This window comes from Megascapheus bottae, chromosome 8 (genome assembly GCF_031878675.1).
Source record: "Megascapheus bottae isolate mThoBot1 chromosome 8, mThoBot2.hap1, whole genome shotgun sequence".
Classification (NCBI taxonomy): domain Eukaryota; kingdom Metazoa; phylum Chordata; class Mammalia; order Rodentia; family Geomyidae; genus Megascapheus; species Megascapheus bottae.
The window spans coordinates 56,164,914-56,237,002 of record NC_143516.1 but is presented as its reverse complement, the minus strand read 5'-3'; positions in this window follow the sequence as shown (position 1 = coordinate 56,237,002).

The window sequence follows — 72,089 nt, the reverse complement described above, 5'->3', positions numbered from 1 at the left end:
GAAGAAATGCTTTTCTTTAACATGGCTGTAAAAAGGGTGCAGGCTAGCAAATCAGATTTTTGCTTGGGATAGCAGGTGTTAGAATATCGATTTTATTGGGCCAGGAGATTAGCTTAGTGGTAGAGTGCTTGTCTAGAATGAAGACCCAGGTTTGATTCCTTGGTACCACAAGTGGTGCTGTGGCTCAAGTGGTGGAGCTCTAGCCTTGAGAAAGCCCAAGGACAGTGTTCAGGCCCTTAGTTTAAGCCCCAGGACTGGCAAAAGAAAAAAAAGAGGATTTCAGCATCAAGTTGAAGGAAGGTCAGCCTAAGAGATCCGTGCAACATAGTGGGCAGAGATGCCATGGCAGAGGAACGCATAAGGAAATCCACTTCCACCTAGATATGCAGATCTGAAAATCATAAAACCACAAGTAAAACTATTAGAGTGGATGCTGGATGCCAGTGTCATGTGATGCCTATAATCCTAGCTTCTCTGGAGGCTTAGATTGAGAATCATTGTCCATTAGACTCAGCAATATAACCTTAGGACTAGGAAAAAGCAAAATACTGCAATGCTTAACTCTTCATGTTCACTGTTATGGTCAAGATCAAGAAACCAAAACAAAGAAAACAGAGAGGAAATCCTAAAGGAGAGTAGAAACTAGTGTTTATTGATGGGCAATCCCATGCTAGAAGTTGTGGTAGACATCTGGTAGATTTTATTTTATTTTATTTATATTTATTTACTTTCATAAAGTATTTATCAGGAGTAGCAATAATATTCTAAGGCTAAGGACATTGCAAGCTATATCCAGGGTCATGCAGCTAGTGATTTGCAGGAAAGTACAGGCAAAAAAATGCTGATATAACATCAAAGCCTAAGCTTGTGCTGTTGTACCACACTACAGTCAATGAAGATGATGGGTGAATGTGAGGACCACCAGTTTCATCCTCTTTTCCTCTTGCTCTGGCTAGCCCCTTCTAAGGAAATGATCAGGAATACATAGAAACTAAAACCTTGATACTAATGAAACCGATCATATTAATAATACCAAAAATTATGCATTGCTCACACATAAAGAACGATCACATTTAGGCCCAGAAAGAAAAAAGACCCATGTTTTCCTTTAAATGTGAAAGCTAGATTTAGCTTACAGACTCATAAGTAAATACCTTAGATAATATGCAAGTGTATACAAATGTATTCAATGAAATATGGAACATTCAAGAGAAGATAATCATGTAAATCCTTAGCCAAAAATCAAAGTTCAGCAAAATGAAACACTAGAAAGTGAGTGCTTCAAAGGAATGGTGTGCGGTCAAGAGGAAAGGGGCAGATGTATGACAAGGAGGAGAGGGGGAAAGGCAAACATGAATCCAATGTATATGCTACAAAATATATTGTTACAGTATCTCACTTTGTTATCTGATATATCTGATATATTTGTATTTGGTTATTTGAAATTGGATAGGGAAGGGGGGAAAACAAGATGAGGGGTGGGGGTGGGGGAGAGGCAAATGGGGACCAAGACATGTGAAAGGGTATGAATGTATGTGAATTAATGCACCTTCTATCTGGCAAATATCATGTAACCCTCCTATTAATTACAATAAAAATATATGAAAATAAAAGAAAAGAGAGAAATAGAGTAGAGTAGATAGGGGAGTGGTAGATGAGAATGTTAAAAGGGGAAGTTTGATCAAGATATATTATATTCATAAACTACATTGTTAAATAGCAAGTCCTTTGCACAACTACTTACAAATAATCATTTCACAAAGGCTTTTTAAAAGAATGAACACAACTCTCTCTTGTCGGGTGACTATTAAAACTGCCCAGTGCTTAGCCAAGTATCAAGCAAGCCATTTTCTTGCCTCACAACAATTCAGGCATTTATCTCTCTATTATAAAATAACAGTTTCTACAAGAGAAGTCTATAGCTCATGAGAAGATGCTTTCAATCTTGAAGTTGAGTCACTAATTCAACAAAATCCATCATGGTAATTTGCTGGTAGATTATTATTGTTATTAATAATACTTTTTAACTCTTCCTAAGGTTCTACTCCTTTCTCATGTGTTTCATCACACACACACACACACACACACACACACACACACACACACTACTGAATCAGAGAACTAAATGAAGTTGTTGGACTGATACTAACTTTAAAAGATTTGAAAAGAAAATTTGCTGAGAATCTATTAGATGACATTGCCAAGTCCAAATCCAAGTTATTTTAGACTGCTGTACAATGTGACCTGTCACAGATTGAAGCACTGTGAACTGAGTTATATGTCTCTGCAAGTTCCAGCTTATGTTTCATATTCCCCCAGGTGGCATTTCTACTGGTTAGTTCTACTGTGCCTCCTGATGGCATTTTGGGAGTGATGGTAAGGTGTTGACTACATCCTGGAACACTCTGTCTTTACATCAATAACAGAACTTCCAGTACAAAACACAATTAAAAATTATAAAAACATGTGGGAAATTCTTCTTTGGTATTCTTTATCATGCAGTTCTGCTGCCCACATAACTGTGTGGAATATGCAAGCTGTTCTGTTATATACAAAGAAATTCACTATATCCAATCAGGGCATTTCCTTTGAATTGTGCATTTCCTGTTAGAAAAAGACTAGAGTACACCCAAATTTGAACAGCTATAATGAATTCAATAGGACATTTGCTGAATGCTTAATCTTCATTATCAAAAGTTGCCAGTTAGGGCTGGGAGCATGGCCCAGTGGTAGAGTGCTTGCCGAGCATGCACAAAGTCTTGGGTTCAATTCCTCTGTACCACATACACAGAAAAGGCCGAAAGTGGTGCTGTGACTCAAGTGGTAGAGCCCTATCCTTGAGAGAGCCCAAGGACAATGCCTAGGCCCCAAGTTCAAGTCCTAGGACTGGCAAAAAACAGCTACCACTCAATTTCACCAAATTCTTTTTTTTTAATTTTATTTTTTTATTGTAATTAGTAAAAGGGTTACATGATATTTGCCAGATAGAAGGTGCATTAATTCACATACATTGATACCCTTTCACATGTCTTGGTACCCGTTTCCCTCCCCCCCCCCACACCCCCCACCCGTCTTGGTTTTCCCCCCTTCCCTATCAAATTTCAAATATCCAAATACAAATAAATTCAATATATCAGATAACAAAGTGAGATACTATACCAATATGAGATAACCAAGGGACAGCAAAGGAGATGAGAGACAACATAGTACATTAAGGACAAGAATCATTCATTATATGGCTTTTGTTTCACTATCCTGGAGGTCCTTTCAATTAGCTTCACATTATATGTCCTTATGTATCAAGATTTTGCTCTATTGCAAATCTCTGCTAGTAGAGCCCAAGGTTTCTACTGATAATGACGAATGAGGGAAACCTCAAAAATCAACTGCCTTCCTTTATGCCAACAGTGAGAGGAACGAGGCAATAATCAGGAAAGAAACTCCTTTCACAATAGCCTCAAAGAAAATAAAGTACCTAGGAATTAGCTTAACTAAGAATGTAAAGGACCTTTTTGATGAAAACTTTAAAACCCTAAAAAAGGAAATTAAAGCAGAACTAAGGAAATGGAAAAACCTCCCATGCTCCTGGATTGGAAGAATCAACATTGTGAAAATGACAATCTTACCAAATTCTTTTTTTTAATTTTTTTTATTGTTGGGGTAATGTATAGAGGGATTACAGTTACATTCACTAGGTAATAGGTACATTATTTCTCATACATTCATACATACTCCTTCTCATGTTTTTGTCCCCATTTTCCTCCCTCCACCCCCTCCCAATCATCTTGTTTTCCCCACTTCCTTTTCCTATTTCAAATAAATAAATAAACATATATACAATATACCAGGTAACAAAGTTAGATACAGTAACAATATGAGATTAACCAAAGGGCAACAAACAAGAAGAAAAATAACAGTACATTAAGAACAGCAACCACAGAAGATAAAGCTCTTATTTCCATATCCTGGAGTTCATTCCATTTAGTCTCATCCTATATGACCTTATGTACCAAGGTTTTGAGCTATTGTAATCTCCTGCTAGGAGAGTCCTAGATGTGTACTAATTATTACAAATGAATTTCACCGAATTCTGTTCATGAATTAGCTAAGAATTTTTTCATTTAAATTAATGCAGCTATCTCTCAATACATAGCCAATGGTATGGAAAGCATTTATGGTTCAGTAGTTCCAGATGGACCTCTACAAAAAATTAATTCTACAATAAAATATAAAGACAAAACCATTTTCAGAAAGTAATAAAGCTAGCCAGGTGCAAGTGACTCATTTCTGTAATTCTAGCTACTCAGGAGGCTGAGATTTGATGATCAATCCCCATAGTCCAAAGCCACCCATGCAAGAAAGTCCATGAGATTCTTATTTCAATTAGCTACCAGAAAACCAAAAGTGGCACCATGACTCAAGTGATAAAGCACTAGCCTAGAGCTGAAGAACTCAGGAACAGGACTCAGGCCCAGAGTTTAAGCCCCATGACTGACAAAACAGAGTACTAAAGCTGAGCACCAGTGGCTCATGTCTGTAATCCTAGCAACTCAGGGTGCTGAGGTCTGAGGATTGCAGTTGAGAGCCAGCCTGCGCAGGAAAGTCTGTAAGACTCTTATCTCCAGGTAATCAGCAAAGAAGTGGAAGTGGAACTGTGGCTTAAAGGGGAAGAGCACTACATTTAAGCATAAAGATCTCAGGGTCAGCACTAAAGCCCTGAGTTCAAGGCCAGGGAAAGAAAGAAAGAAGAAGGGAAGGAAGGAAGGAAGGAATGGAGGGAGGGAGAGAGAGAACGGGGGAGAGAGAGAGAGAGAGATGAAGGGAGAGAGGAACAAAAGAAGGAAGGGAGGAAGGAAGGGAAGAAGAGAAAGAACAAAAGAAAGAAAGAGAGAAAGAAAAAGATAGAAAGAGGGGAGGAAGGGGAAGGAAGGAAGGAAGGAAGGAAGGAAGGAAGGAAGGAAGGAAGGAAGGAAGGAAGGAAGGAAGGAAGGAAGGGAGGGAGAGAAAGGGAGGGAGGGAGAAACAAAGGAAGGAAAAGAAAGAAAGAGAGAAAGAAATACAAAATAAAAACAAGTCTTTGTCTCCAATAGTTCCATGCTTTTGTAAGTACATCTAGATCAATACCAAAGGCCAAAAATGTACTGCCATATGAGCTGGTCCGCTTTGGCCTCTGGTAGAAGAGAGGTATACAGATTAATGTGATAGAATGAGACACTATGAAAGAGTCTGGCGGAGGTTTTCCAGGACCATTTTCACTGAGAAAACTGACTGTGAGGCTATGACAGAAATAACTGCTAAAACAGATGTCTGGTTGATTATTGATAACAAGGCCAATCCCCCAGAGCAGGGCAGTATTTCCTCTCATGTGGCTGTAGAGATTTCAGCAAAAACAGGAATGTGGTGTGAAATGGTTCCCAGTCGGTGCATTTTTAGTATGTTCTGTTCCCAAAAGTTTAACAAGTGCCCTCTCATGGATCCAAAGATTCATTCAAGTCTGTAAGTAAAGAAGGCCTTTGGTCCAAACCTTCAAGCCTTTCTTGGACTTTGGCACCAGTGAAAGTAAACAGTGTGTCTGACATTTACAGGCATTGGAAGAAAATCGCAATATCTACCTTGTTGCTCAGCCACTAAACATTGATTCTGATTGTCTTCTTTGAAAACATACTTCAGCTATTACATAGAGGTAATATGGTCAGCAGTTGATAAATAGAAGCAAGCTAAATACACTTAAATTTTAGGTCTTAAAAAATTTTATTTGGAGAAGCTATTTCTTTTTAAAGAACGAATCCCAGTGTGTGATTGTGTGTGTGTGTGTGTGTGTGTATGTGTGTTTGTGTGTAATTGTTATATAACTAGACAAGTTATTTAAAAAATTAATGATCTCAATAGATACAAAGGGTCAGATGTCTACTGAATTAACAACAAACCATGCAGGTAAAGAAAAATGTCTGCACTGTTTTACTTCTAAGCCCTATATTTCAAAAACAGGTAACTTTTTTTTTGCCAGTCCTGGGCTTGAGCTCAGGGCCTGAGCACTGTCCTTGGACTTTCTCAAGGCTAGAGCTCTACCACTTGAGCCTCAGCACCACTTCCTGGTTTTTTCTATGTATGTGGTACCAAGGAATTGAACCCGGGTCTTCATGCATGCTAGGCAAGCACTTTAACCACTAGGCCAAACTCCCGGCCCCAAAACAGGTAACATTTTATATGGTACATATATACAATAGAGTTCTCCACAGCCAACAGACAAGATAAAATAATGGCATTCGCTGGGAAGTGGATGAAGCTAGGGCAAATCGTGCTGAGTGTGATAAGTCAAGGACGAAGGAACAAAAGGCACATGATCTCCTTGATATGTGGATATTAGATCCAAACAGTACAAGATTGATGTTGCAGTACTCAGGTACTCAAGGTCATTGACATGAACTTGAAGATATAAATGTCACTATTCAGACATATAAATCTATGATGGGATATATAGTCTATAGATATATTGAAATATAGATCGATAGGTATCTATGACATACAAACTCTCAGCTTAATTTTAATATTGTTCTTAAATTTATGTGCCAGTGATTGCATATAGAGATTCTATCCTTGAATACTTGTAAAACTTGGCATTTGAAATATGATTTAAAAAAATCGGTGTTACAGACCTATGGCCACCTAATCTGATAAGGGAGCCAAAAAAATAGAATGAAAGAAAGACAGCCTCTTCAACAAGTGGTGCTGGCAGAACTGGTTAAGCACATGCAGAAAACTAAAGTTGGATCCTTCTTTGTCACCCTGAACTAGAATTAACTCCAAATGGATCAAAAACCTCCAGGTAAAAGCCGACACACTAAAAACTTTACAAGAAGGAACAGGAGATACACTAGGCCTCCTTGGCACAGGTCGAAACTTTCTTAATAAGGACCAAGAATCACAACAAATCAGAGAAAGGCTGGATAAGTGGGACTGCATTAAACTGCAGAACTTTTGTATGGCAAAGGACATAGCTAGTAAATTAATTAGGAAGCCTACAGAATGGGAGAAGATCTTCACCAACCATACAACAGACAAAGGCCTCATATCTAAAATATATCAACAACTCAAAAAAATTGAATCACTCCAAAACTAATCTCCAAAGTAACAACCATCCCATTAAAAGATGGGCCAAAGACTTAAAGAGAGTGTTCTCTGAAGAAGAAACAAAAATGGCCTTTAGACACATGAAGAAATGCTCAACATCTCTGGTCATAAAAGAAATGCAAATCAAAACAACTCTAAGATTCCACCTCACTCCAGTTAGAATGTCCAGGATCAAGAAAACTAATAACAACAAATGCTGCAGGGGATGTGGCCAGGAGGGATCACTACTACACTGTTGTTGGAGTGCAAATTCATTCAACCACTATGGAAAGCAGTGTGGCAGTTCCTCAAAAGATTAAACATACAGCTCCCCTATGACCCAGCAATTGAACTACTAGGCATTTACCCAATTGTCCAGAAACAAGGGCATACTAAATCCACTAGCACAACGATATTCATTGCAGCACTATTTACCATAGCAAAGATATGGAACCAACCCAGATATCCCTCAGTTGATGAGTGGATAAACAAGATGTGGTATTTGTACACAATGGAATTCTACATTGCTATCAGAAAGAATGACATTGCCCCATTTTTTAGGAAATGGAAAGACTTAGAAAAAATCATATTAAGTGAAGTAAGCCAGACTCAAAGGAATATAAGCTCAATGGTTTCCCTCATTTGTCATAATCAGTAGAAATCTTGGGCTCTCCTAGCAGAGATTTGCAATAGAGCAAAACCTAGATACATAAGGCCATATAGTATCCCACTAAATGAAAGGACCTATAGGATATAGAAACAAAAGCCATATAACGAGTGATTGTTGTCCTTAATGTACTGTGTTATCTCTCTTCTATTTTGCTGTCCCTTGGTTATCTTATATTGTTACAGTATCTCCCTTTGTTATCTGATATATTGGATATATTTGTATTTGGTTATTTGAAATTGGATAGGGAAGGGGTTAAAAACAAGATGAGGGGTGGGCGTGGGGGGGGAGGGAAATGGGGACCAAGACATGAGAAATGGTATCAATGTATGTGAATTAATGCACCTTCTATCTGACTAATATAATGTAACCCTTCTATTAATTACAATAAAAATATATGAAAAAAATAGGTGTTAAAATCTTTTAATAAAAAAGGAAAAAATAAAGGAACAAAGTAAAAAAAAGATAACATTTTAAGAGTTAAATAACTTAAAGTTTACTGTTATTTGGTTCCAAGTAGAGCTGTTCTTATTGTGTGTCTTCGATTGTTTTGCTATTTGTCAGAAAAAAATATATCTTTCCATATTTGTCTTTAAGTGGACTGCTAAAATAGAATGGAAGATGAATAGCTGTACTTTATATCTTTGCCAAGATTGAAGCAAAAAAAGAAATTTCAGCTTTATTGTATTTGTGTTACCATCTCATCGGCTTCATCCCTCATGTTTTTGATATAAAATGGAGTTATTTAAAGTTTACTTGAAATTTCTCCTATGAAACCACTATCAACATAAAAAAGCAAGACCATAAGCTGGGTGCTGGTGGCTCATGCCTGTAATCCTAGTCATTCAGGAGACTGAGATCTGAGAATCAGAGTTCAAACGCGCCCCAAGCAGACAAATATAAAAGACTCTTACCTTCAGTTAACCAGCAAAAATTCCACTCAAGTGGTTGAGTTTCAACCTTGAGCAAAAGAGCCAACTGAAAATGCAAAATTCTATGTTCAAGCCATGGTACTGGCATACACACACACATGTGCGCGCGCACACACACACACACACACACACACAGCGAGAGAGAGAGAGAGAGAGAGAGAGAGAGAGAGAGAGAGAGAGAGAGAGAGAGAGAGAGAGAGAGAGAGAGAGAGAGAGGGAACCCTTTATTTCCATAAACATTTTTGGGAGTTCTAGAATAATTTGAAATTATTTACTCATGTATTTGCCACCTACACAATATTCACATACTGTTACTAAGACCTAAGATGGTTTGCCTCCTCAGTGTCACATTTTCTTGCAGCCTTTGATAGGAACTCTGTATAGTTTCTCAATTAAACAAAGCATAGAGAAATGGGTTATAAGTAGAAATGACATCAGCTCCTCCACCCACCTTCATTAAGCTATCACCAAACTGTTTATCCTCTCAGACACTGCCTTAAGGCCCAGCTCACACCCTCAGTCTAACTCCACTCATACTCCCTTATTTCCTGTTTCAGTTCTTTCCTCTCTTTGCCTGCCATGTGTCCTTTATAGGTCACATTTTGTGATTCTGTTACTTGATTGGTGCTGAAGTCAACACAGATTTACAAAGAAATGGAAGTGTGTCAATCTCAGACTTGCTTTGTGGTGTGTGAGTGTGTGTGTGTGTGTGTGTGTGTGTGTGTGTGTGTGTGTGTGTATGTGTGTGTCCCTGTCTGTGTGTACAGGTTCTCTAATAGTCAACCGAAGAGATGTTGTCACTGGGCTGTGTGAATTAACTAAAAGTACTTTATATCTCTGCTCTTTGATTCATCCTATTATCTGCTGTAGAGCCTTTGTAAATACCTTGGGCCTCAAAAAAAGAAAATTCGCTGATAAACATCTTATGGGGAAGTCAAACTACCTGTCACATGGATAATGCCTTCTTATTGCCGTCTTAAAGAAAACAGCTGAAATCTCAGAAGATCACCTGGTCCCTGTTATGTTCAGTAATGAAGTGATAACTTCTCATGAACCACTGCAAAGACAATGTTGGAGCTAATGATCAACCTGGCCACATCTGCAATTTAGGACTGTATGCTCTTCTCACTTCCTGCTCCCAATTCTCCCTATCTAACCTAAAGTCAATGTGGGTACTTCAGAAAATAGCTGCAGATGCAGTGACGGACTGTTTTCCACAGGTGCCCTGTAATAAATCTCCTTTCTCTGCTCTTTACCTTGTCTCTTTACTTGGCATATGAAGGGTGAATGGCTAGACCTAACTTGGGACTCCTGGACTTTAAATCTGGGGTCTAAGAGCACAGTTTTAGTACTCAGCATTGAACTTAAGGCCTAACGCTGTCCAGTGACTTTCTTCTTCACAGCTGGCACTATACCACTGGAGCTATGCCTCCAGTCTGGAATTTTGCTGGTTAATTAAAGCTGGGGTCTCATGGACTTCTCTTCCCAGGCTAACTTCATGATCAGCTAGGATTACAGATGTGCGTTACTGGAACTCAGGTTACAATGTGGGGTATTGCTTAGATTTAATATAACATCATTTAACATAACCAACCAGTGTTTTATGATGCAAGACTATTGCTAAATTTGAAAATCTTCATTAACTTAAGGGATTACTGTAGTCCTTGATGTTTTACCAATAGTTCTTGATAGTAATGATTGACTCTATGGTGCCAGTATTGTTCACATTAGACATAGAAAATGACAGTTTCTCCCTGTCCACAAACGGGACTATCATGACCTTTTATAAGTGCTTCGAGGTAGTTGCATATGTAACCTATATTAACAGAAATAAATTCTTTTTTTTTATGGAAGTCCTGGAGATTGAACTCAGAACCTGGGCTGGGCTGTATGCTTGAGCTTTCTCAAGGCTAGTGCTCTACTACTTGAGCCATAGCACCACCTCCAGCTTTTTCTGTGTATGTGGTACTGAGGAATCAAACCCAGGGCTTTATCCATTCTAGGCAGGCACTTTACCACTAGGCCACACTACAGGAACAATAAATTCCTATACACAGCTTTCTGCCCAAGGCCTTGTCTCAGACACATTGATTGTGCTAGTCACATCGTTACTGTCTTCGTGTGTTCTGACTTATATGACAAAATACCATAAACTAGATGTCTTAGAAACAATGTTAAGTATATGTATCACGGTTCTGGCACTGAGATGTCCAATATCAAAATGCTCGACAGATTTGGTATATACTAGCAGCTTACTACCTACATCAGAGATGTCATAGTGTCCTCATAGACTCTCTCTGGGGACTCTGATTAGGACAATTATCTCATCATGACATGAATCACCTACCATATGACTTAATCACTTCCCAAAGATATCCTGCATTCTAATAGTATCAGGCTAAAAACTAGAATCACAATATGGAAATCTGCGGGGGATCAGACACAAACATTCAAACCACAGCAACTGCTGCAGGTATCTGCTAAGGTTTTTGGAGTTCTTAATCTGCCTTTAATGTCATTTTTACTATGTCCACAGTTCGGGGACAGGTACTTCTTTTTCAGGAATGAAGTATGTGGGGATCAAAGTACCTCCAGCATAAAGACTTGGCATTGACTTCTGCAACATGGAAAAAATTTTAACCTTGATCAGAGTATTTGTAAGATGAATGAAATCTAAAAGGGTAGACAAATAAGACAATAAATATCAAATATTGACACTATAAGAATTTGTGTACCGGTGGCTCATGCCTGTAATCCTAGATCTCAGGAGGCTGAGATCTGAGGATTGCAGTTCAAAGCCAGCCTGGGTTCAAAAGCCCGTGAGACTCCTATCTCCCATTAGCCACCAGAAAACCAAAAGTGGCACTGTGGCTTACTGTAGTAGAGCACTAGCCTTGAGCTGAAGAGCTCAGGGACAGTGGCCCAGGCCCAGAGTTCAAGCTCCACAACTGACAAAAAAAGTGCTGAAATGAGAAACAGATATAAAGGATCATAGTTGGAGGAAGATATGTGGGATATTTTTTATTTTTATTTGAATGAAAGGATGTTTAAATGTATGAATACCCAGAAAATATTATTATATTAGTCACATGATAAAAAAGGAAAAGAAGAGGAAAAATGTGAAACAAAGCAAATGGTCAAAGGGCTTTCAGTGTGAACTGTGAATTATTTCTTCCTACAAAAAAAGCAGAAAAACCTTTGAAATCCTTAAACTTTAAATTGTTCCCATCTCTAACAAAACAAAACAAATATTTTAATGTCTTAATGAAGGGGCTCTACTCCACTAGCTTAAAAATCTCATATTTAAACCTGGCTAATTGTAACTATTAATTTAAAATTTGAAATTGAATTCCTGTAGCCATGGACTCTCAAATAATTATAATAGTAGTGATAAGCCTGCTGAGAGCAATTGAATTTAATCACAGAAATAAGGCTGAGATAAGAAAAATTGAATACCAACAAGAGACAGGAATACAATAGAGGTCATAAGAGTTTTGAAAAGCCATTGCAGCAACAACCACTCTGTTGCTGAAAGGTCAAGAAAGGCTTATTGGAACAAGTTCTGGAATCCGATCTGGATATAGAGGAAGGATGTAATTGGACTAAGTGACAGGAATTTAAAGATAGAGACATTAAGTTAAGAAACTAACTTTATCCAGTACTGTAAGAAATAGGTGCCCAGCATGCTAGACAACCAGTCAGCTACAGCACAGAGGGCATTGGAAACATATTGAGAAGTAGTGTCCTGTAAAGGATCAATAAAATGGTTTTGAGAACATAGCTAGAGACTATTTACTTCATGCATTATACTGCAGTGAGATTGTAAAAATAAAAGAAAGATTTTTCTTAAAAGTCTTGGTTGGGCCAGGAGTTTAGCCTAGAATGCACGAAGACCTAGGTTCAATTCCTTGGTACCACATACATAGGAAAAGCTGAAAGTGGTGCTGTAGCTCAAGTGGTAGAGCGCCAGCCTTAAGAAAGCCCAAGGACAGTACTCAGGCTCTGAGTTCAAGCCCTAGGACTGGCAAAAAAAAGTCTTGGTTATTATAATTTGGACACAAATTCTACACCCTAACACACCTAAAGACTCTCACAAAATGGTTTGTTTTTGTTCTCTTGGGAAGTTGGCTACAGAACAAACTGTTAAATTTCTTTGTATATAACAAGGTTCCTATAGTTTGTGGATTCATATTCTATAATTACTGATAGTTTGGAAAACAGTTTATCATTTTTCATAAATTTATCACAGGCATTAAGAATGCTGTACAGGGGACAGAGGAAGATGTTGGAGGTGTACCTGGGATCTAACTGAGCTCTTTCCAAGAAACCAGTTTTAGTGTTCCAGCAAAAATTCCACAGCTAGAGTCACACCTGGTGAGCCATAATAACATAGAGATTTGGGTCAGAGAGGAAAATTTCAGACAACCTATTTAAGGAGATAGATTTGAAACCAACCCCAGATGACCTCAGTAGATGAATGGATCGTGAAGATGTGGTATATTTACACCATGGAATTTTATGCTGCCATCAGAAAGAATGACATTGCTCCATTTGTAAGGAAATGGAAAGATCTGGAAAAAATCGTATTAAATGAAGTAAGTCAGACTCAAAGAAACATAGGCTCCATGGTTTCCCTCATTTGTAACAAATTTCCCAACAGAGGATCATAATAGCTCAAAAGCTATGTACATATATCCATATAGGATGAGGCTAAGTAAAATGAACTCCAGGATGTAGAAACAAGAGGTTTATCTTTGTGATTGTTATTCTTAATGTACTATGTGAAGTTATTTCTTTTTTCTTCTTTTCCCCTTAAGGTTTATCTCATGTTGTTACTATAGCTGACTTTAATATTTGGTACACTGTATATACGTTTATTTGTATATTTGAAAATGGGAAGGTAAAGGAAAAACAAAATGAGTGGGAGGGGTAGAGAAAGGGAAAGTGGGAGGAAAACATGGGAAAGGGTAACAATGTTGGAGAAGTAATGTGTCCAGTACTGATGAATATAACTGTAACCCCTCTGTACATCACCCCCAAAATAAAATAAAATTTAAAATTTTTGAAATAAAAAAATTGCCAACTCTACAGAAGCCCCCCAAAAAATCAGAAGACAGATTTGAGCACTGCTGGTGGCAGCGGCCACCACATCAGTGGGAAGACAGAGCTGGAACAAAGGCACCAGAGACAGAGTACAGGCAGCTTTCCACTCACCTTCAGCACAAAGTGAATGACTAGGAGTGGAAGTCCACAGGCTATTGGCCATAGATGGATGCCGACTGCACACAATCCAACAACAACAACAACAACAACAACAACAACAAGGGAAAGCATGAGTATCCCACAAAAGACATCGTCACTCTTTCTCACTCAACAGCATTTGGAAGGTAACCCTTCCTCCACTACTATCTTTGATACTGGTTTAGATCCAGTCAGAGCAGCTAACAGATATCTTGGGCCTGAGAAATAACAACTGCAGTGTCATTTTTCAGTAGGGCAAAGGAATCTGACTAGTGGGAGTCTGCTCCACCCAGGCGAAGGTTACCCTCAACAGAAAGAGAAAGCTCCACCCAGGGAGGGATAACTTTCTCCTCCTCCTCTTCCTCTTCTTCCTCCTCCTCCTCCTCCTCTTTCTCCTCCTCCTCCTCCACCAGCTCCTCCTTCTTTTTGTCTTGAGACTTGAATTCAGGTGTCCTATCTTGGGCCCTCTCAAGGTTAGTGCTCTACCACTTGAGCCACAGCCCTACTTCTGGTCTACTTGTGTATATAGTACTGAGGACTCGAATCCAAGGCCTTCTGCATGCTAAGCAGGTGCTCTTCCATTAGGCCACACTCCTGATCCAGGGACAACTTTTCTTTTTTTTAACCAGGTAAACACATCCTCAGGCAACTCCACCCTTCTGTAGTAAACAAGGACATTCCATTTAGACAGCAGATAAAACTGCATCTTAGCTGGCTATGGGATTTAAAAAGACAAAATCAGTAAAATCTCACTTGAAAAAAAAAACTGCATAGGCCATAAAAGCCATAAGCAGATCCAGGCTGGCCAAAAGAGAGTCTCAGGAGCTAGCCCCTTTGGGAAAAGCCACTAACACCAGATAGGCCAAAACCTTGCCCTACTGGATCCCAGCAAGTCCAAGTTACAGAAAAAAGCCACCTCCCTTCTGCATGACACACAAATCTGACCCCTCTCCCACTTAATTAGTCTGCAAGGAGGGAAACAAAGACCCCTTGTCTGTAAGGCAGATTTTTTTTCTGCCCACTCAAATAAACTGATTTGGGAAACCAACTAAGGCACAAGGACAACTGACCACTGCAAGGAAATCTTTACTTCTTATATGTTTTCTTTTTTGTTTTTCCTTTCTCTGAATTTAAGTCTTAGTTGCCTTCCTTCTGTTCCTTTCCTTCCCTAAATTCCTCTACTCATATTTTTCTCTACTTTTCATTATACCTCCTAATTCCTGGTCTTCCACTGCTTCTTTGTTTTTCTTAGTCTGATGATCCTAGTTGTTTTGTTGACCTAGACTATCTGTATTCATTTTTACTGTATCAATGTGGTTCACTGAATTATCCTTTCAGTCCAGAATGCTTTAAACCTCATGGCAAATATGGGCATAGGTTATAACTATATATACAACCAACTCCTGATTCATAATACACCTAATACATATAATACACCTTTCCTAACAAAGGAAAACAGAAACAGGAATACATGTCTATAATTTGAACATCTAAAATCAGTGTGATTACAGGACTCAGGGTTGGTTTTTGTTTTGAAACTGCGTTGCTATTGGACCTGTTTTTATTTTATTTTATTGTCAGGATATCAGTTACATTGATAACATAGAAGGTGCATTATTTCTTGCACATTGCTACCCCTTCCCTTGTTTTGCTCCCATTTTCCCTCCTAAGTTATAAAGTTTATTTCCAACATATCATCCTGTGAATATCAATGTTACATTTGTTCACCCTTTGTCCTTTGTCTCATCTCCTTGTTTTTCCACTTTCCTTCCTAATTCAACTAAACAAACATATTTACAATATACCTGGTACCAAAGTCAGATACAGTAACAACAGAGTATATGCTGGAAAAAAGAGAAAAGAAATAATTTAACATAGTACATTAAAAACAACAACCACAAAGATAAATCCCTTGTTTCCACATCCTGGAGTTTATCTCACTTAGCATTCTTCTTTATGGTCATATACTATTTATGGTCATAGTTATTGAGCTATTGGGATCCTCTGCTAGGAAAATCCTAGACTTATACTATTACAGATGAAGGAAAACATTGGTCTGGCTTACTTCACTTTTTTCAAAGTCTTTCTATTTCCTTACCCATAGGGCAATGTCATTCTTTCTGATGGAAAGAATGCATAGAATTCCATTGCATATAAATACCACATTTTCTTGAGTCACTCATTTACTGAGGGGCATTTGGGTTGGTTTCATATCTTAGCTATGATAAATAATGCTGCAGTGAACATGGTTGTGTTGGTAGGTATAGTATGGCCTTGTTTCTGGACATTTGCATTAATGCCCATGAGTGGGATTACTGGGTCACAGGGGAGCTCTATGTTTAGTCTTTTGAAAACCTCCATACTGCTTTTGGATCTGCTCTTCTATGCAAAAAAGGATAGAGTAAAAATGCGTATGATTGCAAATCTGGGCAGCTATAGAGCTCTGGGTTCATTCCGTTTATCTTAAAATTTTATTTTGGTTTGCTATTGGATTTGCTTTCACTTCCAAATGGGCAGAAAAAGCGATAGATACACAGGAAAAATTCCAAGTCAAGGAACTTCAGCTCCCACTCAAAATAAACAGGAAACAGTGTAGTCCATGGAAAAACCTAGGGTAGTTCTAAAAGTGTTGAATGAAAAGACTGAAAGCCTGTATATGGCTATTCTTAAGTGTGATAACTCTAATCAAAGATAGTAGAGGAATTCATGGAATCTATAAACAGAAACCTTACTGAGTAGCAACAAAGGAAAGGGAGGGCTGGGAGTGTGGCCTAGTGATAGAGTACTTGCCTAGCATGCATGAAGCCCTGGGCTCAAGTCCTCGGTACCACAAACACAGAAAAAGCTGAAAATGATGCTGTGGCTCAGGTTAGAACAGTAGACTTGAGAAAGCCCAAGGATAGTGCCTAGGCCCTGAGACAACAAAAATCAAATCAAGGAGTTAAAGAAGACCATATGAGATTGGAAACAAAGCTTCAACAAAGAAATTGAAGGCATCAAAACTGATCAATTAAAAAGAAGGGTGATAAAAATAATCTAGAAAATTTTCCCAACAGATTAGATGATGCAGAAGTTAGAATCTCTGGTATTGATGACACCCTAGGTTTTATAAAGAAATATTTATCCTATATGGGAATATAACTATGCTAAGTATCTATACAACAAAAGTAGGAATACCCAACTTCATCAAACAAACACTACTTACACTAAAAATGCACATAGATCCAAACAAAGTGAACATTGGTGACCGACACACCACTGTTGCCTCTGGATAGATCAATACAACAGAAACTCAATAGAGAAACCTCAGAAATATACAATTACAGAAAAAAACTAGACAACAAAATTCTACAGAATATTCCACCAAGCAAAACCAGAAAACACCTACATTTCAGCAGCACATGGGTCATTCTCCAAAACAGATCTCATTTTAGGGAACAAAGCAAATTTGTGCAAATTCAGAAATATTGAACTATTCCCTTCCTTCCCTCAAACCACTATGGAATAAAATTAGAGCTTAATACCAAACCCAGCACAGAAAATCCTATAATTCATGGTAACTGACTAACACCAGTGGGTCATTGAAGAGACTAAAAAGGAAATTCAAACATTCATGCTATTTAACAAAAAGGAATATACAAAATACTAGCTCCTATGGACACAGCAAAGGCAGTACTTAGAGGAAATTTTGTAGCTCTGAACTCCAATGTACTGGAGAAATCTCAAACCAACAATGCAATGATGGATGTTATGCTCCTTGAAAAAGAGCAATAAGCCAAACCCCAATCCAGTAAACAGAAGCAAACAAAATTAAATTAGAATTAAACAAATTATAGTCGCAAAAAAGTAGATAGACTTAACAAAACAGAGTTAGCTATTTGAAAAAATTAACATTGACAGATCCTTATCAAATCTTACCCACAAAAGAAGAAAACATGCCCAAATTAAAATAATCAGAAATGAAAATGGGAGCATTGTGACAAAAACAATCAAGATTAAGAACTTTATAAGGGAATACTTTGCAACAAATTTGAGAATCTGGAAGAAATGGAAGAACTTCTATCAAAAACAAAATAAACCAAGAAGACTTAAACCAACTAAATAGATCCATATCAAGTAATGAGATAGAAATGGCGATAAGGGACTTCTCATCCAAGAAAACCCAGGACCAGAGGGATTCACAACTTGATTATATAAGGCCATCAAAGCAGAACTCACACCAATACTCTTCAAACTTTTCAATGAAATTTGAAGCAACTGATCCATACCAGACTCATTCTATGAAGCTATCACAATCCTCATCCCCAGATCAGACAGGGACTCATCAAAGAAGAAAACTATAGTCCCATTTCTTTGATGACCATTTATGCAAAACTTTTCAACAAAATTCTGGCCAATCAGCTCAGCCACTCATCAAAAAATTATGCACTGTGATCAGACAGGATTCATTGCAGATGCAAATCTGGTTAAACATACACAAGTCCATAAATGTAACTCGTCACATCAATAGGAGCAAGGACATGAACCATATCATCTCAGTAGATGCAGAAAGAAGCATTTAAGAAGATCCAACAACCATTTATGATAAAAGCTCTAGAAAAACTAGGAGTCCATGAAACACACATAAATATTATAAAGGCTGCATATGAAAAACCTACAGCTGGCATGATACCTAATGGAGAAAAGTTAAAGCCATTCCTTCTAAAATCAGAAATGAGACAAGGATATTTGTTCAACTCCTATTCAATATGGTATTATAATTTCTAGCTAGAAAAATAAGGCAAGAGACAATCATAAAGGGGATCTAAATAGGAAAAAATGAAGTGTAACTTTTCCTCTTTGCAGGTGACATGATTCTGTTTGAAAGAACCCCAAGTAATTTGAGCTGGTCTAAACCTTTGGAAAAGGAGTAGGGAATAAAATTAATCCAAAACAATTAATGGCTTCTGGTATGCCAACAATGAGAAGAATGAGGCTATGTTCAGGAAAGCAACCCCTTTTGTAATATTTTTTAAGCTTAGGCATTAGCTTAACCAAAGAAGTCAAGGGCCTCTATCATGAAAACTTTAAAACTTGAAAAAAGAAATTAAAGCAGATCCAAGGAAGTGAAAAAACCCCTCCCATGCTCCTGGATTTGGAAGATTCACATTGTGAAAATGGAAGTACTGCCAAAGGTTATCCACAAATTCAATGCAATGCATCATTCTTTAAAGAAATAGAAGTAAAATTCATATGGAATAATAAAGACAAACTTTTCAAATGGAAAAAAGACAGCCTCTTCAATAAATGGTGCTGGCAGAATTGGCTAAACACATGTTTAAAAAATGAAAGTTAGATCCTTATATATCACCCTGCAACAAAACCAATTCCAAATGGATCGAAGACCTTCAGGTAAAAGTAGATAACCTGAAAATATGCACGGCAAAGGACATAGCTAGAGAGATAAATAGAAAACCCACAACCTACAACAGAAAAGACCCTCATATCTGAAATATAGCTTGAATTCAAAAATTAAATCCCCCCAAACAAATCCTCAAAGAAACAATCACCCTATTAACAAGCAGGCTAAAGACCTAGAGACATTGCTGAAAATGAAATAAGAATGTACATCAGACAACTGAAGAAATGCTCAACATCACTGGCCATAAAAAGAATGCAACAAAACAACATTGAGATTCAACCTTACTCCAGTTAGAATGTCCATTATCAAGAAATCTAATAAAACAGATTCTTGTAGTGATGTGGCCAGAAAGGAACACTACTACACTGTTGGGTCTTTCTTGGATGTCTGGGAGGGAGGTAAAATGGCAACAGAGCCCATGAATAATCCCGGGAACACAGACTCCAGAGACCAGACTCCAGGTGCAGATCTAACATTATTTAAAAAAAAAATAACGCGCTCACTTAAATACAAATCAAGGGGTGGCCTCCATGTCATACCAGCAGCAAATAGGGACCTTCCTAAATGCGACGGTCAGCCAATGGTGTACTGAGACACACCCCACTTGTCAGCAGTATCTGAGAGCTCCTGCTCCAAGTGGAAGCAGCCAGGGCACTCTGGTCCCGGACTGCTCATGTCACTGGGTGTGCCCAGGACATGCCTTTCAGCACTTTGTCGCGGAAGCACAAATAGAAGCCTGGGCTTCTATGTCACCAGCTAGGAGGCCCCACACTACAGTATTGGTGTTAGTGTAAACTTCTTCAGCCACTCTGGAAAGCAGTATGGAGATTCCTCAAAAGACTAAACATAGAGCTCCCCTATGATCCATCAATCCCATTTCTTGGCCATACTAAAGCTACCAGCACAACCATGTTCATTGTAGCATTATACACCATAGCTAAGATGTGGAACCAACCCAGATGCCCCTCAGTTGATGGATGAATCAAGAAGATGTGGTATATATACACAATGGAATCCTAGGCTTCCATTAGAAAGAATGACATTGCTCAATTTTTAAGGAATGGAAATGGAAAGATTTGGGAAAAAATTCATATTAAGTGAAGCAAGCTAGACCCAAAGAAATATAGGCTGCATCATTTCTCTTCTTTATGATAATTAGTATAAGTCTAGTATTTTCCTAGCAGAGGATCACAATAACTCAATAGCTATGTATGTATGACTATATAAGATGATCTTAATTGAAATGATCTTTAATATATGGAATCAAGAATTTTTTCTTTGTTTTTAATGTACTGTGTGAAGTTATTTCTTTTTCTTTCATTTTCCCCTTTGGTTTATCCTCTGTTGTCACTATATTTGATTTTGTTACCCTCTGTCTTGTGTAAATTTTTATCTGATTTGGGAAAGGGAAAGGGAACAAATGATGAAGGGTGACCAATGCAACAGCCATATTTATAATATAATGTACTGGAAATGAACTTTATAACTTTTGGGGAGTTGTGGAAGAAAGAAAATGGGAGAAAAACAAGGGGTGGGGTAACAATATCCAATAAGAAATATACTCATTACCATATATGCAACTATAACCCTTCTATACATTACCTTGACAATAAAATTAAATTTAAAAAGAAAACAAAAGGATGCTCTCAAATATGGGAATATTTCCACTAAGTTTCCTGTAGTCATGGAAGCACGATAAATACTTAGAATGTTATTTTGCTCAAAAGTACTGACTCCTTATTTATTTAATAGAAGCATGATAAAAATCTTGAGTTCCCTACCTCCATTTTATCAGTTACCTTGGCCTGAATTTCTCTCTTGCAGTTACTTTTCATACCAGGAAGTACAGAAGTGATGGGAAAGATACATAGCAGGGACTGGTAATGTAGCATAGTGCTAGAGTGCTTGCCTAGCATTCATCAAGCCCTGTGTTAAATTCATCAGTACCATATACACAGAAAAGACCAGAAGTGGCGCTGTGGCTTAAGTGGCAGAGTGCTAACCTTGAGCAAAACGAAGCTCAGGGACAGTGCCCAGGCCTTGTCTTTAAGACCCAGGAATGGCAAGGAAAGAAAAGAAAGTGTAGAGACTATCAAGACAGATTAATGCCAAATGAAGACTATTTCTTACTGATGATGAGGCTGCACCATATAACAGGGGGTCATTAGCTCATGGGAACCCGACTGCTCCCCTGAAGAGATGACAGTTTATGTGTGATAGTGGCTCATGCCTGAGAGGAGGCTGATATGTGAGGACTGTGATTCAAAGTTCACACACACACATACACACACACACTCACAAAGTAGATCTGTGGCTCAAGTTATATACTATCAGTCTTGAGTGAAAAAACAAAGAATAGGGCCCAAGACCTGAGTTCAAGCCCCAGGAGCAACACAAAAACAAAAACACAGAAAGAAATACACATATGAAAATACATTGATATTACCTGACTTACTGTAGCTGTAATCCTTCTATGTAATAACAATAAAAAATTCAACAGTGATAACAACTTCATACAATCACACATAAGATAATTAACAGCCAGGGGACACTTTACCTGGCATTGTATAATTATGCATTCTTCCTCCTACTGACCCAATTCTTCCTATATTTAAATACAGGTGATAAATATTTAAATATACTAAATATAATGCAAGAACTGTTAAAATTCTTACTTTTCCTCTTGCTACAATTTGCCTGGATCATGTAATAACTCTCCTTTTTCTGCTCTTCACCACTGTTCATCTCTGTATTTGATATTTGGGGGTGAATGGCTGGCTGGCACTGACATTTTGAAGTCCAGTGATAGGCCTCCTAGCTCAGGACTCTTTTCTATAGTGGCAGTTCCTTTGCATGTACATTCATGTGCATGTGTTTCATATATGAGATGCTATGGTGAAATGATGATATTGATCAAGGTTTGATTGTATTCATAAATGCTTTGTTAAATGGCAATGCCTCGATGCAAGTGAAGGTAATAATACAAAGAAAAAAAAGATGCTACTTAGAAGAATTTCTGACAGACTAGCTTTTTTCTACATTTTTCAGACATTTTTGTCCTCAAGGCTCAACATACCTCCAGAGATGGATCTTTAGAACATTCTAACAGCCCTTGTCCTTTGTAATTCAGCACAAAGAGCAGTAGGCATCTCACCCAATCTACAGTCAGAGAGAACTGAAGCCAAGTAACTACAGCTCCCATACATAAATGAAACCCAGCTCCCCTTCTGTGGATTCTAAAATGATTACAGGCTTTCAAATACCAGCTAACATAAGGGAAAGTATGACAGGAGCAAGCAGGTTTAAAGAACCACTATTATAAATTCTACAATTTCAGACTGTGAACTTATGCTCAGATCATTTTCATACTGTGAAAAGTCCCTCAAAGCTTTTTGTATTAGGTTTATGTTAATTCCATCTCTACATATTTTTAAAATTTTACTTCATTTATGGTATAAAGTGAAAGAAAGAAAAAAAACTAAAGGTCAGATGACATTCATGCATTCATTCACTCATTATTGTATTGGTGGGAATATAACCCAGGGCTTTGTGAATGGTAAATATGTACTGTACCACTGGATTATATTCCTAGTCTCTGGCTTGGTTCATTCAGCATGTAACTAAAGATTGCCATGTGTTCAATAGAATAACTATCATTTAAGTAACAAACTGTTAGAACATATGATCTTTGACAAGGTCTCCCTCTACCACTGTGAAACAATTACTGGGTAATTAGAGATGAATTGCTGTTCATTATGGTCATTTGAAAGAACTGAAGTAATGAAATGATGAGGTATCCTAAACAGGATTGGTAGGAGCTTAAGGATATCATGGTGAAGGAAACCCAACGTAAACATATTCTGTGAGACAAATGTCATCATAAAGAGAGCTGAATCTGAGGACAAAACTGACTTGTAGCACTGAAATGAGAAAGAGGAAGAGGAGGAGAAAGAGGAGGAGGAGGAAGAAGAACAGGTGGAAAAGGAAGAGAAAGAAGAACAGGAGGAAATCTCTCAAACCTGACAAATACATTAAGAATATCTCTCATTGGAAGGGGGTGAGGGGAGGGAAAGGCAGACAAAAACATGAGAAGGGGTATCAAAATTCAAGAAGTAATGTACCCACTATCTGACAAATGTGACAGTAATCCCTTTATACATTACCCCAACAATAAAAAAAAGAATATCTCTCATTGTATTCTAGGTTACTATAGCAGACTCCCTTTCAAAAAGACAACATGTGGGTCTGGGTGTTTAACCTAGTGGTAGAGTGCTTGCCTAGCATGCACGAAGACCTGGGTTCTATTCCTGGGTACCAAATACATAGCAAAAAGCCTGGAATGGTGCTGTGGCTCAAGTGGTAGAGCTCTAGCCTTGAGAAAGCCCAAGGATAGTGCCCAGGCCCTGAGTTCAAGGCCCAGGACTGGCAAAAAAAAAAAAGAAAAAAGACATGTCTCCATTGAATAGCAGTCTGCTAATAGGGCAATGGAGATTTGCAATCAACATCCATTTCTAGCTCATGCTTTTAGTGTAATAGATTTTTTGTATCAACATAAGAAAAGAAAAGCTGGCATAGGCTGTAGGCCAGACTATGGGAAAAGTCCATGACAATGACTTGAGTGTTATAATAGCATTTGATAATTGGTGGGTTTCTTTGTAAGACTGATTATATTTTGAAACTAGCACTTTAGAAAAAAAAAACAAAAAAACTTTTCTTTATCCTTCCATTTGGAACACTCAGCCTTTTCATCACTGGCTGATGATACCAAGCAAAATAGGCAGTTTTTACCTCAATATCTTTAAAGCTATCTTTATAGAGTTTTTTTCCTGAGGATTCTTTTTTGCTATTCATAACTTAATTGAAGGAAAAGGTGAATGGTGAGAAATCATATAACAACAGTTTCATCACTAAAAAATAACTGTAAATCACTGTACAAAGACGTTAGAGCCAAACAGTGTGACCTCACTAAACCAGAGTGATGTCCCAGATTGAAGAACATGGTAGAATCATGTAATAACAGAGTAACATTACTGAAGACTGGTACTGTCATGAAATACATTGCAAGCAATGAAAAAGATTGATATCACTGAACAACACTGACATTTTACTGAACAATAAATACACTGACATACCTAAAGAATTGGCATAATCACTGGAATGCATGATGAATGATGAAACAACAGCATCTACTAAATAATACAATAAACTCACTAAAAAACACAGTTACATATACATGTATTTTCTTGAAATAGTTGTACAAAAGAATTGTGATTCAACCTGTCAATTTTTTTCTATTTTATTTTTCTATTATCTAGGTACTCTATACAGGGGTTACAGTTACATTGACCAGATAGTGGGTACATTACTTCTCACACATTGATACTCCTTCTCCTGTTTTTGTCCCCATTTCCCCCCCACACGCCCTCTCAATCATCTTGTTTTCCCCCTTCCCTTTCCTATTTCAAACAAACAAATAAACATATATGTAAGGTCTGCAGAAAAGAAACTCCACGCAGTTCAGGAGGAGAGGGTTTATTGCGTGAGGAAAGAGCAGACTCCTGCCACCCAAGATGGAGTCGGGTGAGTAAGAGAGCTCTGGCATGAAGTGAGAGATTATATAGGGGGAGGGGTCTGGAAGTGGATGTGATCTCAGAGGATGGGGAAATACCTCAGTGGGGACCTCCCACTGCCCCCAGGCAGGCCAGTTGCCAGTGTTACAGGTGCTAGGCAGGAATTTCCAGGGTGCAGGGTGAGAGAGCCAAGGGAAGAAGTCATTTCTTCCAGGCAGACCTAACATTATATACAATATACCAAGTAACAAAGTCAGATACAGTAACAATATGAGATTAACCAAAGGGCAACAAAGGAGAAGAGAAATAACATAGTAGTTAAGAACAACAGTCGTGTAAGATAAAGCTCTTGTCTCCATATATCCTTAGAGACTCTTTTATTTAATCTCATCCTATATGACCTTATGTATCTAGGTTTTGAGCTATTGTAATCCTCTGCAAGGAGAGTCCTAGATGTGTGCTAATTATTACAAATGAGAAAAACTATTGAGCCTATATTCAATTTTGTATATAATTCATCTTGATCAATAATACCCTTCTTTCATTCTCTCCTACTTGCATCTATCCTAATAACACCTACCAAAGAGGATTTCAAAATATCACAATCATAATTTTCTCCTAAATCTGTAATAACAAGTACTAATTCAGATCTTCATTCCATTTCTGTATATGACCTTCCATGACTTATTTGAAGAATGCAATAAAATAAAATAAGGTGAAAAGTTGTTTGATTTGATTCTTTTCAGAAATAAAAATTTTCACTATCTCCAGTCTTCTGTTATATTTGACAGAATTTATTTCTTGTGACCAAAATGAAAATGGTTTGTGAAATTAAGTCCTTGTAGCTCAATCCTAGCTACTCAAGAGGCTGAGACCTGATCAGATCAGGGTTCCTGTCTAGCCACTCTGGAAAGAAAATCCCATGAGACTCATATCTCCAAATAAGCAATAGAAAGTCAAAAGTGGAGCTGTTTCTCAAATGGTAGGGCTATAACTTTGATCAAAAATACTCAGGGAGGGACCGGGAGTTTGGCCTAGTGGTTAAAGTGCTTGCCTAGCATGCATGAAGACCCGGGTTCGATTCCTCGGTACCACATACATAGAAAAAAGCCGGAAGTGGTGCTGAGGCTCAAGTGCTAGAGCTCTAGCCTTGAAAAAGTGAAAGTCCAAGGACAGTGCTCAGGCCCTGAGCTCAAGCCCAGGACTGGCAAAAAAAAAAAAAAGATTTATAAAAAAAAAAATACTCAGGGAGGGGCCAGGTATAAAAGACAATCACTTATGTGCTAATTACCTTTCAGGAAGAACTTCTAAAATCACATGATAGTACTGTTGTCACTGAATGTATGGTTTGCCCAAATATTGAAGAAACTAAAAATTAAAAGCAATTTAATTAACAGGTAAATTGGGGACACAGGAATTTTATGTTCATTTGCATTTAGTCAAATTAGTAAAAGAGAAAAGTCAGTTTCAAAAATTTCTGGAACTGTTTCATCTTTTCTCTATTTTTCCATTTACATAGATTAATTATTTGTTTAAAAATTTTTATAAGTTGCATGAGGAGTTAGTGAATTAATTAGTGCAGAAATGTTATTTAATATAGTGGTGCAACTATAATTTGGCTTAGTGAACAAAGATATTATTTTCCTGTTTTTCTATATAAGTATTTTTATTATTATTGCTATTTAATCTTATTTTGTTGTCAATGTGACATACAGAGGGGTTACAGTTACATATGTAAGGCAGTAAGTACATTTCTTGTCAAACATTCTTACCCCGGGCCGGGAATTTGGCCTAGTGGTAGACTGCTTGCCTAGCATGCACGAAGACCTAGGTTCGATTCCTTGGTACCACATACTTAGAAAAAGGCAGAAGTGGTGCTGAGGCTCAAGTGGTAGAGTTCTAGCCTTGAGAAAAATCCAAGGACAGTGCCCAGGCCCTGAGCTCAAGCCCAGGACTGGCAAAAAAAAAATTCTTACCCCCACCCTCATTTTTCCCTCACTATCCTTCCCCCACCCTCTCCTCAAGTTGTAAAGTTCACTGCCAACATTTTGTCTGGTGAGTATTGCTGTTACATTGGTTCACCCTTTGTCCTTTGTCTCACCATTTTATTGTTCCTGTTCCATTCCCCAAGTCAGATAAATGTGTACATAAGACAAAGGTACCAAAATCAAATACAGTGACAACAGAAGGTAAACCATGGGTGAGGGGGAACAAAAGAAAAAACACTTCACAGAGTATATTCAAAGCAACAACCACAAAGAAAAACCTCTTATTTCCACATGTTGGAGTTCATTTTGCTTAGCACCACCTCATACAGTCATAGGGAAATAGCTATTGAGCTATTGTGATCCTCTTCTAGGATTATCCTAAAAGTATACTAATTATCACAAATGAGGGAAACTATGGAGTGTATGTTTCTTTGGATCTGGCTTACTTCACTTAATATGATTTTTTTCTGTTTTTTAAGAGAATCCAATCAACTCTATAGCCTTGGTTGAGCTCATCAGACTGTTCCTTTCTGGATCTGAGTGGAGATTACCCTCCAAAGCATGATGAATACTGAAAAAGAAGAATAAGTGTTCACTCAGTGTCATATGCAAAACCATGCAGAATCATAAAACAGTGAAAATTTGTCCACAGAGGAAAGCCTAAATAAGAAAGAAAGATCATTTTACCACACCATCTGTGAAAAATCAACTTTGCAATTCAAATCTACTTCAAGCTCAGTTTTATTTACAATCTATCCCTCAATTACAAAACTAACATATTTGTATCCTGTGATCCAGCAAAGCCATTGCTCAGTATTTACTCAGATGAAATGAAAACGTTATGTTCATCCCAAAGCTTCACACATGGGCTATCCTCATAATTGCCAAAGTAGAGATGTCTTTCAGCAGGTGAATGCATAAACAAACTATGGTATATCCAAAGACATACTACTCACGAATGCCTATAAAAGCTGTCAAATTATGATAAGACATGGTAGATGCTTACATGCACATTACTGAAAAAAAGCCAATCTGAAAAAACTACTCCAGGAGTTCACCTATAGAACATTCCAGAAAAGAAAAAACTAGAGATAGCAGAAAAACTAGTTAGTGCTTGACAGGGAGGGAGTGCAACCATAGGGCACAAAGTACTTTTTGGCAGTGGAACCATTGTATGGTACTTTAAGCACTATGATACATAAGCTCTATGTCAAGTGCAGACATACTACAGTGATCCATCATTGTAGGGGGTCATCCAGGGTACTGAAATGGGAGGAAATTGGGGATGTGAGACAGGAATGTGTAGGGAACCGGAAGTGAAGGAAGGGATGATATTGTGCAAAAGAAATGCCCTTGTTACCTGACTTATGACATTAAGGGATATATAAGGAATCTGTCATCTTTATAATTACAATTAAAAAATAGCAATAGCAGCTGGGTACCATTGTCTCAGGCCTATAATCCTAACTGCTCAGGAAGCTGAGATCTATGGATCACAGTTCAAAACCAGACAGAAAAGTTCTCATGAGACTCTCTAGCTAACCACTCACAAAAACTATGTAAGTAGAGCTGTGGCTCAAGGAAGGTACATGAGAACCCCTTCTACTTTCTGCTTAAATTTGCTATACATCTAAAATTACTCTGAAAGATAAAGCTTACTGCTTTACATCAAAAATCCGAGAAAAGAGTTTAGAATATCCGTGTTTGTATTATGGTGACTTTTCTCTGCATGGTAGAATTATGGATGGTTTTGTTTCTTTCCCCTTTTTACATGACTGTGTTCAAATATAGTGAATGTTATTTCATCTTTTAAGAAACTTCTGAAGGTCTAACTTGTGGGTCATCTTTTGTGGAGGGGAGGGGTGTCTCGCTCTCTGTCTAACACCATGTTTTATAATTTTTTTGCTGGTATGGGAGTTTAAATCAAGGGCTCAAGCACATCCAGCTGACTTGCTTGCTTGGCTGGCACTCTATGACTTGGACCACTCTTTCAATCCTGTTTTTGCTAATTATTTGGAGTCTTGTGTACTATGCTTCCCAAGGTAGCTGTGAACTGAGATGCTCTGGATCTTGGCTCCCAAAATACCTAGCATTACAGGTATGAATCATTTAGCCCAATATCATTTTTAACTGAAACATGAAGTATGGTGGCACTTCTTCCTCCAATACATTGTATCAGTATCACTCATGCTAATGAGTAAATGATAGAATTCTGTAAGTATATGCATTGGAATAAAGACTGAATCAGTAAAGAAGCTAATCTTGCATCCACTCACTTTCCTTTCCTCACAAAGGAAAAATACTAATAAACAAGAAAGATTTTTGAAAATGAACATTGGCCATTGCTGGATAAAATGAAATGTTGATAGTATCATTGAGATCAAAAAGGAAAATATGTAATCAAGCTGGGTTGCATTCATAAACTGCTTTTTTCATATATTTTTTATTGTAATTAATAGAAGGGTTACATGATATTTGCCAGATAGATGATGCATTAATTCCCATACATTGATACCCTTTCACATGTCTTGGTCCCAATTTCCCTCCCCCCCCCACCCCACCCTTCATCTTGTTTTCCACCCTTCCCTATCCAATTTCAAATAACCAAATACAAATATATCCAATATATCAGGTAACAAGTGAGATACTGTAACAATATGAGATAACGAAGGGACAGCAAAAGAGATGAGAGATAACATAGTACCTTAAGAACAACAATCATTCATTATATGGCTTATGTTTATATATCCTAGAGATCCTTTCATTTAGTGTCATACTATATGGCCTTTTTTAAAAATATTTTTATTGTAATTAATAAAAGGGTTACATGATATTTGCCAGATAGAAGGTGCATTAATTCACATACATTGATACCCTTTCACATGTTGTGGTACCCATTACCCTCCCCCCACCCACCACCCACTCCCCGTATTGGTTTTCCCCCCTTCTCTATCAAGTTTCAGATAACCAAATACAAATAAATTCAATATATCAGATAACAAAGTGAGATATTGTAACAATATAAGATAACCAAGGGGCAGCAAAGGAGATGAGGGATAACATAGAACATTAAGGACAACAATCATTCATTATATGGCTTTTGTTTCAATATCCTGGAGGTCCTTTCAATTAGCTTCATACTATATGGCCTTATGTATCAAGGTTTTGCTCTATTGCAGATCTCTGCTAGTAGAGCCTAAGGTTTCTACTGATTAGGACAAATGAGGGAAACCATTGAGCCTATGTTCCTTTGAGTCTGGCTTACTTCACTTAATATGATCTTTTCTAAGTCTTTCCATTTCCTAACAAATGGGCAATGTCATTCTTTCTGACAGCAGCATAGAATTCCATTGTGTACAAATACCACATCTTGTTTATCCACGCATCAACTGAGGGACATTTAGGTTGGTTTCATATCTTTGCTATGGTAATTAGTGCTGCAATGAACATTGTTGTGCTGGTGGATTTAGTATGTCCTAGTTTCCGGATAATTGGGTAAATGCCAAGTAGTGGAATTGCTGGGTCATAGGGGAGGTCTATGTTTAGTCTTTTGAGGAACTGCCATACTGCTTTCCATAGTGGTTGAATGAGTTTGCACTCCCACCAACAGTGCAGTAGTGATCCCTCCTGGCCACATCCCCTCCAGCATTTGTTGTTATTAGTTTTCTTGATCCTGGCCATTCTAACTGGAGTGAGGTGGAATCTTAGAGTTGTTTTAATTTGTATTTCTTTTATGACCAGAGATGTTGAGCATTTCTTCATGTGTCTAAAGGCCATTTTTGTTTCTTCTTCAGAGAAGACTCTCTTTAAGTCTTTGGCCCATCTTTTAATGGGATGGTTGTTACAGTGAGAGGAATGAGGCAACAATCAGGAAAGCAACTGCTTTTGTAATAGCCTCAAAGAAAATAAAGTACCTAGGAATTACCTTAACCAAGAATGTAAAGGACCTTTTTGATGAAAACTTTAAAATCCCGAAAAAGGAAATTAAAGCAGAACTGAGGAAATGGAAAAACCTCCCATGCTCCTGGATTGGAAGAATCAATATCACGAAAATGACAATCTTGCCAAGGACTATCTACAAATCCAATGCAATACCTATGAATATCCCAATGTCATTCTTTAAAGAAATAGAAGAGGCAATCCAAAATTTCGTACGGAATAATAAAAGACCCTGTATAGCAAAAACACTTCTTAGCAGAAAGAAGAGCACAGGAGGAATTTCAATACCAAACTTTAGACTCTATTACAGAGCTATAATTATCAAAACAACTTGGTACTGGCACAAGAACAGGCCTGAAGACCAATGGAATAGAACTGAAGACCCAGATATTAAACTACAGATATATGGCCACATAAACTGCTTTTAAATGACATCTCCTTTGTACAACTAAATAAGGGAAATTTCTTAATTATAAAAAGAGAGACTGTAGTAATATGGGGAAATCAGAGATTATACAGGAACTGAGAATATGGCTCTGCCATCACACTTTTGGCATGACATTGATTCTTCAATGACACTGAAGAGGCTACTTTGTTTTTTTAAGATGTCAGCCTCCAGACTAGCTAGCATTACAGGCATAAGTCCCCTTCACCCAGCTGACTATCTTTTGAACACAAATTTACAATATACTTAATCCAATGACTAGTTCAGTAATTTTAAAGTTTTTTGTAACTTGTCCAAGGAATTAGACATGATGGCTTCAACCTATAATCCCACGTATTCAGGAAGCAAAGAATAGAAGGGTCACAGTTTGAAGTCAACCTAGAGAGAAATTTAGAAATATCCTATCTCAAGAAATAAGCCAGGGGTGGGAGGTGTGGGAGGGGAGGGTAATGGGTAACAAGACATGTGAAAGGGTATCAATGTATGTGAATTAATGCACCTTCTATCTGGCAAATATCATGTAACCCTTTTACTAATTACAATAAAAACAACAAAAACAAAACAAAACAAAAAAAGAAAAGAAAAGAAAGTCAATAAAAAAAAGAAGCCAGATGTAGCAGTCCAAATCTGCAATATCAGGTAGATGAGAGAGGGGTAGATGAAAGGATCATTGTATAGTCTAGCCTCAGACAAAATTTAAGACCCCCATATTAAAAAAAGAAGAAGAAGAAAAAGAAAAGGACCAGGACCAAGCACAGGTGGCTCCTAGCTCTACAGGAAGGTGAGATCCCAAGGATTACAGTTTTAACCAGCATGGGAAGAAAAATTTCACTAATCTCCATCTCCAAAATAACTGTCAAAAGCTAAACCAGAGGTCAAACACCAACGGAGTAATCCAACTGAGCAAGTACAAGGCCCCAGTTCACACTCCAGTATTGAGTTAAAAAAAATGGATGAATAAAATAGGATTTAAATCTTAGACATTGTGTGAAATAAATTCAAGAGAAAATTCAGACTAAAAGAAAAATGTTCTTAATGAAAATGAAAATTATAGTGATTTGTGACACAGTGCAATCTTCACAACGTTAGGGTTTAAAGGGTGGAAGACCTAGATGAGAGAGATGGAGAGGAGGGAGAGAGAGAATGTATATTGTTTATTGTTTTGAGTTGTTCTGGGTTTTTTGGGGGTGGGGGGAGATCAAGACTTACGGGGTAGCCAAGTTAGTCTTAAACTTGTGGTTAACCTGCCTCCAACTCCAGGTCGTTGAGGTTGCAGTGACAGACAAATGTCACTATATCTGTTTTTTGGTTATTGTTTTTGCTTTTTTTTTTTTTGGTCAGTTATGGAACTTGAGCTCTGGGCTTGGGCCCTGTCTCTGAGCTCTTCAACCCAAGGCTACCACCCTACCCCTTGAGCCACAATGCCACTTCTGATTTTCTGGTGGTTAATTGGAGATAAGAGTCTCATGGACCTTAGTGCAGAAGTTGGCTTTGAACTGTAATCCTCGGATTTCAGCCTCTTGAGGATTACAGGCCTGAGCCACCATGTCTGGCTATTTGGGTTTATTTAAATGAATACGTTGGCTGATTTTTAATATTTAAGATTCAAAGGTAATTCCATATGCCAAGACTTTTCCATCTAAAATAAAGTTACTGAAATATTTCTCTTTAAGTGACAGAACATTTTGCTTTTGCCTTTTTTCAAATTTTGTTTTGGATTTGGTGTGGTTTGGGTTAGTATTTTGGCTCTGGACTTTGATCCTCACATCGCAGCCTCCTGAGAAACTTAAGATGATATGGGTGAGCAACTGACACTTGGATTATTTTTAAGTGTCCCCATTAATTGTTTGCTACCGTATTGGGCAGGGTTCTCAAAAGGAACGGGCTAATAAAATACAGAGAATTGTATGTATGAGGGATTAGTAATACAGGCTTATATCCTGAGAGGCTACATAACCTTGTACAGGCTGAAGAGTCAGAGAAACAAAAAGATGAAGACCTCAGAGCAATAAGGACCCATACTGCAGCTCCAGCCGGAGGCTGAAGATCTGAAAAGTCCCTGGAGAGTCACTAGTGTAAGCCTACATCCAAAGGCTAAAGAATCTAGAATCTGATGCTCAAGAATAGCAATAAGCAAAAATCGTACCCACTCACCTGTTGTAGTGCAATAGGGCTATTTCTATAACTTAGTTATTTAATACATATGATATATGTTACATATAATATATGTTATATACTACATGTAATATATATTATATACTCATATGTTAAATATATAAAGTATATAAAATAATATGGTACCATAAAGTACATTTTAGAATATATTATTGATATGTTGTATAATTCCTGAAATTAGTAAAATATAATTTATTATATTAATTAGTTTATAATACTTTGTTGTAAAATTAATTGACAATTACAATAACTGACATTTATAAATTTCCAGTATAATTGAAAATTACAGTTATCATGACTAGATGAAATATGCAAAGAATACTATACATTGTATAGTATTTCCACTGGCTAAGCCAAGGCCCCTCTCATCTCTCACCCAGATTATTGCAATGCTGCCTTACTTTCATGCTCACGTTTTCCTTTTCTTTGTCATCAATCTAGTCTCCAAATTGTAGCTGGGGAAAATTTTTAAATACAAATTTGATAATTTTATATGTTCTGTTCAGTGTTGTTTAACACATTCTCATGCTCATAAGATAAAACACTGCCTGGCAGGTGCTAGTGCCTCATGCTTATTACAAATCACTCTGGAGGTTGAGATCTGAGAATCATGGTTCAATGTCACCCTAGGCAGGAAAAGTCTGTGAGACTTGTATCTCCAGTTAACCACTGAAAAGGCAGAAGTGGCTCCAGTGGTAGAGCATTTAGTTCATGGAGAGCACTCAAGGTCTGAGTTCAAGCCCAAGGACAGCACCAAAAAGAAAAAAATATATATTAATATTACTTATGTAGGAAATACCTATTGAGATTGCGATACATTGAACTCCACGGAGACAGTACCAGGACAAGCGAGATTTGGACAGGCCTCTCTGTGACTTGCAGAGGAAAAACTGAACATGAGCGAAGGTGAGTCTAGGAAGCTGAGAAGCAAAATGCAGGGTCGTTGCCTCATAGTCTTTTCTGAGTAGATGAGAATATTGTCTACCTTTCAGGATCCTACTGTAATCAGTCCTCTCTGATTTTACTCTGTATCATCCTAACTCAAAGCCTTCCACTAACTGCCTATTATACTGTTGGGCATTTCGACTGGGTAAATTCAGTGTCTCTTACTAGTCACTTGTGTGGGTCCTTGAATTACTACCTTTTCATGTACACTGACTCATCTCCTTACAATAGCATAAATGCCAGAGAGCAGAGTTCATGTCTTACTCTTCATTTCCTGCATGCCCTCTAGCATGTGGTCTTACACAGATATGTCATTCAGGGTTTAATTGGTATCTATTCTTTGGCTTATCTATTGATCATTTTCCCCTTAACTGTGATCCTTGTCAGCAGAAAGTCAGGAAATATCTAGTATTAAACTCCCAAATATTTAACTGTGAAGCATGAATCATGATATATTCATCTCCTACCTGAAAGAGCTACTAGTCTACTAATTATAGAGTAGAGCTGAAAAATAATTTTTTGCAGCTTTTCTTTTTTGCTTAGGATTATTTCCATACAAGTTCTGTCATCTGGGAAAGTAGAAAAAACACTCAGCTTGGTTCCCAAAAGCTATGTTTTGCTGGTGTTTGACATGTCATCATACACATGTCTACAATATTTCTGATAACACAGCTTTCAGACTTTGTTTCTATGGTAATTGTAAGCTTATATAACACCAGCCTCTCATAGTCTTCATGACCATTTCTCAGGTTGGTGAAAATTACATACTGTTCAACTTCAAAATGATTCAAAATCATTGGGAAGTCACTAAGACAATAATTACAAAATAAAATAATCTAACAAGATAAAGATGTTCTATAAAATTAGGAGTAAAAAAACTGTGAATCTCCTCTGTGCTGAGTTTACAAATATGAACATGTACAAGGCAATAACAGGTAATACTCAACAATCACAATTTTTCCTACCAAGACCATATTTTCTGCAAGTATCTATATTTCTCCAAATGTCATGTCATAGCCTTTCCAGGTGCCTAAAACAAAATGTTATAGACTAAGAAGATTACGATCAACAGAATTTTATTTCTCACAGCTCTGTAGACTGGGAAGTTCAAGTTCAAAGTAACAGATTTGGTGTTTGATGAAGGCCAATTTTGTAGGACATTAACATCTGTCTCCTAAATGCTAACTTGCAGCGGAGCAAAAGAATCTCTACTGCACTTTTTTTGTTCCATATATTTTTTATTGTAATTAATAGAAGGGTTACATGATATTTGCCAGATAGATGGTGCATTAATTCCCATACATTGATACATTTCACATGTCTTGGTCCCCATTTCCCTTCCCCCCCACACCCCCCACCCCTCATCTTGTTTTCCCCCATTCCCTATCCAATTTCAGATAACCAAAAACAACTATATCCGATATATCAGGTAACAAAGTGAGATAGTGTAACAATATGAGATAACCAAGGGACAGCAAAAGTGATGAGAGATAACATAGTACCTTAAGAACAACAATTATTCATTATACGGCTTATGTTTACATCATATTTTAAATGACAAGTTTAACAAACAAGTGTTCAAGGAGGGAATCTCTAATTACAATCTCTGGGACTTAGTCTTTAAAACTTAATCAAAATTAGGCTAAGGGTTTGTATGTCATAGAAACATATCAGTTTATGAAATAAAACATTATGTCTATAGAGTCATAGGTTTTTATGTCTATATAGTTATGTTTGTACTTCCATTACCATGTCCATAGCTTTGGGTATGCAGTTACTGAGTCCTCGCTCTTGTACTCTTTGGATTTAATAGCCGCATATTAAGGATACCATGCGCCTTTTGCTCCTCAGGTCTTGACTTGTGTCACTCAACATGATTCGCTCTAGATTCATCCACTTCCCTGTGAATGCCATTATTTTATCTTGTCTGTTGGCTATGTAGAATTCCATTGTGTATATATACCACATTTTCTGTATCCATTCATCTGCAGTAGGGCATCTGGATTGTTCCCATTTCCTGGCTATTGTGAATAGTGCAGAGATGAACATAGCTGAGCAGGTCTCTTTATAATATCCTGGGTCATGATGTTCAGGATAGATGCCCAGAAGTGGTATGGCGGGATTGCAGGGAAGGTCTATTTTCAGTTCTTTAAGGAACCTCCACACTGCTTTCCAGAATGGCTGAACTAGTCTACATTCCCAACAGCAGTGTAGTAGGGTTCCTTTTTCACCACAACCCCGCCAGCAACTGTCATTATCTGAGTTCAAAATCTTGGCCATTTTTGTTGGGGTAAGGTGGTATCTTAGGGTTGTTTTTATTTGCATTTCCTTTATGACCATAGATGATGAACATTTTCTCATATGTTTTTCTTCGATTTTAATCTCTTCTTCTGATAGGTCTCTCTTTAGTTCCCTTGCCCATTTAGTGAATGGTTTATTGGGTTTGGGGGGGATTAGTTTCTTGAGTTCCCTGTAGATACTGGATATTAAGCATTTGTCAGATGTATTGTTGGTGAATATCTTTTCCCAGTTGGTTGGCTGTCTCTCTACTTTTGCAATTATGTTTTTATCTGTACAGAAACTTTTTATTTATCGAGTCTCTCTCCAATCTGTTGTGACCCTGGGATTCTGTTCAGGAATCTGTTGCCTGTGCCTATGAGTTCCAATGTCTCTCCTACTTTATCATGTAGCAGTTTCAGGGTTTCTGGTCTGACATTGATCCACTTTGAGTTAATGCTTGTGCATGGTGACAGGCTAGGGTCAATTTTTAGTTTTCTGCATGTGGCTGCCCAGTTTTGCCAGCACCAATAATGAATAGACTGTGTTTGTTCCATTGTATATCTTTGGCTCCTTTGTCAAATACAAGTTGCCTATAAGTATGTGGTTCTATTTCTATTCTGTTCCACTGGTCTTCTAGCCTGTTTTTGTGCCAGTACCAAGCAGTTTTTGTTATTATGGCTCTATAGTAGAGTTTGAAGTCTGGTATTGTAATACCACCAGCATTGCTCTTTTTGCCTAGAATTGTTTTGGCTATACTCTAGGTCTTTTCTTGTTCCATATGAATCTTTGGATTATATCTTCAATTTCCGTAAAGAATGTCTTTGGGATTTTGATGGGGATTGTATTGAATTTGTATATCAATTTTGGCAGTATAGCCATTTTCACTATGTTGGTTCTCCCTAGCCATGAGCATGGGATGTCTTTCCATTTCCTAGTGTCCTCTTTAATTTCCTTCATTAGGCTTTTATAGTTTTCATTGAATAATTCCTTTACATCTTTGGTTAAGTATATTCCTAAGTATTTTATTCTTTGGGGGGCTATTGTGAATGGAATCATTTTCTTGATTTGGCCTTCTGTTTGTGTATTGTTGGTGTACAAGAAGGCTACAGACTTCTGTAGATTGATTTTGTATCCTGCCACTTTGCTAAAGTGGTTTATTAATTCTAGAAGTTTGGGAGTGGAGTTTGTTGGGTCACTCAAGTAGAGGATCATGTCGTCTGCGAATAAGGATAGTTTAATTTCTTCTTTCCCTATGTGGATACCTTTGATGTCCTTTTTTGCCTTATTGCTCTGGCTAAGGGTTCCAGTACTATATTGAAGAGAAGTGGAGAGAGTGGGCATCCCTGCCTAGTTCCTGATTTTAAGGTGAATGGTTCCAGTCTTTCACCATTTAGTATAATACTGGCTGTAGGTTTTTCATATATGGCGTTCACTATTTTGAGGAATGTACCTCTTATTCCTATTTTTTCTAGTGCTTTCAACATGAATGGATGTTGGATTTTGTCAAATGCCTTCTCTGCGTCCAGAGAAATTATCATATGATTCTTATCCTTAACTCTATTGATATGATGTATTACATTGATTGATTTGCGAATGTTAAACCAGCCTTGCATTTGTGGGATGAAGCCCACTTGATCATAGTGTATGATTTTTTAAATTTGTTTCTGGATTCTGTTGGCTAATATTTTATTGAGGAGTTTTGCATCTGTGTTCATTAGAGAGATAGGTCTGTAGTTTTCTTTTTTTGTTGGGTCTTTCCCTGGTTTGGGGATGAGAGTAATATTAGCTTCATAAAATGAGTTTGGTATTGCTCCTTCTGTTTCTATTTCTTGGAAGAGTTTCAAGAGTATAGGTGTTATTTCATCTTTAAACGTCTTGTAGAATTCTGCAGTGAATCCATCTGGACCTCGTTTTTTTTTTTTTGGTTGGCATTTCCCTGATTGCTTCCACAATTTCGTTGTAAGAAATTGGTCTGTTCAATTTGTTTACCTCGTCGTTGTTCAGTGTGTGTAGCCGATATTTATTTAAGAAATCATCCATTTCTACTAGATTTTCTTGTTTCTATGAATATAGGCCCTGGTAGTGCCTATTCCTTATGGACTGGATTTCTTGGGAATCCGTTGTGATTGTTCCCATGGGTTCTCTAATCTTGTTTATTTGAGTCTCCCCTTTCCTTTTTTTGATTAATCTTGCCAAGGGTCTGTCTATTTTGTGACTCAAAGAACCAACTTTTTGATTTATCAATTTTGTGTATAGTAGATCTTATTTCAATCTCTGAAATTTCTGGTTTGATTTTTGTTATTTCTGTCCTTCTAGCTGTTTTAGAATTAACTTTTTCTTGCTCCTCTAGAAGTTTCAATTTTTTTAAGGTTACTTACGTGCTCTTCTTCTGTCTTTTTAATATGCACTCCTAGGGCGATAAATTTGCCTCTTAGAACTGCCTTTGCTGTGTCCCATAAGTTCCTTTGTGATGTTTCTTGTCATTACATTCAAGGAAGTTTTTAATTTCATTTCTGATCTGATCTGTTACCCAGGAGTTATTCAGAAGTGTGTTGTTCAATTTCCATGTGATTGAATGTTTTTTGACTTTGACTTCATTGTCCAGAATTAGTCTGACTCCACTGTGGTCTGATAGGATGCATGGGATTATATCAGACCCCTTGTATCTGCTTAAGTTTTCTGTATGAACTATTATATGATCTATTTTGGAGTGTGTTCCATGTGCTGCTGAGAAAAATGTAAAAAGTTTTGCCGATGGGTGGAAAAGTCTGTGTTTATCTGTTAAGCCCAGCTGGGCTATGGTGTCATTTAAGTCAATGGTCTCTTTGCTTAACTTTTGTTGAGTTGACCTGTCATTTGTTGAGAGTGGTGTATTGAGGTCTTCCACAATGATTGTGTTTGAGTCTATCTTGTTCTGTAATTCTAAAAGAGTTTGTTTGACAAATTTGGGTGCTCCCATGTTGGGGGAGTAGATGTTTATAACTGTAATATTATGGGCATGGATTGTACCCTTTACTAATGTATAATGGCTGTCTCTATCTTTGTGCACTGATTTTGTCAGAGATTAAGATTGCTACTCCTGCTTTTTTGCATGGTGCATTGGAGTGGAAAATTCGTTTCCATCCTTTCACTTGGAATTTGTTTCTGTCTTTGGCAGTGAGGTGGGTCTCTTGGAGGCAACATATGGATGGGTGGTGTTTCTTAATCCAATCTGCTGCTCTGTGTCTTTTAATTGGATTGTTCAGCCCGTTCTCATTTAGGGAGATTATGGAGAAGTGGTCAGTGTCCATTGTCGTTATTTATTTTTACTTCTAGGTTTCTTTCTCTCTTTTTTCCCTTTTTGTGTTTAGTGATTTATAGATGTTTACTTCTTGATGGGGGTTCTTGATGCTCTACAATTTGTTCTCGGTTAATTAGTATTCTTTTAACGCTGGTTTAATGTGCACATATTCATAAAGCTTCTCTTTGGAGTGAAATATTCTTGTTTCTCCCTTAAATGTAAATGCTAGTTTTGCTGGATATATCAGTCTGGGTTGGCAGTTGTTGGTCTTCAGGACATCAATGATGTTTTTCCAAGCTTTTCTTGCATTTAGGGTTTGCATGGAGAGATCTACTGTAATTCGAATTTTCTTCCCATTGTAGTATAGCTCCTTCTTTGTTTTTGCAGCATTTAAGATCAATTCCTTGGTATTCGGGTCTAGTGTCTTTACTATGATATGTCTAGATGAGTTCCTTCTAGGATCTTACCTGTTTGGGGTCCTGAAACCTTCAATAATATGAGTATTTTCCCTTTTGAAGTTGGGGAAGTTCTCTGCTGTGATTTTGGTGAATAAAGGTTGCATACCTCTGTCCTGAAATTCGGCCCTCTCCTCAATCCCTATTATACGAAGATTAGACTTCTTTGCTTCATCTGCCAGTTCCTGGAGCTCTCTCTGGTAGATTCTGACTGATTTTTCCAAGGTGTTTTATCTTCCATTTCTGATGTTCTATTCTCCATCTCCATCAATCTGCTGCTTAATGCCTCCATTTTTGCTTGAAGTGTGGACACTGAGCTGATCATGTTTGCTCTGAGGGTATTAATCTTTTCTTCCATTTCTCTTTTGAATTCGAGGAGCTCTTTGGTGATTTCCTGCTTATGTTCCTGGAATTTTTTTTGGAGTTCTGTTTTAATCTCTTTAGTCATGTTCACAATCATCTCCTTGAATAGGGTCATGTTTCGTGTCTCTTCAGCATTTCTTGGGATGGTGACATCTCTCTCGTCCCTTTGGTTTTGTTACCTTTTGGGCTTTGCGTGGGACTTTGATTATTTATGTATGTCATAATTCATCTTTGCACTCTCCTCGGCATTGAGAACTGTTGTTGTAGTTTGCTCTGTGGTCAGTAGGTAGCTATCTTTACTTGGATTGGGATTGGTGGTTCTGGGAATATGTGAATACCTGTGGTTCTCGGACATATTGATTCCTCTGCTGACTAGGTCAGAGTTTGCAGTTTTTGCAGGTGTTCGGCCTGTTCCCAGAGGCTGTGTGTTGCAGCACGACTAGCTCTCAGCCCAACCAGTGGCCTCACAGTTGGCCGTGGGATGGATCTGCGAGCTTCAGTCTCAGCGTGCTGGGCAGACGGTTGGTTTTCCTTTGCTGCTTCTAGGGGCAGCCCCCAGCCAAGGGTCTGGGGTTTGGGAGTTTTCAGGTGCTCTCAGCAGGGCCAGCAGGTGTCAGCTCTGTTCCCAGGGGCAGGGCCCAGCTGAGGACATGGGCTCCAAGGGCGGAGCCGCGCCTTTCTGGTTCTCAGAACGCGAGCGTGGCTGCTGGTGGGCCCTTCACTTCCCTGCTGCTTTGTCAGAGAGTCTGTGACTGGTGGGGGCCCCTCGGTGCTGTCTTGCTCAGGATTCCCAGCTGGAGGATGCCCAGCTCAAGATTTGAGGGGGACAGATGCTGGCTCCTATTTTCCCGCACACCCCACCTGCTGTTGTAAGGCAGGGTCTCAGCGCCCCCCACTCTCCAGACCCAGTGGCCTGGGAGAGGAATCTGGTGGATGGGTGGGAGCTGGGACACCTCCGCCTCTCTTGGTGGGGTGCTGGGTCTTAGCACCACCCGCCTGTCAGTTGCCAGTCAATGGCCTGGGGGAGGGGGCTGTTGAGGGAAGGGACAGGATTCTAAATTCCTTGCCCCCTACTTCTGCTGGTCTTTCTCAGGTGGGGTGGAGGTGTTTGAGTTAAGTTCTATTGCTTGGCACCAGCTCTGTTTTCCCGATGGGTTTGGGGACCTGCTGTGCTACTCATGCCTCTGCGTTTGTCTGTGGGTGCTGCACGGTGTTGGAGAATCCTTCACTCCCCTCGGATCTCCGCTGCCACCTGTGTTCCGAGTCTGTTTCCGCTGCTTGCTGTTCTGGTGCCGTGTCCGGGTTCTGCTGCTCCTGTGGCTCGCTGGCCCGGTCCAATGCTGGTTTCTGCTGGTCGGGGCTGCCCAGCCCGGCGCCCTCCGCAGTGACTTTTTACGGCTTGGAGCCGGCGGTGAGAAAGTTTGATGTAAGCTTTATCTGGATTTCTTTTCCGTTTTGAGTTCTTCTCCGTTGCTTCTTGAGTTTGTTGTTGTGGATTTCTTAAGGTAATTGACTCGTGGGACTCACTGGTTCTCTCTTTTTGTAAGAGAGAGCTAGACAGCGTCCCTATTGTCTCGGCGCCATCGTCTGCTTCTTCTCTACTGCACTTTTGTATTCAGTTACCAGGGTTTGAACTCAAGACCTTGCATTTGTTTGGCTTGATTACTTGCTTGGCTTGCTTGGTGACCCAATTGCTTCTCAAAAGCTTTGCCTCCCAAACACATTTCCCTGGGGGCTAGGATTTCAACATATACATGTTGAGAAGACATAGATTCTCAGATAATAGCTATAAGGTTCAGTAAAGTCTACCATAAGTTGAAGAGTAAGTCAGTATTAATATAAACCACTGGTTTTTGACACAGACTTTGGAGGTACCAGACTCCATAAATATATTCTACCCAATGTCCTCCTTCCATGTTGATGATGGCTGCAAAGTTGGGCTCTGACATCAAGTGTGTTCCTAAAGCTGCTCCAGTGATTCTAAGGTACATCTAGGATTTGGAATTACTGATCTGAGCCAGTGGGTCCAAAACTAGCCAACCAAGCATCACCTGAAATATGGAATACTTGTTAAAAACCCAGAACACTGGTTCTATTCATAGTGATTGTGATTCAGAAAGCCAGAAGTGGGGCCTGATACATTTACAGAAGATTCCAATGAAGCCCGAATGGAACAAAAGCTCTCAGCTTTTCAGGAATCTCAATTTCTATGCAATATCTGTATGGGGTCAATACGTAAAAGAAGGTGATGTGCAGAATTCTGACAAGGTAACCAGAGGTGAATTCACATCTGTCCTGGCTAGATCCTTAAGATATGAAGTCAAAAAATTGCCTTATTTTTCAAGTCTTTAAAGATGAGACTTCTCTTGTTTGTTCCTGTAAACATCCTACCTACTGTCTTTCTAGTCTAGAATCTGTTATGATGAAAACATGACTACTCTTCCTCATGGACAATATGGTGTTATGCAGCAAATATTTCAAAATAGCCTATTTAGGCAAATCTCTATTTTACCTATGGTTCCCTTTACATAGCAAAAATACTACTTTCTTGTAGTATGTCTTTATTTTTCAAAATATTTGCCTATGAATTCCTCATGGAGAAACAATATGCCAAATTTGAGACCATTCTTTTTTAACTCTCAGAGAAAAATGACTATGGAATGCTGCTAGACGAAAAGACCTTTAAACAAAGATACTTGTTTGATGTAAAAAAAAAAGTACATAGTAACTTGCTATATTAAAAGACAAATGGAAGTTTGACTTGTAGATTATGAAAATTGCCTCCAACCTTCTCCTGGGTTTGATTGGTCTCTACCAAATGAATGTACTTTCTGTGCTCCAAACTGCAAATTTATTTGCTGGTGCAAATTTTTAAATGGTTTGTATTTATCCTATAATCCATTCTCCACTGCCATCTTTCCTAGTATGATATAAAGATATTATTACAGAAGATGTCAACTGATGATACTAACAGCTATTCAAAATCTTCTTGATGTGCCTTTATAGGGACCATTGCAGCTCAGAAAGTGCTGTGACACTATTCAAGCTAACAGGAGCAAAAGCTTCTCTAACATGCAAGAAATTTTTCTGATTAAGAAGAACCATTCAAAACCTCTTGAACTGAATGACTCCTTTGGTGAAAGTCTGGACAAATGGGGAAATGGAATTTGCATGTTTTAAGTCATGCAGGAGCAATTGTGCTGTTAAATAAACCTAAATTTGATTAAAATAATTCAGTAAAAACATAAAATTAACTAGTACAATCAATTTACAAGTTAGAAGTAAAATAAAGTGAGAAAGTATGCCATGATCCAATTACTCTTGGGAAGCTGTTAATGAGATGGTAATTATTCAGAAACAAATTTCTTCATTTTTATTAGATATTATTCACATTTTAATAGGCTTATATCTTATAGCCCTACAAGACCAGGTCAGGTCATTGAAACCTTCTATGATACATTTTATAATTATGAAATTTTCCCTGAAAAGGTTAGCAAGGCTAGATAGATAGATAGATAGATAGATAGATAGATAGATAGATAGATAGAGCTAGTTCTTTTCATAGATACTTACTGTATTATTAGCTTTAAAATTGAGTTGGATATGTGCCAATATCCACCTCAGAAAATTTCAAAGCTATTTTCAAGACTAATTTCAAATCTAAACAGCAGTTAGCTGTTAAAAATTAGAAGTCTGTGAGGGGCGGAGGTGGAGGAAGGGAGCTGGAGACCAAGACATGAGAAAGCATATCAATGTTTGTGAAGTAATGCACCTTCTATCTGGTGAATATAATGTAACCCTTCTATTAATTACAAAAAATATGGAAAAAAATTAGAACTCTGAGCTGGGCCTGTAATCCTATTACTCAGGAGGCTGAGATCTGAGGATCAAGGTTCAAAACCACCCTGGGCACAAAAGGACCTGAGACTCTTATCTCTAATTAACCTCTAGAAAACAGGAAATGAGGCTTGGCTCAAGGGTAGGGTGGTAGCCTTGAGCTGAAGAGTTCAGGGAAAGTGCCCAGGCCCAGGGGTAGGGCCATAGCCTTGAGCTGAAGAGCTCAGGGACAGCGCTCAGGCCAAGTTCAAGCCACTTGACCCACAAAAAAAATAGAGCTTTGTTATTAGAATCATTAATTTTTTACTGCTAAATGACACAAAATATTTTCTTGTGTAAGTGAATTTCTTGTGTAAGCGAATTACTTATCTAAAGAAATATGTCACTACTAGGATCTCCAAACCTGAAAAAATAGAACTATTTTCCAACTCACCTATCTATTAAGGAATAAGATTCTGAACTTCAACTCTTATGTATACTCAAGGAGCTTGTAATTGTAAAGTCATGCCCTCTGCTCTTAGTAACTATCTGAATTCCATTGAGAAAAGCATTGTTCAAGACTTGTCTAAACTTTGGAGAGGCAATCAAGGAATCATAAACTTCCATTTGTGATAAATTGTTGAACCTAACATTTGTGTGGCTCAACCACATTATCTAGTCCTAGTAGAATTGCTCCTATTGAATTTACTGGGCTTACAATTAGGTTAACCAGATACACTGAAAGACTGTTGAGAAACAATTCTAGGATATAGATTGTTGTCTTATCATGAGGATATAAATCATAGTTCATTAAATTCCTGAGAATGGTCTTTATGAAAACAAAGTGCATATTAAGAACTTCAGGAGTCAATAAATTTCAATAATGTGCCCTTTTGTGTTTTGTCATATGCCAGTCAAATTTTATTTTTTTCTGTGTTTCTCTGTGCAGTTAGCTACTAGAAGACTCAAAGATAAACCTGTTATCCAAGAGTAGTGAATGTGACATGCTTTAAACTTCATTTTGTGTCCTAAACCTCGGTTTCATCTCATTTCTTAACTCTCACTGTTTTCTGATTCATTCATGCTACTTGCCATCTGATTTCTAGTTTTACATATTTATAAAACTTTTTAGAATATAAAGCAGTACAAAACTTCTAGTGCTCAGATTTTACAATTTGTAAAGGTTTCACTGTGGTAAAACAGTATGTCTGCATGCATCCATAAAACCATACTTTGAAGATTTCAGGGTGGACCAATGACCCATTCAAACTTATTGACTTAGTATCCAGGCAAAGGTTTACTTAAATTCTAGCACACACACACACACACACACACACACACACACACACACACACACACACACAATCAAAGCAATACTTAAGACCAGCACACAATCAACCAAGAAGGTAAGGTAAATACTAAAAGGAATTTACAGTTCAAGCAAAAGACACAATGTACAGGCATAACAAAACATTGTCACAAGAATCAAGTCAGGGAAATAGATACAAACAGCACATTGAATTTGTACATTTCCCAGGCTAATAGTTTATGATTTATTTCAATAACAAAGGCTATAATAGATATTTAACAACTGCTTTAAACTCCTTACTTGGATCCATAAATTACCTGAAAGTTAAGCATCTAAACCTCTGTTTTATATCTATATATTTGTTCTGAACCATTCTCTCCTGCAATTACTTTTCGGCAATCCTAAAATCCAGGAAAGGTAGGCTTGATAATTTAACATCCTATGATAGGAGACAAAACTACTCACCATGGCAGGGCACAGTGGCTCACACCTGTAATCCTAGCTTCTCAGTAGGCTGAGATCTGAGGATCAAGGTTCAAAGCTAGCCCAGGCACAAAAGGACCTGAGACTCCTATCCCCAGTCAACCTCTAGAAAATGGGAAGTGGGGCTTGGCTCAAGGGTAGGGTGGTAGCCTTGAGCTGAAGAGCTCAGGGACAGTGCCCAGGCTGAATTTAAGTCCCATGACCCACAAAAAAAAAAAGAAAAAGAAAACTACCGACCTTAAGCAGCAATGATTTACTGTCCCAAAGCCCTACCTAACCAGTCCTGAGACTGACCACCAAAACACCCTTCTGAGTAGGATAATTTAATACTTATGCATACCTCATCCCTTGTCCACAGTTCTTCCTCAATCTTAATCTAAAGCAAATTTCTGTATTGGAAATACAGATTGAAATGTATACTGTAACTATTCATGCAGTGTGCCCATGAAATGTTAATTAAACATTGTTTCCATCAACTAATTTCTACATGTTTTCATTTAAATATACCTGACATGTCCAATGCTGGTGTTTGGACTTAAGGCTTAAAATTTCTATGACTAGACCAGAGCTACTTAAAGATTGAACAGCTGAAGAATAAAGGCAGAGATCTTGGATTCCTTTAATCTGTACCTTCAGAAGGCATAGCTGAAAAAAATATAAGAGAGAACAGAAGCCCTCCCTAATATTTGCTCCTGGTGAAAGTCTATTTAACAGGCCAACATAAATGTGAAGAAAGGAAGAACTTGGTCCTTCCGTCATATAGTCTTTTTTTCATATATTTTCTATTGTAATTAATAGAAGGGTTACATTATATTCACCAGATAGCAGGTACATTACTTCACAACCTTCCACATATATTCTTATCTCTTGCTCTCTTGAGCCATTTGACTGCCAATCAAGCTCTGGTCAACCATAATTGCTATGACTAACCCCTAAGAGTTTGAGAAGAACCATTTATAAGAGCAATCAATACCTCCACCTTCTAATGTGTTTGCAGTCTACCACACATTCTTTCATTTATTCTTCTCAAATTAATTGTGGCTTTAATGGTCGGCAACATCTGTCTCCAGAGAGAGGTCTGAAATAGGTAGGAATTTTAATGTTACTCCATGACCAGTTTTTAATCTGAACCAAAAACTTTTTCCTTCATTTTCTTTTCCATCTAAGATTATGCTAATTGAGACTTTGACATCTGAATAGTAGAATGGTCATTTCTACAAATCTAACTAGTAAAGAAAAAATTAATAGTGTAAAATATAACTCCAACTTGAATGGTATAAACTCTTCCATTAGAATTTATAGATTAGCTAGGCACCAGTGATTCATGCCTTTAATCCTGGCTACTTTGGTGACTAAGATCTGAGAATCACAATTTGAAACCAGCCCACATAGGACAGCCCATAGGATGCTTATTTCCAATTAACCAGAAGCGTATCTGTGGTTCACGTGGGAGAGTACCAGCTTCAAGCAAAAACAAAATGTCTGTTCACTAACACCCAAATGCTTCTTTTGCTGGGATTGGATTCCTTTAGCAGCAGAGCCTGGAATTTCTGCTCCTGCAACCTCCCTGCAGGTAGGAACCATGAAACAGAGTTTGCAGAATCATTTCAGGAAAGGAAGAAAGGTCATCAGAGGTAACATTAGGGCAAAGTTTCCAGTCTCAGTGTATACCTGCGGCATCTCTGCAGGGAATAGGAAGCCCAAGTTGTTATTCCAAATGTGTGAGAAGAATCTGATGTGAAGGAATTGATGGTAGTCCCTGTGATATTCAGTCTGATGGGAAAGTGGTGGTTGTGGGGGGCTGGAAGAGGAGGAAAGCAGAGGAATACTGCCAAGTGTTACTTAGGCATTGACACATTCTGGGTTTGAAAAGCTGATAAGCACTGTATGATGACACCCAACCCACCAGACATAAGGTCTTATTCAATGTTGTCATATTGAAAACTGGATTTTCATTTCCCCATTGAACCTCTCTTGAGGCTCCCTCAGCCTTCACCTCCCCATTCCTCACATGCTACACTGAGAGCAGATTCTGCCCAGGAACATAGGCTCCTAAGACATGGACTCATTCCCTGTGAAATCAGAACATAGATATATAGCAGTCTTTTCTTCTCCACAGTCCTCTCTCCTGCTTTTCATTTTCTCACCAATAGCAAGGTTTCAAGACATTTTCCCCAGACCCTGGTGACTACTGTCATTGTAACTTGTTCATAAATACCTTAGGCCCAAGAATCTTGCACCTCCAGATAGGTTACCCCCTATTTCCCCAACACCTGTCCTAATAAAATAGCCACCCATGACAATTTCCTGAACTGAAAGATCTAGTAATTTTAAAGACTATGTCATTGAGATGTGCGTATGAACAGAAACATTTTGCTTAAGTCTTGACATTCTCAGCTTTTGAGTTAGCCATAATTCCAGGGCATATCTTTCCTGACAGCAGTGATAATATTTCTCATGCCCTCCATGTATCTCTCTCCTTTGAGGTAGGCTCAGCTGGTTTGCATCATTCTAAACTGCTTCTTAAATTGGACCCTTTCTTTTTGTATATGTTTTTAAGTCCAGAGCACCTGCTCAAAGCTAAATCACTACCACATACATGATTATATAAATATAGATTTATGGGCATTAGTACATTTTACCTGCTGTTATACCCAGAAGAATATTTTTTGGAGGATTCTCAGGACAAGCCCTATTTAGGACAAGAACTTTCACTGTGGAAGCAGAAGGCAGACCCCATAAAAACTCTCATATGTATCTCCAAATTATTGTCCATCCTTTCATTTTTAAAAAGTCATACTCTGTGGAGATCTTTGGAATCATTTTTTGTTTCCTAAACTTAGCACCTAAGCAGGTTCCAAACTGATCTTGCAATGTGGCATTTTTAGTGGAACAAAATTTTGTATACAGCATTTTATATATACAAAAGGAATCTTTGATGCATGCCTTACATATTTTGCTAAAAATAGGACAAAGATCAGTTAGACAGCTGTCTCTAAAAGTCATGCTACTGGGCTCCCACATCAGCCACAGATTTCTTACACACAAAAAAAGAAAAGAAATACCTCACAGTCAAGAACTTTGGGAGAACACTGGAGTAAACTTAGTCTAACAGAGTTCTATATGGAATAAATTAATGGTAGTTGTTAGTTTGGAGAAACCTATAGGAAAACAATTTCAGGTCGACCATTTTTTTTTTATTTCCCAAGATCAAGATTCTACAGATTGCGACTTGTGAAATGCTGCTTCGTTCTGCATGCTTTGGGTACAGGTGCCTTACTCTGAATAAGACTCTCTAACTTACTATTGTTTCAAATTTCACCTTAAAATGGGACTTAGAATTATCTTTCAAGTATTTGCAGAGGTTGGGAACCTGAAGGAATTCAGAGTCAAATAGCTGATCTCTAATTACTCAAACTTCTAATTTACTCAGGAGGCTGCGATCTGAGGATCACAATTGAAGCCAGCCTGAGCCAAGACAGAAAGTTCTGTAAGACTCTGATCTCCAACTGATGAGCAATAAGCCCCAAATGCAGCTGTAGTTCACGTGGTAGAGCAGCAGCTTTGAGTGAACAAGCTACAGAACAGCAGCTGGGCCCAGAGTTCATAAAGTCCCAGTACCAGCACTGCATGCACACATGCACACACACACACACACACCACAGAATCAAATAATCTGTCTTTTGATTGTCTATAAGGAAGAAATATATACAAATAGAGTAATTAAAGTGTGATTTGTGGTGGTAATAAAAAAATCAACTTGTGAACTGTTGGGTACTTCTGTCTCATAGTGCCCTGACTTCCTAATATATTTGTCCTCATATCAGTTTCAAAACACTAGTAGGTGTTTAATTTCCATTTTCATATGGGAAAACTGAGACTCAAGGTGTTAAAACACTTTGGCCATTCAAGAAATTTAGCAAGGGCATCTGGAATTTGGCATGTTCAACATATTCCCTGGATAATTCTTCTCACACAAAAAAATTTATGAATGTTCTTTAGTCTAGGTTGTTTCATGTATGATCCAGCAACCTGCAAGTATCAGCATCACCTGGAAACCTGTTAGACCTGCAGCTACTCAGGCACCATAAAACACATACAGAAGGCAAAATCCACATGTTAGGAAGATTTTCAGGTCATTCTGGTGCTGCTTAAATTATAGAAGGGTTAAAAATGCAACAGCAGCTGTGCAGTGGTGGTTCATGTCAGTAAATCCTAGATGCTCACGAGGCTGAGATCTGAGAATAGAAGTTTGATGCTAGCCTAGGCAGGAAAGTCCATGAGATTTTCATTTTCAATTAAGCACCAAAAAGCTGCAAGGGGAGCTGTAGCTCAAGTGATAGAGCACTAACCCAAGCCAAAGAAGCTCAGGGACAGTGCTCAGGCCCCATGTTCAAGTCCCAGGACCTGCATACACACACACACACACACACACACACACACGCCCCACCACTACTACCACCACCACCACAATACCTTAGATCTTAGTAAAATTCTGAGTCTATATCAGTAAGTCTGCAGTTTAAAGTAGGCTTAAGAATTTAGCATTTTTTACCCAGGTGCAGTGGTTCGTACCTGTAATATTATCTACACAGAAGACAGAAAGAAAGAGGGTTGTTGATTGAGGCCAGACCGGGTATAAAAAGTTAATAAAACAAAATCTCAACAAGCAAGATGAAAGTTGTGGTATATACTTGGGATTGCAGCTATTCAGGGGGCATAGGTAAGAACATTAGGCCTCAGACAAGATGGGCATAAAAGCAAGATCATATCAAGATAACAACTAATGCATAAAGGGCTGGAAGTATATCTCCAGTATTAAAGCACTTGTCTAACAAGTGCCCTGAGTTCAAATCAGAGTACCACCCAACGAAGGAAATCAGCAATTCTCATAAGTTCTTAGGTAACTCATGTTGCTGGTTTATAGACCATACTTTAAGGAACAATATTTAAGACAATGGAAGAGGGTGTGGATTAATAGTACTTGACAATGAATGGTGACTGAGAAAAGTACCAGTTAAAAAGAAATGGTCTTGGGCCAGGGGTTTGGCCTAGTGGTAGAGTGCTTGCCTAGCATGCACAAAAACCCGGGTTCGATTCCTTGGTACCACATATGTAGCAAAAAGCCAGAAGTGGTGCTGTGGCTCAAGTGGTAGAGCCCTAGCCTTGAGAAAATCCAGGGACAGTGCTCAGGCCCTGAGCCCACGCCCAGGACTGGCAAAAAAAAAATGGTCTCAAAATTTAAATAGACTTAATTAATCACATCGGAGAATGTTAATTTTTTAGTAAGTTTAGTCCTGTTCTCCATAATCCCCACCATCCTCACCACTGTTGCTTTGTTGTGAATGCATGGATACTTTTCCTATGTTGATTCTACATGCCTTTTATTTTTTCTAGCACCAGAATTTGAAACCAGTCTTGAGCCTGCTTTACTTGCTTGTTCACAGCTAGCATTATACCACTTGAGCCATATCTTTAAGCCTGGCTTGTTACTGATTATTTTGGAGATTGAGTCTCAGACATTTTTACCCAGGGTGACCTTGAACTGCAGCCCTCCATTTCTCAGCCTACTGAGTAGCTAAGATTAGAGGTATAAGTCACTAGCACTCAGATTTATCTCTCCTTCTGATGACAAGATTATATATCAACTTTACTCATAGCAGATGGTATCATTAGCACTATCACAGCAGCTCCAGTGTCATCTCTGATCTTCCTCTCTGCAGGTCCACATGAAGCTACATATCTATCTCATCTTCATTAGTCAATACATAGCAACTGTTTTAATAATAATTATTAATTATAATAATTATTGTTATTAGTGCAGGCCCTGAGACTTGAACTCAGGGCCTAGGCACTGTCCATGAGCTTTGTTGCTCAAGGCTAGCACTCTACTACTTGAAGCACAGCTCCACTTTCATTTTTTTTTGGTAGTTAATTGGAGATAAGAGTTCCATGGGCCTTCCTGTATGGGCTGGCTTTAAATGGAAATTCTCCGATCTCATGCTCCTGAGTAGCTAGGATTACCAGCATAAGTAACTGGCGCCTGAAGAATTTTTTTTTTCAAGTTCACAATACATTTGGAATGGAGCAGTCATTCTATTATGTTTCTGTGCTTTGGAGCTAAAAATAAGTTAGACTTCACTCTCTTAAGCACTAAATTAAACACAGTCCTTTCTTGGTATCAGAATTTTCCAAATAATATCCAGTTATACAAGTTCTCTTCCAGAGTTTTCTCACTAAGCCTGCAGAATTGAAATTGTCTGTTTTCATCACTAAGGAATGAATAAACTGTCTAGTTTTTCCATTCAAAGTTATGAAGAATCTTTGTTTAAATTTTATTTTACTGTCAGGGTGATGTATAGAGGGATTACAGTTAAAATCATAGTGTAGTGCGTACATTACTTCTTGAACATTGTTACCCCTTCCCATGTTTTTCTCCTACTGCCTCTCTCCCATCCCCTCCCAAATTGTAAAGTTCATTTCCAACATATTGTCTTGTGACTATTGATGTTACATTGATTTAATCTTTGTCCTTTGTTTCATCATCTTGTTTTTCTCCTTCCCTTCCCTGGTTCAAATGGTAAGGAAATGAAGACTTGGATAAAATCATATTAAGTGAATTAAGCCAGACCCAAAATGGGCTCAATGCTTTCCCTCATTTGTAGCAATTAATATGCATCTAGTATTTTCCTAGCAGAGAAGGCAATAGCTCAAAAGTTATGTGCATTTGGCCATATAGGATGAGGCTAAGCAAAATGATCTCCAGGATAGAGAAATAAGAGATTTATCCTTGTGGTTGTCATTTTTATGTACTCTGTGAAGTGATTTCTTTATTCTTTGTGTTTTTTCTGTGGTTGTTTTTGTTTTTCCTCTTAGGGTTAATCAGTTACATCTGCAAACAACAAATATGAATGAAAATTTGGCCCCGAAACATATTAACCAACTAATGAGAGCAGATGGAAATTAAAAGGATCTGGAAACCTTTCTTGGCAGGTGCTTATTGGAATAAAAATTTTACAAAACAAAATTGATTTATACCTGAAAAAAGTGAAGAGCTAAAAGGAGAAAAAAAATGAAGAGGAGTAAAAGTAGATTTTGTAGTGTCTGATGAACGTTTCCCCTGCTGGCTTTTTTTTGTGTGTGTCAGTCGTGGGACTTGAACTCTGGGCCTGGGCACTGTCCCTGAGCTCTTCAGCTCAAGGCTACCACCATACCCCTTGAACCACAGCACCACTTCTGGTTTTACAGTGGTTAATTGGATATAAGAGTCTCACAGACTTTAGTGCCCAGGCTGGCTTCGAGCTGAGATCCTCAGATGTCAGCATCCTGAGAAGCTAGAAATATAGGTGTGAACCAACCGGGCCCAACTTCCTGCTGGTTTTTGCAGGATAGGTTTCTTCCTGCTTTAGAAATTTCTCTAGCTGTAATTGCAGAGAAAAAGAATGTTCAGTATTTAAGGGAGAGAAAGTGCCATGAATTAGGACATGCAACCACATAGGCCAATAGAACAGCTCCTCACAGCAAGGAGCCAAACTCCACCTCAGGACTTTCCAAGTACCAAAGTCTCCATTCATGTGCTGACCTAACTCCCATGCTTTCCATGGTCTATGAATCTGCTTCCCCATTCCTCCATGCAGTTTGGAAGTAAGTTAAAAATGAAAAAAAAAAAAGAGTTGATGCAGATTGCAGATTAGATGAGGTAACAAAAACATTGAGTCAAAACTTTTCCACTCAAAACTGAGAGTTGTTATTTCTTATTATAATTTGACTGTAACCTATTTCAAAAACACGCTACTTTTAAAATCTAAATAGAATCTCACTACAGTACATACAGGGCAATTCAAGTGACTAGATGCTTTTCGTATTGTTATTTCAATGGGGTTCTATTTGGAGGTAACAAAATACTCTTCGATGCTGCAGTTCTAAAGATTAGAGTGAGATCACTGTACAACACTGTGAAAAGAATCATGTTTGAAACAGCAAAACAGATATAACAATTCTGACTGAGAAAAAGAAATGGCCCATGGCTTGCAGTTCTTGTTACAGTTCTCTCCAAAAGGAGAAGAGCTGTTGAAGTTTAGCTTCTCCAGGCACTGCTTCCAAGTGTCTCTTCTTTGCTCTGTTAAATCAGTGGTTCTCAGGAAGACAAAGAGCAAAGCCAGGACGCTTGATGAATACTTGATTTAGATGGAAGGCTTGGAAGCCTTCACTCCTCATATGCTCAAAATATATCTCTGATTTGAAAAGATTTCTAGATGATCCCACAGTCCTCGGTATCTTACTCTTGAAGAAACATTCACTGTTATTCATTCTGGCAGCTACTTTCCCTACAAGTCGCAGGAAGGAAAACCTGTTTTTGATTCATGAAACAGAGGAATTTAGAAGTACAAAGGAAAAAAGAACATCAGATATTAATGCCCTATGCCCTCATTTCATAGTTGAAGGAAATGAATAGCAGAGAGGATTGATTTCTTCATGTTAACAAAGAATGATTATATTTAAATAGCTTTTTTCTATGAAAAAAACAATACCCAATAGGGAGCTGATTCTAGAATGTTTCATATATATGTAATATATATATATATAATTTGCGGGGGGAGGGGAGGTCATGAGGCTTAAACTCAGCCTGGTTGCTGTCCCTGAGCTTTCAGCTCAAGGCTACCAACTTACCCCTGGGCCTGGACATTGCCCCTGAACTCTTCAGCCCAAAGCTAGCACCCTACCCTTGAGCCAAGCCCCATTTCCCATTTTCTAGAGGTTAATTGGAGATAAGAGACTCAGGGCCTTTTGTGCCCAGGCTGACCTTGAACCTTGATCCTCAGATCTCAGCCTCCTGAGTAGCTAGGATTAAAGGCATGAGCCACCATGTCTAGCTGTTTCATACATTTTTAACAAATAATTGTTGAGCATTATTCTGTGGTAGATATTGCCATTCTATCACTCTAATCTTCATATCTAATATACTCTCTAAAATAAGTATTTTCTCTTATTTTACAGAGTGGGTAGGGATGGACAAAGGCATAGAGGTTAAATGACTTCCCTAAATCACATTAATGGTGCTTGTAGAGCCATGATTAGAATGTAGGCCATCAGACTCAAGAGCCTATTTGCCTAACTAGTCTACTCTACCTCTTCTTGCTATATACCACACATCCAGCACTCTATTAGCTTCTGCAAATGGAAAAAAAAATATCCTACTTTCATGGATCAGACATCAATAATCAAAAGGTAAACCAATCAATTAAGTGTATTTTTCAAATTATATTAAGTATCACAAAGAAAAGGATAATGATAAGACCTCTTAGTTTGTGAGACTGGGAATGAAAAGTAAGATCTAATCTGTGGAATAAGAAGCATTCATGTAAGTGGAAAAAATTTAACATGTAAGAAATAATGTACGCTAAACCCCTAAGATAGACGCATAACTTTCACATGCTGCTGAAGTGGCCATGGTGACTCTTGTGGGGATAGGGCAATGATGTCAGGAGAGACGAGAGTAAGTGAGGAAGAACAGACACACAGAGCCTTGTAGTTCAAAGAACAGAGCTGTGAGTTGTGTCTCAGTGATTTGTAGAGATATCCTAGGAAAGGGTATAGGCACATTTCCTTCCTGATATGCAGGCTATCTAAACATACGATATCTAAGGTTTTTGTCATCCTCCTCTTCTGTGTGTCTGGCCTTGTTTTTTCCTTAATCCTGTTATCTTCATTCACAACAACCACAATACTAGCCATAATTCTCCCTTTTTATTAAAGAATTTATTAATATTGATTTTTACATCATATTTCAAATAACGTATTTAACAACCAGTATTCAAGAAGGGAATCTCTATATACAATCACTGGCACTTAGATTTTAGAACATAATTAAAATTAATTTATGTAATAAAACATTATGTCTACAGAGTCATAAATTTTTATGTCTATGTGGTTTTGTTTATATTTCTAATACCATGTCCATAGCATTGGGTACGCAAATATTGAGTCCTCACTCTTGTACTATGTGGATCTAATAGCCACATATTAAGGATACCATGTGCCTTTTGTTCCTTTAGTCTTGACTTGTCTCATTCAACATGATTCGCTCTAGATTCATCCATTTTCCTGCAAATGCCATTATTTTATCTTGTCTGTTGGCTATGTAGAATTCCATTGTATATATACCACATTTTCTGTATCCATTCATCTGCAGTAGGGCATCTGGATTGCTTCCATTGCCCAGCTATTGTAAATAGTGCAGAGATGAACATAGCTGAGAAGGTGTCCTTATCATATCTTGGGTTATGGTATTCAGGATAGATGCCCAGGAGTGGTATGGCAGGATCATAGAGAAGATCAATTTTCAGTTCTTTAAGAAACCTTCACACTGCTTTCCAGAGTGGCTGAACTAGTCTACATTCCCACCAGCAGTGTGGTAGGGTTCCTTTTTCTCCACAACCCCGCCAGCATCTGTCATTGTCTGAGTTCAAAATCTTGGCCATTCTTTTGGGGTAAGGTGGCATCTTAGGGTTGTTTTTATTTGCATTTCCTTTATGACCGTGGACAATGAATGCTCCATTTTTTAAAGTAATATCCACCCCAGTACTCCACCCTACCCACCCCAGTCACCCACCCTAAGATTACATCCTAGGCCCTATGTCTTATCACCAAAAATGGTCCACTTTTCTTTAAATGTTTGAAATTGATACAATCTCAGCTCTGAACATTTTATTCTTCCCTCACTACTTCCAGTCCTCTTAATCACTTATTCAATAACCTTAAATAAGTGACAAAAATTTGAACTTTATCACCACCTTCATTTCTTGACATTATTATGGTTTCTACCAGTCTGACATCAGCTCTCTCCAAAGTATAAGAACCAGTAGAAAACAAAGCTCTAGTTGATGCCAATAGATAGCATGGTTAAGTGAACAGCTGAACATTGGTAGAGAAAAGTTGACTATTTCACATAACATGTGTGACCATCACACCTCATCACACTTTGTTCTGCCAACATCTAACTATATTTACTGGGAGTTGTGCACCTCTCCAGGACAATTATTTTTAACATAATTCTTTTTTGGTTTCCTAGATGACTCCCTAATCCTCTGCATTATTTTCTAGAGATCACCACTTAGTGACCTCATTGTATATGCATGGAGAAAGTTAAGTTATCAAACAGGAACTCATTGCCTTTTTGTTTGTTTGACTTCTGTAGTAGCAGAAGAAACTTGAGTGCAGACTCATCTCAATTCCACCAAAACAGAAGGCAGAGATTGATTAAATACTAAGGAAAATAAAGAGGTTGAGAGATATGTCAACATGATTATGCCATCTGAGATTTGTTAATTGATGATTATGTGAAGGAGATACAAATGTTTCATGTCTTTATGAGAGAAAGAGGCTTTGCAAATTAAAATGAGATGCCTATCTTAATCACTTAACTCTGAATTGGTAATCAGAAAATGTGAATTAGGAAAGTTATCTCTTTGGAATTTTGCATTTCCAAATGAGTCCTGTCCCCAGTAAAACATTTCTGAGTGGTGGATCAGAGAAAAGATTTACAATGACAATTTTGCAAAGTAACTGCTCTGACAAAAAAAAATGGGTAGGGATAACAATTTTCCACACTAGAGTTTGGGATAAAATAAACAATAATTTCTTAGAGTAGAAATGAGCCTTCTTGGCCAAACTTGTCATTTTTGCCATGACTGATTTTATTTTGCTAATATGTTGCTATTATTAAATTGTTATTAATATATTATTTTATTATGGTCATATAGTTATATAAAAGGATTTAATTTAACAGGTCCACTTATTTCTACATTGAATGTTGATCAGATTGACCTGCTCTATTAATCTCCCCCCAGCTCTCCACTATCCCATGCCCACTTATTTCTTTGGCATCCTAGGGGCATAGATTTGGGCTAGTAGAAGCTACTCTAGAATCTGGTCAAGTCTCAATAGCAGAGGTTGGAAGAAGTCATTTCCTGCTGAGGTTTTTACAGATCTTATCTTTCTTTTTTTTTTTTTGCCAGTCCTTGGCCTGATCCCAGGGCCTGAGCACTGTCCTTGGGTTTTCTCAAGGCTAGAGATCTACCACTTGGCCTGATCCCAGGGCCTGAGCACTGTCCTTGGGTTTTCTCAAGGCTAGAGCTCTACCACTTGAGCTTCAGCACCACTTCTGGCTTTTTTCTATGTATGTGGTACAGAGGAATCGAATCCAGGTCTTTGCGCATGCTAGGCAAACACTCTACCACTAAGACAAACTCCGGCCCCTACAGCTCTTATCTTTTGCCTGACATTTACTAGGCATTTCAGAATTAATCTCATCAAAGTGCACACCTTTAATTGCCTCCCTTCCCTACACGGGTCCATCTGTTGCCTCCTCTTTCCTGCCTGCTTCTTCTTTACGACCACCAACACCCCCACAACCCACAGCCAGTTAGTCCTGGTGGAGGTGTGATGAGCAAATACAGTGGAAACAAGTATATTTCCAGAATAAAAACAAGGTCATTTGGGTTATAGGAAACTGAGTTTCCTCTTTCTTCTACGAATTTCAGAGGTCCATCCTAGTAAAACCTATTCTTTGTTCCTTTTAAAATACTTTGTTGTAAAAGACAATGTTGCTGGCCCTACTAAGCATGAGTTAGTGACCTGTAATAATTTAATATTCACTTCCAAAACTAATCTGATTTTCTGCTCTGGATATGCTTTTGTATTTACTTTGTGACCATGAAAAGGTATAAAGTCTATACTGTGCATTTAATGCATAATTTAAAATCACATCAGTATTTCCAAAAGTTAAAAAAGATTCCAGATAGCTTTTATTGTAAGTCCCCATAACATTTTATTTACTAAGGAATAATAAAACTAATTATACTTCACATAATCTTTACATTTATAAATTTTAATTCCCACAGTGAACAGCACTTCATCAAAAAAGCTTTGACAATGGACTCAGTTGGAAGAATTAATCTAAATATTTAGGACAGAAAAACAGCTTTTTGTAGTATTGATTGCTGATGAAATATTGAGATTTACTCAAAATAATTGAAAGTTTATTTTTTTAAAAAGTATTAGAAAATGTCTTTGATTTCCATGTGGACTTCTTTTGTATTGATGGGTTTCTTACTTACTAAAATCAGTAAGTTCCAGTTTGCAGCATGCTTGTCTCTGTTCAAGTGGCTACAACTTTACAAGTGAAAATTTTATTTATTTATATATATTTTTAAATAATCTTGGCCAGGAACTGGTGGCTCATGCCTCTAATCCTTACTACTCAGGAGGCTGAGCTCTGAGGGTCCCAGGTCAAAGCCAGTCCGGGCACAAAAGTCCATGAGACTGTTATCTCCAATTAAACACCAGAAAGCTGGAAGTGGCACTGTGGGTCAAAGTGACAGAGTGCTAAGCTTGAGGTGAAAACCTTAGGGACATCACCTAGGCACAGAGTACAAGGCCCATGACGACGAAGAAGAAGAAGAAGAAGAAGAAGAAGAAGAAGAAGAAGAAGAAGAAGAAGGAGAAGGAGAAGGAGAAGGAGAAGGAGAAGGAGAAGGAGAAGGAGAAGGAGAAGGAGAAGGAGAAGGAGAAGGAGAAGGAGAAGGAGAAGGAGAAGGAGAAGGAGAAGGAGAAGGAGAAGGAGAAGGAGAAGGAGAAGGAGAAGGAGAAGGAGAAGGAGAAGGGGAGAAGGAGAAGGAGAAGGAGAAGGAGAAGGAGAAGGAGAAGGAGAAGGAGAAGAAGAAGAAGAAGAAGAAGAAGAAGAAGAAGAAGAAGAAGAAGAAGAAGAAGAAGAAGAAGAAGAAGAAGAAGAAGAAGACGACGACGTGATCTTGGCCAGGTGCTGATGGCTCGTGCCTATAATCGTTGATGAGAATTGAGAAGCACAGTTCAAAACCAGCATGGACAGGAATATACTTTGAAGATCTTTCTCTCCAATTAATTATCAAAAAGCTAGAAAATGAGCTATTCTCGAGTGGTAGAGGGCTAGCCTTAAGCAAAAAAGCTCAGGAACAGCACCCAGACCCTGAGTTCAAACCTTAGGATTAGTACTCACCACCCCCACCATCTTGATCACAATCACACGTGCAAAATTACATATATGCAAAAAATCATTTCCCTTAACTGAAAGTCAGCATATTTAAAAATACTATTAGTTTTCTACCTAATGTATACAGATGGTAAAAGTAAGAATTTTAATGTTTTTTTGTTTTGGGGTTTTTTGTGGGGGAGGGGATGAGTCAAGGGGCTTGAACTCAGCTGCCTGGGAGCAGCTCTTCAGCTCAAGGCTGCTACCCGAATCTTGAGCCAAGGAGATAAGAGTCTAAGGTCCTTTTGTGCCTGGGCTGGCTTTGAACCTTGATCCTCAGATCTCAGCCTCCGAAGTAGCTAGGATTACAGGTGTGAGCCACCACACCCGTGCTCCTGAATGTTTTTTAAACAAAAGTAACCATTAGATCTGTAAACACCTAATTTCTAACATGGATCAAAAGTTTTCAGTCATTTAGATGACAATTTCTGCTGCTTACATTTAACTTTGTCAGCAACTAATTTGGCATAAATAAAAGTAATTAAGGAGGTAGAAAGAAAACTCACTTCACTTTGCTGTGTTTCATATAATCCCAATAAAATTGGGATTAATGACAGATTGTTTATTTTTCATTTACAGGTACCCAAGTTCCTCTGTATAAGCAGTGATTATTTTAGTAAAAATAACTGAGAAATGACTGTCATCAAGCAGAACTTATGCTTCTGAAGTTAATGTACAAGTGATCTAGTCTCCTAGAATTTAATCTTGAGAAATAAAGAAAAACTGGGCACAGTGACTCATGCCTGCAATCCTAGCTACTCAGGAGGCTGAGATCTAAGGATCAAGGTTCAAAACCAGCCCAGGCACAAAAGGACCTGAGATTCTTTTTTTCATATATTTGTATTGTAATTAATAGAAGCATTACATTATACTCACCAGATAGAAGGTACATTACTTCACAAATATAGATACCCTTTCTCATGTCATGGTCCCCATTTCCCACCCCTCCCTACCCTCCCACACATCTTGATTCCTCCCCCTCCTATTTCAAATAACCAATTAAGCATATACAAAATATATCAGATAACAAGGTGAAATTTTGGAACAATATAAGATAACCAAAGGATAGCAAAAGAGATAAAAGATAACATAGAAAATTAAGGATGACAATCACTCATTATATGGCTTTTGTTTCTATACCCTGGAGGACCTGAGATTCTTATCTCCAATTAACCTCTAGAAAATGGGCTTGGCTATCTTTCTTCCATTTTATTTTTTTGGCTCCCTTGTCAAAGATTAGGTGGCCATAGATCTGTGGTTTAATATCTGGGTGCTCAGTTCTCTTCCATTGGTCTTCAGGCCTGTTCTTGTGCCAGAACCAAGCTGTTTTGATAACTATAGCTCTGTAATAGAGTCTAAAGTCTGGTACTGAAATTCCTCCTGTGCTGTTATTTCTGCTAAGAAGTGTTTTTGCTGTACGGGGTCTTTTATTATTTCATACGAAATTGTGGGTTGCCTCTTCTATTTCCTTAAAGAATGTCATTGGGATATTGATGGGTATTGTGTTGAATTTGCAGATAGCCTTTGGCAAGATTGTCATTTTCACGATGTTGATTCTTCCAATCCAGGAGCACATGAGGTTTTTCCATTTCCTCAGTTCTGCTTTAATTTCCTTTTTCAGGGTTTTAAAGTTTTCATCAAAAAGGTCTTTTACATTCTTTAGTTAAGATAATTCCTAGGTACTTTATTTTCTTTGAGGCTATTGCAAAAGCAGTTGCTTTCCTGATTGTTGCCTCATTCCTCTCACTGTTGGTGTAGAGGAAGGCAGTTGATTTTTGAGGGTTAATTTTATAGCCTGCTACCCTTTCAAAGTTTTGAATCAGCACGAGGAGCTTGGGAGTAGAGTCCATGGGATTCTTTAAATACAAAATCATGTCATCTGCAAAGAGGGAAAGTTTTACTTCCTCTTTCCTTATTTGGATCCCCTTTATGCTTGCTTCTTGCCTTATTGCACTGGCTAGGAATTCTAATACTGTGTTAAAGAGGAGTGGAGAGAGTGGGCATCCTGGAAGAAAGATAGTCTCTTCAACAAGTGGTGCTGGCAGAACTGGTTAAGCACATGCAGAAAACTAAATTTGGATTCGTCTTTGTCACCCTGCACTAGAATTAACTTCAAATGGATTAAAGACCTCGAGGTAAAAGCCGACACACTGAAAAGTTTACAAGAAGCAATAGGAAATACACTAAGCCTCCTTGGCACAAGTCGAAACTTTCTTAATAAGGACCATGAATCACAACAAATCAGAGAAAGGCTGGATAAGTGGGACTGCATTAAACTGCAGAGCTTTTGTATGACAAAGGACATAGCTAGTAAATTAATTAGGAAGCCTACAGAGTGGGAGAAGATCTTCACCAACTATACAACAGACAAAGGCCTCATATCAAAAATATATCAACAGCTCAAAAAATTGAATCACTCCAAAACTAATCTCCAACCATCCCATTAAAAGATGGGCCAAAGACTTAAAGAGTCTTCTCTGAAGAAGAAATAAAAATGGCCTATAGACACAGGAAGAAATGCTCAACATCTCTGGTCACAAAAGAAATGCAAATTAAAACAACTCTAAGATTCCACCTCACTCCAGTTAGAATGGCCAGGATCAAGAAAAATAATAACAACAGATGCTGGAGGGGATGTGGCCAGGAGGGATTACTATTACACTGTTGGTGGGAGTGCAAACTCGTTCAGCCACTATGGAAAGCAGTCTGGCAGTTCCTCAAAAGACTAAATATAGAGCTCCCCTATGACCCAGCAATTCCACTACTTGACATTTACCCAACCGTCCAGAAACAAGGACATACTAAATCCACTAGCACAACAATGTTCATTGCAGCACTATTTACCATAGCAAAGATATGGAACCAACCTAGATTTCCCTCAGTTGATGAATGGATCAACAAGATGTGGTATTTGTACACAACAGCATTCTATGCTGCCATCAGAAAGAAGGACATCACCCCACTTGTAAGAGAATGGAAAGACTTGGAAAAAAATCATATTAAGTGAAGTAAGCCAGACTCAAAGGAACATAGGCTCAATGGTTTCCCTCATCTGTCATAATCAGTAGAAACCTTGGGCTCTCCTAGCAGAGATTTGCAATAGAGCAAAACCTAGATACATAAGGCCATACAGTATGATGCTAAATGAAAGGATCTCTAAGATATAGAAACATAAGGCATATAATGAGTGATTGTTGTCCTTAATGTACTGTTATCTCTCATCTCTTTGCTGTCCCTTGGTTGTCTCATATTGTTACAATATCTCACTTTGTTATCTGATATATTGGATATACTTGTATTTGGTTATTTAAAATTCGATAGGGACGGGGGAAAAACAAGATGAGGGATGGGGGTGGGGGGAGGGAAATGGGGACCAAGATATGAGAAAGGGTATCAATGTATGTGAAGTAATGCACCTTCTATCTGGCGAATATAATGTAACCCTTCTATTAATTACAATAAAAATTATATATATATAAAAACATCTATGTAGTCTCAAGGCTAAGATAATGTTAATGATCCTAAATTATTAGTCAGTTTTTTCCTTACAGAAAAACATACTGTATCTCCTTTCTCATGTTGTCAATCAAAAGACTAAATTTCACACTCACAAAATCACAAAATCCCTGTACTAAACATGGAATTTGGTGGTGACACCAAAATTCACTTCACTTTCCTATCCTTCATTTTTTCGTTTCTGATGTTATTGTTACTGTTATTATTTTCCTGTTAATATACTCATATTATGTTTATTACATTCTATTATATGGGGGTACAAACATATAGGTATATATGTATATTTGTATGTCACTTTAAAGTTTGTGAAACAGAAGAGAAAAAGAACAAAGGGCCTGATAGGAGAAGGGAAAATCATTCCTATGTGTGATGATAATAATCAAAGTTTTAAAATCCCCATTACTTATGTTTTCAAGCTGTAATTATATGGAAGTGCAATTTCAGAATACTTTGTCCTTACCTGTATCAGAAACAATAATTCTGAAAGCGACAAAGTTGCTGATATCTTAAAGCTAATACAAATTGAATAAAGTTTTGTTTAAAATGAAATTCCATTTGCAACTATAAATACTTCCTGAACTAGTAAGAAATAACTTTAAGCAAAATCTGTAATTGTATATAATTTACTGTAATGCTAAAGTGTACAGTTTTTTCTTCATGGATAGGAGAACAATGCTGAAATGCTACATGATACTTAAACTGAAAGAATAATTTCTTCTGAAAGAAGTAAATAACATATATTTTACCAGTGACCAAGGTGAATGTGGCTTTGAATACATTTCTAAATAATGAAATGCCAGGATATTAAAGATAGATAAAATCATTTATGAAAATATGTGTTCAGCTCTATTTTTTAAGACTTCCTTAAAGTAGATCAAAACCAAGGAAATTGTTTGTCAGCAACAAAAATAAAGTTACAGTAATTTTCTAACTATTCTTTGGAAAACCAAATCAAACTTAGATTTGTCTGAGCAATCATCAGCCAGAAAAGTTGATTAGGTAAATCTGTATTACCTGAGTAAGCCAAATATTACTACCTACCTTCCTCTTTTTCTAATGGCTTTCATGATCTTGTTGTATAGTATTTGTTACTTTTAGAATATTGGTATGTTTTGATCAGTAACAATATGGTGTTACTTTGGTTTTAGTTAACCCACCACACTGCAACCCAGTTTCTTTGTTTTTAGCAACTACATGGTGAAAAGAAGGGAAATACAAAATAATTGATAAGGCACAAAAAAATCTTATAGACCAATTTAAGAATGAAGGTATTGGCTGGGAGTTTGGCCTAGTGGTAGAGTGCTTGCCCAGCATGCACGAAGACCTGAATTTGATTCCTTGGTACCACATACATAGAAAAAAGTTAAAATTGGTGTTGTGGCCCAAGTGGTAGAGCTCTAGCCTTGAGAAAAGTTCAAGGACAGTGATCAGGCCTTGAGTTCAGGCCCCACGACAGCCAAAAAAGAAAAAAATGAAAGTATCTTTAACTATTGATTAAGTGAGAATCTCAATAAACAGTAGATAACAAGATGCAGAAACAGGAGATTTTTCTTTGTGGTTGTTGTTTTTAATGTACTATGTGAAGTTATTTTTTTTCCTTTCATTTTTCCCCCTATAATTTATCTCCTGTTGTCACTGTATCTGATTTTTTCCCCTGTCATGGGGCTTTAATTCTGAGTCTGGGTGCTATCCCTGAGCTCATCAACTCAAGGCTACCGCCCTACACCTTGAGCCACAGCTCCACTTCCAGTTTTCTAGTGGTGAACTGGAGATAACAGTGTCATGGGATTTAGTGCCTGGGATGGCTTTGAACCACGATTCTCAGATCTCAGACTCCTGAGCAGCTTTGATTACAGTTGTGAGCTGCCGTGCCAGCCTGTATCTGATTGTTGTACCTAGTATATTGTATATATATATATATATATATATATATATATATATATATTTGAATTAGAGAAGTGAAGATGAATGGCATAATGGTGAGACTAGGGGCAAAGGGTGAACCAATGCAACAGCAATACTCATAAAACAATATGTTGGAAATGAACTTTACAACTTGCAGGGGGGCTGTTACAGGAGGGAAAGTGGGAGAAAAATGTGGAAGGGGTAATAAAGTTCAACAAGAAATGTACCTACTCCTTTATGGATATAACTGTAATCTCTCTTACATCAACCCTGACAATAAAATTAAATTTAAAAATATATTGTAATTATGATACACAGCATCACAATTAAGATGAATTGCTTAAGCACTTTATCTTCATATATAACGAATAGTCTTCATGTGAATGTTTTAGTGATGGAGCATAATAATGTGACAGCTGAGAAATAGTATTATTGGATAAAAGATCAACTACAAAGAGAATACAATTGGTTCTGCCATCTGCAGCATTATCTTTTTAAGGGCATGCCTTAAGTCTCTCTGGTTTCCTCTTCTTTTGGTTTCTGTTAGCTCCATTCCTTCTCCCTGTCTCCTCAATCCATCCTGTAAATGTTCAGTTGGAGTTCCACAGCACTAAGGCTAGATTCATTTTCCATATTTTCCCTTGGATCATCACAGCTATTCCTCAAGTTTACATATCATCTATATGCTAATGACTCCTAAATTATATTCTACCTTAGTACATTCCTATGCACTCTGATAATAGTCATTATACATTTAGTAACTATTTATTGAATTGTTGAATGTCATGGGATATCAGGTAGTATCATGAATTCTGGGAATTTTGTAGTGAACTTGACAGTCTCTGCTTTTATGAAGCTTATTTTCAAGGGAAATGGGTCATAAACAATATTAATAAGTAATATTTATGGTCATTTGAATAAGTAATTGCTGTGGAGAAAAATAAAACGATACAGAGATGTTAATGTTGGAGATGGAAACCCATTTTAAATAGTAAGCAGGGAAGAATCACTAAGAAAGTAAAATTTGATCAAAGACCTATGTAGAGCAGGAGTAAATGCTAGTTGAAACTCCTAGGGAAAAGCTTTCCAACAATAAGGAAGTATGAATGAAGAGGCTCTAAGACACAAATTGCATGATGAATTTCCCCAAAGAGTCAGACAACAAGGGCACTCTCACAGCAGAGAGAGTGAAGGAAGGAAAGCCAAAAGATGGGATCATGTAAGTAAGAAGATGTTAAAATAAGAATGAGTCCATTATTATATTTTAAAATACTTTAGATTTTATCCTAGTCAGAATGAACAGCCAGTAGAATGTTTTTAATGAGTACATGATGTGGCCTGATCTAATTGTCTACTTGCTATCTCTATTTTCATATCTCACAGTTAACTTAAAACAGATCTCTTAATCCCCCCTATACACACCAAAAATTAAAATAAAGTCATTCTATTCCTGCATTTCCCCCACTTTAGGAAATGACACTAAAAGCTATCAAGGTATTCAAGCCAGTGGTTATCGCAAACTGCTTTTAACTCATCTAGCTGTGTATCTCATGCCATGCTGTATAAAATAAAACTCTCCTATCATTTAATAGATAGAAATCTGCCATCTGTTTGATTCTCAGTATCTCTCCTGTCCTCAACCAAGGTGAACCTCAGGGCATTTGACTTTGTTCATAACGTTTTTATGGATAACATTTTCTGGTCCTTCAGCCATTTTTTAAATTGTATTTTGTTATCCAGGTAACACATAGAGGGATTTCAGGAACATTCATCAGGTAGTGGGTAAATTACTTCTTCAACATTCATACCCCTTCTCATGTCGGTCCTTCAATCTTGACTGATATACTCTCTGTAGGAAAAGTTCCTTATCCACACAACCTATAGAGCTGTACTTCCCCTTATTCTTGATCTCAGCATTTTGTTATTTGACTTAATAGTGTATTGTTTACCTTGTGGTAGTAGTTACCATGTCTGTCTCTACTACTGTGACCCAATCTCACAATCAAGTCTCACGCAAGTTCTCCGTAGATGATGTGTTGCATAGAGGATGATTTAGTACAATTGTGTCCCTTTGTTATGTCAAATTATTTGTAAACATACAAGATATTTCTCCTAAAAACAGACCTGTATCTAACCCAGCTGAAAAAATGACACATGCAAATTAAATCATACATATGAATTTTGTATAAATTTGGCTATATATTTTCATAGGGAAAAATGATTTTAGGCATAACATCTGCCCAGATACTCCTCCATGAATGAACAGATGAAGAAAATGTGCTGTATACACAATGGAATTTTACTTATTCATTAGAAAGAATGATACTGCAACATTTGCAAAGAAGCAAAAGAACCTGGGGGAAAAGTCATATTTAAGAAAGTAAGACAGGCCCAGAGAGGAAAAGATTATATGTGTTGTCTTCGTTTATAAATGTGTAAGTAAATATATTGGGGTGTATGCAAGTATACACAAATGTATTAACTGAAATATGGCAAATGCAGGGGAGAACCACATGGCTCAGTTCCTTAGAAAGGCTAACTCACAGGCCAACAAAATAAACACCAGGAGATATGTACTCAAAAGTGGAGAAAAGAACCAAGGGAAGGAAGTTATACAAATGAAGAGAGGAATGAGGAGAGGATGTAGAAATTTTTGATGTATATCCTACAAAATTAAGGAAATTGAGGGGAGTGGTGGCTTGGGAGGAATGGGAAGGAATGATGAAAAGGATGACACTGATCAAGATGTATTCATATACTTTTTTGGCGAATGGAATTTCCTTTGTATAACTACTTAGAAAGAATAAAAATAACATCTTGGGGCCAGGAGTTTGGCCTAGTGGTAGAGAGCTTGCCTAGCATGCAGGAAGACCCCGGTTTGATTCCTGGATACCACAAACATAGAAAAAGCTGAAAGTGGTGCTGTGGCTCAAGTGGTAGAGCTCTAGTCTTGAGAAAGCCCAAAGATAGTGCTCAGGCCCTGAGTACAAGCCTCAGGACTGGCAAAAATAAAAATATAAATAATCATCATCTTAGAAGTTGAAAGAATCTGAACACCATTCATTCCATTCATCACATTTCTAAAACTATTTTTGTTAGCATATATTTGGGCAACAAGCAGGGGTTTCATTGTAACATTTTCAAACCTGCAAACAATTTACTCCACTCAAACTCACCCTTTTCATCACTCTGTCATTCCTCTCCTCTCCTTTAAAAATATTTCAATCAGGCTGGGAGTTTGGCCTAGTGGTAGAGTGTTTGCCTAGCATGCACGAAGACCCAGGTTCAATTCCTGGGGTACCACATACATATAAAGAAGCCGGAAGTGGTGCTGAGGCTCAAGTGGTAGAGCTCTAGCCTTGAGAAAGTCCAAGGACAGTGCTCAGGCCCTGAGCTCAAGCCCAGGACTGGCAAAAAAAATATTTCAATCAATCTCATTGGACTATTTTCAAACATGTATATAAATTACTGCAGCCATATTCACTTTCATTTACCCTCTCCATTGGCCTCCCAATGATATCCATCCTCCAGCAGTTTATTTTTTGGGGTGGAAGGGGTCAGTCATGGGCCTTGGACTCTGGGCTCTTCAGCTCAAGGCTACCGCCCTACCTCTTGAGCTACAGCACCACTTCTGGGTTTCTAGTGGTTAATTGGAGATAAGAGCCTCATGGTCTTCAGTGTCTTTAGTGCCTGGGCTGGCTTTGAACCGTGATCCTCAGATCTCAGACTCCTGAGTAGCTAGAAGTAGGCCAGAGCCTATTTTTGTTGCCTATCATTTTTACTGTACAGTGGTTGTACAAAGAAATTTCACAATGATATTTTAAATTTGGAAGATTATACTTTGTCTGACAATTCCCTCTATTGCTTTCTCTCCCAGTCTCTCATATACCATTATTGTTCAATAGTTTTCAGTGATCTTTGCCATCTTCATAAACATTCATCACATTTTTTAATGAAAGGGATAACAGTTTTGTACATTTGTGTCCTGTATTCTAGCCTAAGTGTATTTCTTACCTTACCATACTTAGTTCTTGCAATAACCAATGTCTGTCTTAGAAATCACAATGCCTAATTAATAGGTAAGAAAACTAAATCTCAGAGTTGCTCAATGACCTACTTAAGATCACCCAAGTAATAGGGACAGAAATGGAATTCAAACACAGCTGCCTATTCTATTATAGGCACTATCTGAAAAGATCCATTTTTTTCTAATGACAGTGTTAAAATAAATCAGTAAATATCAGTGCCATCTAATCATTGAACCATAAAATGTCTTTGCTTTGACCTACATCATGGAAAAGAGAAACTATATTCTTTGGTCCATGCCAAGTATAGTACAGAATTAAGCATGCAGTACAGAATTAACCTGCTAATCATTTCAAGGATTTGTTAAATTTCAGTTAAATTTAAGTTCAGCTAAATTTAAATTATGGCATCCAAAGGTAAACATTCTTCTCATTTAAAAAAAAACCCTATAATTCTTTCTTTGTATGAGCTCTTTTATTATTCCTTTCTTTCTTTCTTTGGTGTTTTAGTGATAGTGATATTACTATCATTTTGTAGGGCATCTTAATGGCAAATAAACTACAATCTCTTTAAATCTAGTCTTTCCATTATCATTCAATGCATAGCAGACACAATTTATTATTTTCCTGGAGCTGCTTTTTTCTGTGCCCTGTACTGACTGAGTAACTCAGTGCATGTAGAGTACATGCATGTGAAGACACAAGCCTCCTCAGTTCTTACACATTCTGGTTAAAAAAAAAAAAAGCAAGTCACCAACAACCATCTTTGCATATTTAATTTGACCTTTTTAATTTTTTTATTTTTTATTGTAAAGGTAAGATATAGAGGGGTTAGACTTACATTCGTCAGGTAGTAGGTGCATTACTTCTCACACATTGATACCCCTTCTCATATTTTTGTCCTCATTTCCCTCCCCCCACCTCCTCCCAATCATCTTGTTTTCCCCCTTCCCTTCCCTATTTTAAACAAACAAATGAAAGTATATACAACATATCAGGTAACAAAGTCACATACTGTAACAATATGAGATTAACCATAAGGGCAACAAAGGAGAAGAGAAATAACACAGTACATTAAGAACAATAATCACACAGATAAAGCACTTGTTTCCACATCCTAGAGATCCTTTCATTTAGGCTCATCCTATATGAACTTAGGTACCTAGGTTTTGAGCTATTGTAATCCTCTGCTAGGAGAGTCCTAGATGTGTACAAATTATACAATTACATTATTACATATGAGGAAAACCATTGAGCCTATGTTCCTTTGGGTCTGGTTTACTTCACTTAATATGATTTTTTCCAAGTCTTTCCATTTCCTTCCAAATGGGGTGATGTCATTCTTTCTGATGGCAGCATAGAATTCCATTGTATATAAATATGTCTTATTGATCCACTCATCTAGTGAGGAGCATCTGGGTTGGCTCCATACCTTTGGTATGGTAAATAGTGCCACCTTTTTATCCTTTTGCATGATAGACACTTAAGCATTAGTTACTGAATAAGTAAATAGATGTATAAATGAATAAATAAGTGCAGTGAGCAGAAGGACAGATACATGAATTTTCACTTACATATCGGCTACTTACTCTATTCACCCCAGGGAATAGTGATTGTTTAGAAAGTTTTTCCCTTTACATAGTCTTAAAATTTTATCAGGTAGTGTTTAAACCAGCTCATAATTATATTAGGTATATATAGTATTATTCATTATATTATTTCGTGTTCACCATAAAAGTGCTCCGTGAGCAGTAACATGAGTGGTAAACTACCATCCTTTAACAGCAAAGCTAAGAGATGATGTCTACTCTATGACATCAAGACCCAGTACTAGAGAAACAAAAATGCACTTATTTCTGGATTCCAATGGCTCATGCCTGTAATCTAAACTACTTAGGAGACTGGGATTGAAAGATCACAGTTCAAAGTGAGCCTGAGCAGAAAAGTCCATGAGACCTCTATCTTATTTCTAATTAATGATTAAAAAAAGGTGAAGCTGGGGCTCATATAGTAGAGTACTAGCTTTGAGCAAATGAACCAAAGTGCTCAGGCACTGAGTTCAAGCCCAAGGACTTGAAAAAATGCAAATGATTATCATAGAAAGTTTTAAAAAGGAAAACGATAGAAGGGGTAAATTTTTCAGTGTGTACTTTGTGTATGCATGTAATTATTACAG